We start from the raw sequence: 63,190 nt of genomic DNA, 5'->3' as shown, positions 1-63,190 counted from the left end.
TCACCAAAAAAATAAATAGAAGGGATATAATTGGTCTAGTTAGAAGCACAGTTCTTGTCTCTTCCTTTCTTCCCTTTTTGATTTTCTCCAAATATAATAACAATAGTGAATGAGGCCCTAGGATAGAGAGAAATTGAGAGCTTGTACTCCTTTTATTCTATCTATAAGGTAAAAGTGGAAGAAATTTTTTGGTCTTGTTTACAAGATAGGAAGAAAATTTTTTCATATGAATGGACGATTCTACCTTTCATTTAATATTGTGTTGGTTTTATTCTTATGATATATAATTATTAAATAAGAATAAAGTTGAAAAATTATTAAATCTTAAATAAAAATTAATGAAATTTAAAGTATGTATTGATTTATATGAAACATGTTAAAATTGATTTATAAATAGAACCAAAAAAGTATTTTACATAAGTATGATTCACTCACCCTATTTATATTTATAAGACTTTATTTGTAAACTATAAATGGAGTCTTAATAATTAAGACAGGAAGTAATATAATTTAATGTTTTCTGAATGGGATCAATGATCGTCCCTATGAAACTTGTGCTTAAAATATTTATAAACTTTTTGTGATTGAATTGAATATGCTTAAATTATGTGTGGAGGCGACCCTCCTAATCTTGGGAAGTATCGGTCCATCCATGTATGCGCCTCCCCTGTAAATACGCTCATTCACAAAGCTCCTTTTGTTATGACTTATGATACGGATTTAAACTCGAAATTCCATGTTTATCATTTAAGCAAATAAGCAGATCAACACCTGTCGGTAAAATCGAAAGCTTTTTTTATAATGATGATTAAATAAATATTCACGTGTCTTATTACATAGAGTAAGAAGCATCGTGAAGTTAAAATTACAAGAGACTAAACAACATAATTAATATAACAATAAAATGAGCGATGTTGCACATATTTGTGACCTTTTCAAGTACGGAACATTTCATGACCGAAAATGAACTCCGATAAGAGTGGTTCATAAAAACCGAACTAAAACACACAATGAGAACTAACCAAAAAATACGATATATCCTGATGGCTAAATTAACTCCTCCAAAAGCGGATCCAGAGACGACTTACTGTGAGGTTGGAACTTTAAAAAATTGAAAGAAACAAGGGGGAGCTAAAATTTATTTTATTTTTCTATAGAGGAAATTCATCAACTCTTCATGACCAACTCAAGACAAGTTTACGGATACGTGTACAAGTGCTTCAGAATCTGATTTCGGATGCTACCTTTAAAATTCTACATGGCGAAATAAAGACGGCATGGTTCATGCTTCACTCAGACAGATTTATAATAACTTTGAAACTATGAAGGTATAATACAACCACATAAGCTTAAATCTCGCTCTGATTACCAATATCAACAAACCTGAACCAGCACAATCACGCTATCCTGAAAATTACAAAAATATAACTACCCAGTAAAGAGACAATAAGAGGCGGGGGAATCCACCTATACAATCACACAACCACTCTCCAATTAATGCGGTTAGCCCGAGTTAATTTGTCTTCCTGCCTTTGTAGCCGATCTCTCTCTAACAAGAGGATACAACAGTTTTGTCAGAAGCATACCGATTCCTCCTTGGATTTCCTTCGTGCTCCCCAAATTCATGGTCAATATCAGTAACAATGGTCTCGGCATGCCAGTTACAAACTTATAAGCAATGGAACCAAGAGACAGCATAAAAACCAAAACAGAGAAAGGACAGATGAATGCCTATGAAAGTCTAGTCCCCAGGGACACTTCCATAGAAGACCATATGTCATTGCGTGCTGCGCGTTAATCCTCCTCTTGTTGCAGCTCTGGACACATAAACTCCCCATCAGTATCACAATAATTTAACATGCTTCACGCTTCGCTATCTTGTCTTAAAATATATACCCAGTAACGATTCGACTTTGTCAAGCAAGCATAATTAATCTAGCAGCAAAAAACGTACTTAGGTTTAAAGACAATTATTATGTTCAACTATGATTATTAATTATTCGTTCCTGATAACTCATGACTAACTATTATGCAATACACAAATAATTGCCAATGCATTAGGGAATATAGATTGGACCGTACTGATGAATGCCATCGCATGTATTTTACAGTAACAAGAGATAGTCTACATACTTGACTTCTGAGGACTCAGAGCATTGCAATTTGCAGTAATCAGATTCCATGAGTGATATTTGCTAATAATAAGTACTATGATTTTTAGAATATCAGGCTCTCAAAATGAAATTGGTGATGATATTATCAGGAGAAGGAAAGAATGCGGCAGACAAGGAGTACAAGTCCAAAAAAAGGGACAGTTGAAATACATATCAACTAAGATTCAACCATGCGGGCAACAAACAGGGCTCCAGGGAAGCCAGCAAAGAACAAGAGGCAGCATGAGTTTATTAGAGTGGATAGCCAGAAGACCTGAATCAAAATCATGACAGGTGCAGTGCAGGATAGTCCATGTAACTATTAATATACAATAGAATGGCTATATCGAAGTCTGAAGTGCTTAATCAAAATACAGGAAATGTTCGGATGAGCTTTTAGAAGTGATTTTATGATATACGAGGTAAGCATGTGAGAGGAATTTTGTCTCGACTTGATGAAGCATTTTTTTTTTTAAATTGATTTTCAGGGGCATCTAAACTCCCCCAGATGAGGACCATTTATTACTATTTCTGTTCTCTTTACTGTCTCATGTGCGTTTTAGTCAAAAAGTATGCCAAATGTACAAGTGTAATGCATAACAGCTGAAGCCATAAGACACCTAGAATGAAGAATAAGCAAATATCATAGGAAGACCCAGACTTGAGCAGTTATACATGGAATTTCTATTGTGTGCACAGAAAAGACTCTGCCGATTAGTTGTTGAGGCCTTTTCTTTTGCAATCTAGATATGCGCATACAATATGTTAAAGGTTGAGGCCCTTTAGCAGTTTAGATTTCACTATCAAAACAAGAGGCCTGGGTCAAAAACCAAATCTAAAAAGTCTATGTTAGATAGTAATCTATGAGAGGCATTCAACACAGAAAAATCAGAAATACTACTACTTCGTATCCTGGACCAAAGAGCCTAACAAAATATTCCTAGAAGGAAATGCGAAATCAGGAATAGAACAAATTCATAAGATCGAAAAAGCTCCTGGCCAACCAATAACCAACAAAAAATCAAGACATCAAATTCTGTTGAATAAAATGAGCGATGACTGAAACTTCACGCAAGAAAATGTTTCAAATAAGTACCTTCCAGAAATCAACTGCTGCTGAGCACTATTTACAGGGCCCTTTGCATTACCAAACCTCTTTGCTCTGTTCTCTTGTTCTTTTTCCACACGCATAGCTGCTACCTCCTTCTCCATGACTGCTACTCTCTTCTCTTCTCATCTTTTTGGCCTCAACTTCCATGGCTTTGGTTAATGTATCTACCTTCTTTGCTAACATCTGAAAGACAATGACAATTGGCAACAATTGGCTAAGACTATGGATTGAAAATTAAGAGAATTAAAGAAGTCAACGATGGTTAAACAAAACAAAAAGTAAAGAAACTATTGACCTCAATGGCATCATCTTTATCTTTAAGGTTTTGATCTTTCTCGAGACCAGCTTTCCTCAAGGCTAAGACCTCTTTCTGCAGCAGGTCGTACAAAACACCAGGAACGCTATCCTCTGTCTCTACTGTGGGGAACTCGCTAGGCTTATCATCTGAATTCCCTTTCCAGTTGTTGTTTTCCTTAACGTCTTTGGTTCCTTCACAAGACTGATTGAATGGATAACTAGGAGGAGTCCCATTTAGCAAAAGCTTGCCCCTTTCCAGTGACCTTGTGCCACCATCAAAAGATTTAGATGTGCCTTTAGCATGCTTTAGCACTGAGCTAGAGCTAGAAGATCTCATTTGAAAGGATGGCGATCTCTGGATAAAAACCCATTAGATGTTAGTTTAGACATGTTATCAGCTCCACCGAGGGATTGACGTCGAGAAGGTCCATTGCTAGCACTTCTTCCCTCTGAGGTACCGCGATTACTACTGTTAGAAGTTCCTCTCAAAGTCTCCTCCACACCACTTTAAGCCGTAAATGATACTTATCCTGAAAATTACAAAACGTTTACCTTTGAATACTGGCAGAATTAATCTACTAGGCAAATACAATGGCTGAAGGACCAGATAATTACTTTCAACTGTGCTTCAGACCTGGCAGCACGCTCAGCTATAGCAAGCTTCTCACGAAGTTGCTGCATCTCTCCCTATTGTAAATGGAGTCCAGCAATTAGTGATGTTATTTAAATGAAGTTAAACGCAGAAGAAACTTTGTACCAAAAAATAAGGAAGTCTAAGCTCAAAAATCTCCAAAACTAGGTAGAACAGCAAAGCAAAACAAAATTCACCTGCAAGAATCTTCTCTCTTCAAGCCACTGTTTGACAGGCATCACTTTGTCATTGGAATCTTTCCATTCATTTGCTACAACCACAGCAACTCTGTTTGCTGTTACCTTGGCACGGGCCAACTCCCGATCAAGAGTTTTCCTTTCCTCCTGAAGAATGTCAAGCAATCCGAGCAACAGTTAATATGCTCTTAGCAAGACAATATGAAAATTAAAGCAAAGAGTAATGTCACTGGAGATTCCGGCCGGTTACATTCATTTCTTGAAATTTCCGTTGATAGTCCCTCACAGCATTAGCAGCTGCACCACCTGCAAGGACAGCCTCTTCAAGCTCCCTAACAGTTTGAGTAAGCTTTTCAACCTCTGCCACCTTCTGTCTATGCATTTTGTCCAGAATTTTATTTTCTTCCTGAGATAGGTGACAACAAAACCAAGCATAATAAGTTGAGTATTTACGATCTGATGTAGTAGGGGGCGACAACATCAAACGATATGGAAAAGTACCTGGCAAATCTCAATTTGTTTAACAAGTTCTTGATTTTTATTTTGAAGGTCATCCACCATAGAGGCCTTAGCCAAGGCAACCTGAACAGTCCTCTCTGCTTCAAGTAGTGCAGCTTCTTTAGATTTTGTAAGACGATCTAAAGCCTTGTTATCTTCTTGAAGTTTAGCAATCTACAAGGAATAAATAGAGGGAATTGACAAATAGCCTATAATAAAATGCCCCCTCCAACAGAGTTCACCAAAAGCTATTATTACAAAATTCACATGAACAAGTTATTACCTCCTGCCGAGCAAGCTTAAGTTCAGCCTCCAGAGGTGCAAGAATGGCTTCTATTGGAGGCATATCATCATCCTTCTGAGCAGCATGGACCCTCCTAAGAGTTGCTTCAGCTGCGAACTGAGCTGCCATTGATGCTTTTTTCTCATCATTGATTTTCTTTATTTCTAGATTCTGTAACACATGTTCAATTTAGTAAACATATCATAGAGAACTAAGGCAAGAAACTCATCACTAAAATTAAAAAAGTCTGAAATGATACTTTGCTTTCCAGTAGAGATTCTGTTAATTTCAGCTTCTCCTCAACCCTTGACAGCTCTTCAGTAAGCTACAGTATAAACCAGGAAAATAGAAACATAAAGTCACATTTAAAGCGATACTGGTGCATATACATGACAATGCAAAGCCATAAGCACAAGACAATTCAACATTTGTAGAGGAATAACTTCTAACTTGCTCAAATACCTAGATGAAAACAATGCAAAGTATGATTGAGCCAAAAATGAAATCCTTCTAACTTGCTCAAATAACTAGATGGAAACAATGCAAAGTATGATTGAGCCAAAAATGAAATCCTTTCAACTTTCACCTAGAAGGTTTAAATAACAAGCACTCGGAAATCCCCATCTCCATCCTAACTACAATCACTAGATAAACATAAGGCAAAAGGGCAAGTTCCATATCTCTACGTACGATCACATCAAACGAATACAATAACCTTTTTACACTTCCAAAAAAGGCATTGCCACCTAGTATTGATATATGAAAGACACAGAAAAGAACATTAACAGAAACACAAGACCAACAGTATCAAACATGTCCCTGTGATTAAGAGTGCGTATACAGAATCTCATGAAAGAAAAAATGTTCTTCATAAGTAATGAAATAAATTAGGAGCATATTTGGTCACTTTATCCGACTGAAAAGTAGAATAAGAATTCTCAGACAATTAATACGTTAATGCAAGGCTTGAGAGCAGCAACCATTTCATTAGCAAACATTGGATAACTCACAAAATAGCTTCTTTGGCATGCTCATTACTGACTAATGGCTTTTCTACATGGTCAAGGCAACACAGCCTACTTAAGCTTAACAGGACGAATTGACTTCAGACTACTATCAAACCAAAATGTTCTTGCCCGCCTTAAGCCAGCTAGAGGCTTTACTGCTGACACTAGATGGGAAGAATTCGTGGCAGTCTTCCACAAAAACAGTAATTCGCGGACAATTTTAACTTACGGAGTAGCTAAAAGTTTACTTCACATCGAAAGCTACAAAATGAAAGAAAAGGCAAAAAGATGAGCATACTACATGGTGCAATCCACGTCACTCGAACAAAAATAAGAGCTTCTATTAAACTGAGAATTCATGGAAATCATTATATGAACAGCAGCAGGTTAAAATAAATTTTGTGAAAAATAGAGGTGACCTCTTCAACGGCCTTTTCTCTTTGCCGTTCAGAGAGCTTCAAGGCTTTGATCTCTGCCTGTGCTTCTGATAATTCCCTATCCTTATCTGCACAGATACACACACAGACACCCCCAATCAACACGGCAAAACACGAAGCAAAATCAGCTCAAAACCCATTGGATCGAATAGCATTTTCGCACCTCTGACTTCATTCTCCAGCCGATTGAGCTCCACTTTCACCGGATCCGACCCGTGCAACAGGTTCAGGAACTCGTCCGCATCCAAGCTCGGCCTCACCGATGCCCGCCTCCGTGACGAACCCTTCCCTTCCTTGAACGATCCCGACACGTCACTGCCGACGGCTGAGAAGGTGTCGGTGTCGCAACCACAGCATCCGCCCTCACCTCATCCGGCGCCACCCCTCCCCCGTCGCCGGAAATATCCGCCATGGCCGATCTAACCGATACCGTTACTACTCTCACTCTCGCATCCAAATGCTCCTACTTCCAAGGATCCCAACGCCAGATCTCAACTCCACAACGTATAGATATACAAATATATATAGCTAGAGACAGAGTAAGACAGCTAGAGAGAGAGAGAGAGAATGCGAGCTTGAAAATGGCGGTTTAAGAAAGAGAAAGTATGAGGGAAATGCCTTTCGTTACGGTTGTTTATCTTTCTAGGATTAAAGCTATAAGAAGAGAGAGAATGAGAGATTATATAAAAATCTCAGTACAGAGTGAAGTTAGTAGAGAGACGCTTTGCTGTCAAGCAGGACAATACGGGGGTGAGACTTGAGAGAGAGAGACAGTGACTTCACAGTAATCTTAGCTGAAAAGACCGTGAAAAGTATAGGATCAACGGGAAGCGTAATGCGCACACCAAGCAACTGACTGCGCATTGCTTGCAACAGTGACTCCCATGGTGTGCGATGAGCACGTTCCGCGCACGCTAGCAAAATGGGATCCTATTACAGCGCAGGACAAACTAAAATGGTCACTGGCTGACTGCAATAACTCCTTAGGGGGGAAAAAAAAAAAGACGCGTAGCCGCGTATGTATTTCCTACCCGTTTTTCCTTTTGGCCGGAATTCCTATCCGGTTTCTTTTAGTAAAAAGCAGGTTAATATTTTTCCTATTAGGTAATACGTCCATGAGTAATTAAAATTAAGCATTTAAGTGATATTACTAACAAACATATAAAAGTCAAATGGTGCTTGGGACACACTTAAAACTCATCTCAGAAGAACATAATAAGCACAGGCATTTCCTATTTAGTTCATTTTAGCATAGAAACTAAAAGCAATTTTTTTATGTGGAGGAACTATATAATTAAATCTTTCGATAAATTTCGTCCATAATTATCAAGAAGTTACTCCCTCATTTCCTAATATGTGATCTTTTTAATTGAACCACGTAAATTATAAAATGAAAAAAAGATAAAAGTCGTTAGCAATCTTAATTTTAATCTCTCTGAAAGAAATGGGAACATATTTTTAAAACTATCATTCTTTAAAGAATTTTCTTTAATTTCTAAAAGAAATTTTGAATCATTTAAATAGATGAGTTTGTTTTGTGACGATGTATCGTATAAATGTTAGTACATTGAAAACCAAAAACGAACTAGCGTCATTTAAAGCACATGAGAGAGTAATTAATGATCATATAAAAGTCAACTACTTGGGTTCATTGACTCGAATTCGATGAGGGATCTGAGAAGTGAGAACAGTAGAAAGAGACATGAAAAGGAAAGTATGAAAAATAAGAAACGATCGAGCAGGGGAAAAGATCCTTGACTTGACAGAGCGAAGTCGTGCTCAACTGAACAGGGATCATGACTTCACGGGATAGTTTTTTTTTTTTTTTTTGGGTGGGTCAGATTGTTCCATGATTAATTAACTTTAACATCGTACATTGACAACACTTACGGATCTAGATACGAGTCAGGCATTGATTATCGATTCATCATTATTTCAATGTTTCAAGGAAAAGATATGATTTAAACCTGGGATCATTGCCAAATCAAAACTTTGTATTCTTATTTTCAGTTAAAAAAAATAGAAATTAATAATGGCTTCAGTAACAGAATTTGCTTGTGTTGAACAGGATGATTCGTGTGTTGGATCATCATAAACATATATTTGCGAGATTATGGATGAGTCAGAAATTTGAATGAACCCATGAATGGTGCGGATGAAGCAGTGAGCAGAAGAACACGGAAGGGGAGAGTGAGGAAGAAAATGAGGTAGCTGACAGTAGAATAATTGCTCCTTCATCTTGCACGGATCAGTGAATAAATGCACGGCCAGTGAACGCAAAACCGGGGAGGAGGAAAGCTGAAGAAGACAGAGTAATTATCAGTGCGTCTAGGGAAATGAGAGACTCTGGCCTTATCAATAAAAGCGGAGCAAGAAGAAAAATGCAGATTTTGACTCTTTTTCTTTTGGACTGAGATTTTGGCTCTGATTAAGAGGAAATCACTCGGGCCGATAAAATGCATGCCCAATCAACGTAAAGTAGTAGACGAAATAGACTGGGCAAATTGATCACATCAGAGCATTTCTCGGTAAGAGGTCTAGGGTTCCTCTCCATCTAATACAAATTACGGTTCCGGTTGTTCCTCATCACTCGCCTTCCGTCAAGTTTTCTCTTCTTACTCTTCTCGCAGGCCATTACTTCAGCTGCTTCTGGTAATCCTGCGGTTTTATTTTACAGCCGTACAACAAAGATGGATCACGAATTTCGAGGAGCGCGGTCGGGATTGATAAAACTTTGATTCAATCTCGGAATGAAGATCATACGAGCAATTCAGTTTGAAATACGACCCTTGTGCTGCTGAGGCAATGAAATTGTTTGTACCTACCTGATACGGTTCTGCATGGGCTAGTCGAATAATGGGCTAGAACTTACTGTTCACTGAATATACATATAGAAGCCATTGAAGCATATGGAAGACCAAAGTTGCCTGAACCTTCTGATGCGGTTTGGAATCAAACCAAGCAGGATGTTCACAGTCAATTTGGAAGATTCCCAAAAGTGAGATCGATGTCATACAAGAATCTCGAGTCCGTTAAATGGATCAAATCTTCTTCTGCTGGAGATGGATACGCAGGTCTCAAAGGCGATGCTGAAAATTACGACATCGCTAAACGTACAGCATTGACGATAGCGGAGAAACTTGATGGCGATCGCAATTACGGACCAGAAGCTATCAAGCATTCAACACCAGACGTTGCACTTACCAGAACGCAATTGTCACAGATGAAGGCGATGACCAAACCGAGAGACGTTTGGGAAGAATCATATTTCATTACGTGCTTCTGGAAGGCTTGTTTGCTGATCCATTATAATGGCTGTGTTTAAACAGGTTGAAAGCTTCTATCGTATAGGAAACATCCCTCTGTTATCTATCGCTTCCTGGTCTAATCGGCCAAAATCTGGCGGAGATAGCCCAAGTCTGCATGCTCGAACGGTCCGACTTCGATGCGTCAGCGCAGTAATGGGAGATCCGTTTTGCTTTTCAGTGTCTGGAATCGATCCTAGCATTTCCGTCCAAGGCATATGATCTGGTCGTTGTTTTGCCAACATTAATTACTGGCAGCATCACGAATTATGTTCGTACGTAGTATACCTTTAAGTGTTTGACAAATTGTTTCGCAGAGGTTTATACGAACGGAGACGACACGTTGGCTGCTGTTGATTCAGTTGAATCCCTCTCTATGAGTAGATTTACTGAAGTTTGCGAACCATTTTTATGGAGTATCAATACATCGAAGTCTTGGATATATCCTACTACCTCATGGAAGATAACAGGTCTTTCCTGACAAATATGATCCAGTTTGATTCTCTGAAAAGGATTGTCCGTGAGAAGCAGAAAACACGCTACGAACTAACTGGTTTGAGGATGATGTTGTATCCTGAGGACGACGTGCTCTCGAGCGATATTCTTCATGCGCTGAGGGTGACGTTAGATTTCCCAGTCTCAGAGAATGTGTACAAAACATATCAACGTATTTGGACGTGAAATACAATTAGCACATTCCTTTTTCCTTTTTTTTTTCCTTTTATTTATTTATTTTTGTGCTTAAGAAGACGCAATGCGATGTTAAATCAAAGTTTTTTTTTTTTTTGCCAACATGAAATCGATTAATTACTAATTTCCGTTTGCCATTTTCTTATTTCTTGTTGATAAACTACTTTAATTTTTAGCACATTGTAGTTAAAATTAACATTTTTTAGTTTAAAAGAAAGTGTTTGGATTTCTGCAAAAGTGCCTTTAAAAGTATTTTTTTACAAATCGAGATAAACTTATCTGCATATTTATTTTATATGTCATAAAATCACTTCTAAAACTATAGTTTGGTTTCTATCCAAACACCCCATAAATATATTATTGTCCTTGGTTGTGCTTTAATTTAATTTAAAAGGCTAAACCGCTAAACTAGTAGAAAATTTATCATGATTGAGGCAAATCTTTTTTAAAAAAAAATATAAGTACTCAAAAATTTCAAAATAAATGTGTAGCATGTAGTAATAAATTTCGATGCAAAACATAATAACAAGTCAATTCTACTCGTGAAATTTAAAATTTTGCAGTAATTTTGTTATTCATAAAGATTTTTTCAGTTCCCTCTTCCTATGACGACTCCGATTAAAACAAGAGGAAAAAAGCCGGATGTTACTTGTAATTCGGACCAAGTTATGCACGATGTTAACAGTAAGAAAAGGATCAGACCGTCATCTCAAATCATCATTGTATTATATTGCAAGTATTTTGAGCAAAAAAAAAGGAAGTGTCGTATCATAAAGGGAGAATTACAATCAAGTCTTATAAAAGAAAAATAATTACCAAAAAGTTCCAATAACAATCTCAACAGCCTATAATAATAAGTCCTATAGTGAGAATGATAATTTTTTAAACTTGTTTTTCAATTGTTTTTCTTGTTTAGGACCTCATTGTAATTCTTTCTTATATAAATCTTGTTCAAAGATTAAATTGAAACAAATGTTCCTTATTTATTTATTTACAATTTGATTCTAATGCTAAGAACCATCGGCTCCCTATTTTTGCTTTCTTAACTAGATCTTTTTCCATTCTTCAGATCTGCGTAGAATTACACGAACGCACATGCGCAATCTCCACCGGAGAAAGAGATTGCTGTGACGGCAACGGAGCACATGCCCGGGCTTGGCTAATTGCAACGCGGGCATGTGCTGATGTGCAAGCGGAACAATAATGGTTTCGTTTTGCCCCCCTGATGGTGGATCCTCCCGTCGCGAAACTGCACCGTGCCGGTAATTGGTTTGGTCCCAAGTGAACTCAAATAAGCACTCGAATAAGGCGATTTCAACTTCTCAGCTGCCCAGAAAATTATTTCAATTAAAAATTTCACTCTAACTTCTAAAACAGTAAAAATAAAAATAAAAATTCATCCGAATGTTTGATACCCATGAAAAAAATTGCCCCTGCCCACAGTAAGATGTATCTGAAGCTGGTTAGGATAATGTTATAGAATAACAAGCTTATGGTGGCTATATATTTTCATAGTGCTTTGGTACTTATTTATTTGAAATATCATACTATCTCTAGGTCTATTTACGAAAAAATAAGTTAAAAAATAATTTATAATTAAAATTTAACTATAAATGATTTTTTTATAAATAAGTTGAAGGTAGTATTACATTATTTTTTAGCAAATAGAAACCTCGACTGACAACAGCTTGAAGCTAAAGCTGTGTGTTTACTACTGTTTAGTACATCGATAGCAAGGAGACTACCTTTCCAAGAGGCAAGAGCTTCCAATATCTATGTATGAGAGAGAGCTTTCTCATCTCTATTCCTTTTTCTGTTACCATTTTACGACAAACGAGCCCAAAATGCAAATCATCCATCAATCATCAGTGAACAAGGAGGAATGGGATAGAAACCATGATAACGCTGTCAGAACGAATGTCAAGCAAGCATCTACGGCAAAATTATAAAAGAAATCCATGAGATCCACCATTCGAAAACTGGAAACTTGGACTAACTTCTTTTTCCCCTGTATGAAGAACTATTCAAGGCAAGCAAAAACAATAAACCTAAAAAATGACTAACAAAAAACAAAGTGAGGTACAATGGACAGAAGTCTCTCGCTTATTCACCAATAAATTCTCCAAGAACCTCTTCTCCTCTTCTCTATCTCCTCCATGGAAGCAGACAATGGCAGCAAAGTCCAGGAATTAAAGAGAACGTCACCTGTTCCTTGACTAGGCAATTATATCTACATATAGACAACAGCAATTGGAAAACCTGCTTGTTCTTTGTAAGCTTTTGTTCACACCTGGTCATTTCCCTTAAGAATATTGTACTTGCAGAGAGGACAAGTTGCATTCATTTTCAACCATTTCACAATGCATGTGGAATGGAAATGATGGTTGCAGGGTAGAGCGTTGAGTTCTACTCCATCCTCGTATGAAGTGAGACATATACAGCATTCCTAACAAGGGAAATCGCAAAACCAAAAATAAACCATTATGGAAACAAAAGCCTAGCAGTGTCTGTGCGTTTTTGTTAGAAGAAAGAGATATTCTTTTACATAAAAGGAACAAATACAAACAGAACATGTAGAGGAGAGATTGGATCTCTACCCTCAACAATGTTTCTTGCATGCGGGGCTTCCATAAAATAAGGCGGAAGGCATAACAACAAGCTCAAGTAGAAATAAACAAGACTACATATTACATTTTGAATTGATGTTAAATGAGTCTAGTGGATTTTTTTTTTTTTTTTTGGGCCAAAGTCTAGTGGGATGTTTAATCGACCATACTTCCAAAAGAAGCTGATATTTTGCTCTCATAGACACTTTATAGACTTTATACATCGAAGATCATGATAAGGTAGTGTTCTATTTTTTTTCTATAAATGAAAAGTTTTTCGCACTCATGTAGCATTTAAAGGTTGCATATTGCACCCTCCAGGCAAGATAATATATAATACTCATTAAAGAAGAAAACAGCAAAAGAAGGAAGCCTTTAACCCACTTGTTAAAATTTTCGGATGATAATACCTCTTATACTTTCCTAATTTACATTCAAGTTAACGGCTTCCATTTTTGGAAAGCATCAAACGACAATGCCTATTATATTAGGAGTGCCAACTAGCCAATACTCTAATCTACTAGACATTCTACACTATGAAGCATGTACAGAGCTTCTGGTTAAAAAAAAAGAAAAAAAGCTTGTACAGAGCTACTGCATTTTTAATGTGCATTGACAAATAAATGCATGATTAGGAATAATCCTTTTCATTTAAGTATAAATGGTGAGTTTCACAAGTAAGAGAGTGAAAGAATCCAATTATTATAAATCAGGACAAGCATACCGCATCTTCAGGTAGAAGTACTCTTTCATTTGCCAGGTACCCACTAGTCGTTTCTAAAGGAACCATTGATCCTGCTCCACCAGTAGGCTTTTCCTCATTGTTTAACATGCGAAACCTATATTTCGGGAGTAAGCTAAGATCTGCTTCTGATGCACCTTCCTATGTTCTCGCAGGAGGAAACAAAGATGACAATTAAAGGCCCACAACCATATGAAAATATGTCAGTTTAAAATGTAAATGATTGTATGTTGTACCTGTCCAGCAACTGCATAGAGAATAGCAATGATGCATGGCAAACAACAACAGAGGGCGATGCCAATCAAGCAGGCCAAAACAACACAAAAGATGGCAAAAAAGACATCAAATGCCAGAAAAACAACAGCCAACCTGTACAAATTCAAAACAGAGATCTCTTCAGTCGTTACCTAAAATTCAAAATTCATCATACAATAAACCAGTGACAGGAATTTGTGAAAAAACTTCCTCCGAGGTTCTTTCTAAGGGAACATATAGTTTCAAGAAAGATGATTTACAGATGCAAAGGTCATCCGTTTGCCTCTAACCAATAGCTTAAATTTTGGGGCATATTTTGACTAGAGTAAACCAAAAGAAAAGGGATACGCAACTGCTTCCTCGTATACTCGGATAGGTCATGCCAATTAAATAGGAAACAAAAAGACCAGCTGCTCATTCTCAGTAATCTAAATTTTCAAAGATGATATCCTGAGAACTAGCAGTTATAATATGCATAGAAAAGAGTGAATCATTATTGAAAAACTTGAAAGGAACATTATAAAAAGGGAAGATTAAATAGAAAAGGAGACAGGGAGGCCGTAATTTAATTTGTATTGTGACAATATGCACTAATTCATCATATAACGGGAATCATAAACTTTGGTGGAATTTCCGAGCGTGTGCCCACTAGAAAGAATGATCTTGACAAGTTTTATGCATATGAATTCTCCATACACACAATAATCATCAAACTTTGGGTGGTTAGTATGCATTTGTGCTTTATGAGACTATCTCGCATACAAAAGTTACTTGCAAGAGTTAATTGAAGAAGGCCATACCAATACAAACGTGGAGCATGTTGCAGAAGAGTCTCGCCACCTGAGATTACCCAATAAAAGCCAACTATCCACCAAAGGAATGAAACCATGGTATTCACTGATTCACATCGTTTCACGAACCTGACTTATAAATAATTGAATCAGTATATGCACGTAGCACAACTCAGTAAGAACACAATGATAAGACAGATTATATATTACCCTATAAAACAACGATAGATTAACATGTTTTTGGTAGACAAGAAACTTCAAACAACAACAGACGTTATATTTCACCTCCCAATATATTGAAATATCCACAAGTCTAGTCTTCAGATGACAGAGTAATTACAACATAAGGTCACTCGTACTCACTTTTTCTTTGCCAAAAATATGAAGGGAAATAATGAATTCGCTGAAACCTATGTAAAAATTAGTGGCAGTCTTAGATAATTTAAATTTTATATCAGAAATTGAGGATATATTTTGACAGTCTATTGTTTAGATTGTCCAGAATAATAAAGCAGACAAGAAGAACATGTCGTGATGAGAAAAAGCATACGAGAAGGAAGCTCATGAAGTTGAGTAGAATTGATGAGTTGCTGCATTGAAATAGGAGGGTCAAAAAGACAAGCGTCCAAAAAGCAGACGGGAAGCAGAGAGAATTCTTATTAACATTGGCTTGGGGCATTTTCTGATCTTCTCTACACTTTCACTCTCTTTTTTTTATTCACATCCATCTCATGTTCTCAACCTCCAACATCAGATTCCCAACTAAACTCATTTGCATGTCCTAAACAGCGACTTAAAAGAATGACATTTTCCAATTGCAACCAATAGCCTTTACAAGGTATCTACCTGGTTTTAGCCTGAGAATACATAACAAGGAGTTAAAAATACCAACACGGAACCATACCTTCTAGCTGAGCTGGAAGAGAAATCACATATTGCAGTTTGACATTTTTCAATATTCAGATTACAGTTGTTCCAAAGATGATCCAAATATAGCATGCCTTAACTTCTCATGGATCCTAGTAGCGTGATAAAGAAACTCCAAAACACTGTCCTCATGTTTATCCAGCAGTAAATTCTTTTCATGATTTCTCATTCCCACTTCCCTTCCAATTACTTTCTTTAAGTCCCAAAGTCTCAATGCAATCACATGAAAGTCCCTACCAAGCGAAACCCATTCTACATTCACATACAGGTGTTTGTGCCTTTCTGGTCAAGGACATTAGGTAAATTTATCTTTAAGGCTATATAATAAAGCTACAAAATGGAAAACCGTGTGTGAAAAGAAAGCATGGTGAACTTACTTGAAAATCTCAGCTCCAGGAGGAACATAATTGAAACTCTAAAAATCAACAAAAAGAACTGTAAAAACGAAACTAATAACACAACCCACCCAGCGCGAGACGAATTCAATGAACTCCCATCTCCAGTTTCATCGTCCTCGCTGTCGTTAATATCGTCGGTATTACGAGCTTCAATATCCCCTTCCTGAGCCCTCCGCAACCGCGAAATCCTCGCAGTCCTCCTCCTATACTCGAGCCACACAAGCACCACATGAACTAGGCACTGCGCGGCGTACCCACAGATCCAGAGCCGGATCGGCGTGTTAGGCTTCTCGTTGGTCGTCAAAAGAAGCATCACAACCGACACCACAACAAAGGCCATATTCCACGTGATGTCGAGAACCACAACAGGCCTGGAGTAGCCCCAATCAGCCCTCCGCTCCTCCAGTTCGCGAGCCGCAGTCTCCCGCACCAGCATGGAGGGTCCCCGACGGCCGACGGCGCGGCCGAGAAGGAGCGCGAGGGTAGGAGTCCTGGGGGCATCAGAGGAACCCTGGCGGGAACGAAGGAGAGGCGCGTGGGGCTCAGCCGCCGACGTGGGAGAACTTTCCGACGACATGGCTAGAGGGAGAAGGAATTGTGCATAATTGAAATGGAAATTGGAATTGAAAAAATTGAATTAGTGACAGTAGTAGTAGTGGCAGCAACAGGGAGTGACCCAAGAAATGGGGATTGGAGGCGTGGAAGCTTACGAGGTAAAGTTGTATAAAAAAGAGGGAAAAGAAAATGAAGGAAAAGAGCGGTTTCGGAGGAGGGATAGGGTCATAGGGATACGTTGACAGGTAGATAGAGGGAAATGGTCGTTGAAACTCCGGTTGGCCAAAACGAGCGTGTCTAGGGTTAATTAACCATATTCACCACTCGAACAAAACAATACTACTGATTACTGATTACTGACTACTCGTAGCAGAAGTCTACGCCCTTCTTGAACTCTTGAGGAGGGAGGGTGAGCATTTTTCGCAGGGAAATATCGTTTTTAAGGCAATCAGGGGAACAGGCCATAGCTTACAAATTACTCTTTCGATCCTGAATATAATATTTTTTTTATAATATAAATTATACTATAAAAAGGGTTTTATATTTAGGATTAGAGAAATATTAATTTATTTTAGTTTTGATGGTCTATGAAATAAATAATTCTTGAGCAATTATATGATTATGACAAATTATATACATACTATCATATTACAAATTATGACAAATTATTTTTCAGTTTCTTTATGATCTAAATGTTTTTTTAACAAATTTGTTGGTGTTTAAAGTTAAATTAGAGTCCAACTCATCCTAATTCAAACTGAATCAAGTTCCAAACAAGATGTAACCTTATCCATTGATTTTTTGTACTTGTAAACTCGAATCGGAAACTCTGAACTTGAGCCACTAATAATCTTTCTTTTAAACTTGTATCAAGTGAATTGGTAAACAACATCAAGTCATAGCCATGATCATTGCCGGGCCATTAAGGCCATGGCCTTTGGCCTCACGTAAAGCTTGCTCTTATCCCACATATTCCTTTATTGGGATATCTTCCATCAAGAAATTTTTTAGTAAGGCAGTGAGTCTTGATCATTTAGCAATTCTTATGAATAAAATCTCTGTGATTCTGTTCTTAAAATAGCTTTATATTTATTTTCTTTTTTTTTTAACTTTAATTATTGAATATATGTTTGCCAACCGCTAATGAGTGTACTCGTGATACAAAGACATGTTACGTGTCTAATTCTCTTTTGGGTATAATTCCCAGCTAGCTTCCTCCAACGAAATTAATGCTTTTGGACGACGTATGGATAAACAAAGACATGTCCATATCGATTTTTGCAGCTCAGCCCAACAAGTCAACATCCAGCGTCTTTGTCTGCATCTTTACTGAAATTCTTGAACTTATGCTTTTCACATTTCAAGGATGACATGCATTTCTTTTAGTCAATGAAATCTTTGCTGATTTAATTTATGAGTAATTAATCATTATGTCTTATTACTGGCGGTTGAAGAACTCTGTCTCTGTCACAGTGGTTGAGCAATATCAGAACTATCTTGTTCTGCGTCCCAAGGAAGATGACGACCTGCGTTTTGTACCCAGTTTTGGGGCTTGCCTATTATATTGCAAAGATTTACTCTAGCAGTTTATCCATGGCAACAGAATAAATAATCGCTTAGTAGGTAATCTTGTTCAGGTTTCACTGCACGGGTTAGAATCTACGATTCGCCTTTAGAATATCAAAGCTCTAATATCTCTTGCTTATTGAGAAGTTCATAAAATATGAGTTGCCAGGAAAGTTAGCGCCCCCATTTCCCACAAACTTGTCTTTTTGAGATTTAATGGATAAAAGATGAGTTTTGGGCAGACTTGAACCCCAAAATGTTCAAAACCAAAATACTCAAAAGAGATGGTTTGAAGTGTTGGCGGGAAAGCTTCTCTGAAGAGTACAAGAAGAAGAGATAAAGAAAAAAGTGGTGCACGATGTCTTCAAGACGTTAGCAGCACTTTCCTTTAAACTTAATTCGCCCCCACCTATTCCTATCTCATATGGTGCAAATTGGGATGCCTAGCGAATTTCCTTCAAGATACAATGAAAACCCTTGAATATGGATTGCACTTCCAAATTCAAGCAAAGACAACAATAGCTTTCACAAAGTGATGATTTGACTCTATCTCTGCGTGCACTCAAAGACAAAAACAATGAGTTTGATCTTAGTGTTTGTGTTGTATTCAAATGAAGTGATAGTGAAGGGTTTATATAGACTATGGAATGATGCCTTAAAGAGATACCTTTTAGAATAAAAACTTATTAAATAAAAAGTCACAACCATATGTTAGTTCATGAACCAACATAATTTAAATAAATACAATGAATTTAGTATGTAGGTTCATTTAATATTTTAACTTCCTACATAACCCTTTATATAAATATATTAATTTATATGAAGACACAACCCTTCAAATAAATTTATTAATTTATATGAAGACATAACTCCTCGTATAAATTTATTAATCTAATAAATTTATATAAGGATATGACTTTTCAAAAAACACATTTCTTCATTTTAAAAATATTCTAACATGAAGTGTCGTGGGCAAGAAGAGATAAGTGAACTGCAGAGGGAAATAGGAGACGAGACATGCAGCCATTTGCGTGAAAATGACGTGGATTTAGTTTGTGATGCCACGAAGAGGAAGCATCCAGAGAACCAAGAAACGAACCTGGGCTTAAATAAAAAAATGCCAAACTTCAGTGTGATGATCCAATCACTACTTCAACAATTACTCTAGGTTCAGCTAAATTTTCTGATATTGCCAGTCCAATCAAATCCCATATGTTTTACTGCAAAGACAACCAAGAAAGGAATGGCATTCTGATTGCAGTCATCAAATGACCCCAATCCCCGTCACGAGGTGGCTAATCAAATTAGGTACGCCAGTTTCAAATGACATAGCCAAATGGTCAAATGCGTGTTTGCACGTGCCTCACTTAAACGGCGAATTGCAAATACCAAACGAATCTTTTAATTAGGATAATAAATTAGACATGAGCAGGTATCTTCCCAGTCTCTCAGTCTTCTTGTCTCTCTGACATAATTGACAATAAACTCAAGATTCATTTAACAAAGACTCCATGAAGAAGCTTATATGTTGCAGCTCCAATGTTGCGGAGTTGGATGGTATTCAGAAGTTTCTAGTCATGCCGGAATTTTTTTTTTTTGGGTGGGGGGGGGGGAGGCTTTATAATGTTTCGGTTGTTGTAGTGACTTGCTGAGACAATATGCTTAGTGACAATGTGGGAGGGTTGCCTGCTGAAAGTATGAGCTTGTTTCGCTCCAAGGCTCAAAACCTTCCTTCTCAAGCAAAAGTTTTAGTTAATACTACCTTTGGTTCTAATTATAAGATATTATTTATAGACTAAAAACGAGATTTTATAATAAGGATTGGAGAAAATACTAACCCCGGTCCTTAAGTTGAGACTTAATTAACTAATTTAAGTAGATTAATGATGCTAATTAAATTAATTAATATGATTTTTTTTCCTAAAGTACCTTGATCATTTTCTTTTATTCCTTCCTTTTTTTCTCATTTAATTATTGTTGAGAAAATATAAATAAGATTAATTTTAAAAAAAATTAATAAATATGTGAAATATGTTTTACATGTAGGATCAACAACAACTCTTACATTAAGACTAGAGGAGTAGTTTTTTTAAAATGTTTGGAGTAGTTTTTGGGAGAAATGACTTATGACTAAGAATTGGCTTTAAAGGAGAAGCAATTTTTTAAAAAAGAAATTAGCTTTTCTTCATATTTAAATATTGTGAAACTGATTTTTCAACATATCATTTAAATAAGAAGCATGCTCAAACATAACTTATATCACACTAATTAACTGTTTTTATAAGCATATGTATCATGTTATTGGAGATCGAGTCACCGTTGAGCATTAAATATGAATATCTTATGCTACTTTTCGTTTGTAAAAATTAATGGAAACTTTTTCTAACGTTAATCCAAACAAGCCAATCAAGTTCGGACACTATGAGCTGGAACATCAAGTACGAGCACACTCACAATCTGCCAATAAAATTCGCTTGCAAAAATAAATGAAACATCCTTACATGGTAAAAAGGGTGATTGAATTAAGCCCTGTGTTTAATTGCGATTGAGTTATTTTAAATGTGATGGACATATGGAGTTGTTAGTTCATTCTGGTTTTTTAGTCTCCTATTAAATTATGTTTTCATTTTCGACTAAACATTCAATAGACAAGCACTTTAATTCATCTATATACTATTAGTATCAGTGATAACTCCTATAAACTGGAAAACATTGAGTCCTCATTGATCTTGTTTAATTGCTTTAATTTCAATTCTCAACTTCGTCTACAACAGAGAACCGGACACATGTTTATATTTATATCATGGAGATAATAATTTTAAAAGTACTTTTATAAAAAAATATTTATTTATTTTTTAAACATCTTAATATTTGAAAAATTACAAAAAAAAGGCCATGGAAACTGTAAAATCCTAAGTCAAGAATTTTTATAAAAATTTGTTACCATCTGTAAATTATTTTTTGTCAAAATCGGTTGAAGTGTTGTCATGATTCTCGATATAAGATTTTATAATTTTTACGGTTTTTATTCTTAATCTCATCAAAATATATGTAAATTGTGAAAGCATAAAAAATTATATGAATTTCAAGTCTAAAAAGGAACCATGGTTAACAGAAGGGAAGTTATAAAAAACCTTCCATTGAAATATTTATTACTTAATGGTATATAAAATTTGTTTAAAGATTCAGTTTCTTGAGCTAATGTAACTTTTTTTTAACTGTGTGAAATTCATCATTAAATACGTGTAATAGTTTTTGTACAGGTCCTATTTTAGAGGCAAAATAATAATAAAATATTTGTACAAAATTAAAAATATATTGCAGGTATTTGAAGAAGAATTGTGCCTACTTAAAGACCAGAGTTTTTTTGATAACTAAAGACCAAAGTTTTTATTTCAAGTATCTTTGAGTCATAAATATTTCAATTCGAATTTTCAACAATTTTTTCTTAAAAAAACATATGAAGTGATGAGATACCAAAACTTTGATAAATTGTACTCACCATGTTAAGTCTTAGAATTGAATAATTAATTTTTTTAAAAAAATTAGATTTATTCCTAGAAATTAAAAAAAATTAAATAGATGAAAACAATTTTGAATTGAAAGACATCCGTTAAGGGTTTAGATTTTTAAAAACAAAGCAAACTACAATGGAGAGACAAAGTTGCAACTTGGATGTTTTAGTTAGCGAAAAAGGGAGGATCGTATTCCAGTCCCAAATAATCAAAATAGTTTCGCTTCCCCGCCACGGTCAGTAATTAAAACCTTCACAAAACCCTACTTTGTTTTTCATTCGTCCCTCTTGGACCACTACTTTCTTCTCTTCCCTGTAATTTGAAGTAGTGGCTCGATTTCTGTTTATCGGGGAACCAAAAGCAATTTCAGATAAGAGAGTTGGACTTCAAGTTCTTCGGCTGCTGCTCTCCTTAGTGCTGTGTGGATTTCATCGGGATGTCTTGGGAGGATGAGATTGTGATGCGTGATGTTACAAATGCGGGCCTTGTTGTGAGTGATCGCATTGGGCGAGAAGTTGCGTCGCAACTCGACCTCGAAGAATCGCTAGAAGCATCCAGATATGCCAGTCATCCATATTCAGCTCACCCGAAAGAGGTAACTTCTGCATTCCCGTCCGATACTAGAGAGACTCAAGTTTTAAATGTCAGCATTGAACTTTATACTCTGTTTATATCGATAACAAAGGACGGTTTATTGTATGCTATAAATTTCCCAGCAGCGGGACAAGCTTGAATCTTTTATTTTCTTATAAGAAGTAAGATTCCTTTGAAAAATTTTGAGTTATCACTACTGCGTTAAGCAAGAATATGCTTGCATGATCCGAACATTTACATGAATTATTGTTATTTTGTTAACTGTCGTACTGCTAGGTGAATATCAAAGTGATTTCATTTTTTTTTAAACAATTGAATGCCGAAAAGGAAAACAGAAACATGTATTAGATCATTGACAAGTTTCTTGATGCAAATGCATTGATTTAATTGTCTGCCATATTCATATAAATAACAAAAATGCATTAAGAATACCAATTTATAGAAGTAGATGACAATGCAACGCCTTTGTAGAAACATATGGGAAGGAAGAGTTCGATAGGTTTGTTTCAAATATGATTGAGAAGAGAAAGGTGAAAGGGAATGGAACAGAGAGGCAGTTGGAGATGTTCACAGGTTTGGATGACTATGAAACGGTGGAGAAAAATTAGAGTGGTGACTTGTGACACAATCATGAACTTGATGGCTTCCTATTACCCATTGAACGGTGTTGTGTATGGTTCTCACAGCCAGTCTATGGAATTTATTTTTAGTAACTCAGAATGTTTGCAATCTTAAGGTAATTCTTAACATGTTTCATCAATGATCAAAATTCTTAGCATGCTGCTCACTCAATAATCTTTATGTCAAGTGTTCTTTTCTGGAAAGACTTGAGGGAAAACTAGAACTTGTGTGACAATCTAGGTTCTGCAATGCTTCTCATGATTGATGAGTTATCCCTTTTCCTGGAGATAATATTATGTATATTTCTTGATGAAGGAATATGTTTAAGTTCATTATTCAAGTTCTGCCTATTCTATATGTTCTTAATTATGCGTTTCATAAAGCTTTGGATGCTCACTTATATACTTTTACTCTACCACTCTGTAAGTAATATGATGTTGCTGTTATTTAGATAATTGCATAACTTATTCTGTGTGAGTATCATACCTACTATATGATTACTGATGTGTTATTTGATTCTATTTCAGTGGCCCTCTTTAGTTGAGGTAGTGGATACTTGGGAGTTGCCTCCTGTGCTCATTGAGAGATACAATGCAGCTGGTGGGGAAGGAACTGCTTTATGTGGAATATTTCCTGAAATTCGTCGGGCATGGGCATCCGTGGACAATTCCTTGTTTCTTTGGCGTTTTGATAAGTGGTGAGGACCTCAATGATGGGTTGGCATTTCACTATACAAATTAATTTTAGTCTAAGATTACATAGATAAACCAATGCTGTCATACTTTTTATCTTTTAAGTGCTAAGTATAACAAGGGATCAGCAAACGAATATGCAATTGCTGTATTAGGAGAAGGTTTGCCACCAGTGCATTCTTCACTACACTTTATGGTATTCTACTTAACTGTTTGTTGAGACTCATAATATGGATAAATTGTTCACCCAGAAGTCTATTCTGAGGAAGAATATGTGTTGCTTTGTTGGCTTTATATATCCAAGTATGTAATATATAATTACTCATCCTTCATGTCCCGTGTTGTTATTTCAAGATGTTTGCTATTGTGATATTATTGTATCTTTAGCTTTTATTGAGGTTTTGGACTTAACGGATGGAAATCTCTGTCTGTTTATTTTGACACTCCCAGCATTTTTTATATTTGGAATGGGCTTTTTGGTGTGTTTGATGATCTGAGGCATGTCCGCATGTCCTTAAAGTTTGATGCGTTTTCTATTCTTAGTTTCTGGGCTTTGCTTAGAGTATTGACAAAGCCACATTTTTTAAAGGGATAATGACATTTGGGTCCCTTTTAAGATAATTATTGACACTTTGATATCTTGGAACACATGATCCTTTGGAGATTGGCAACTATGATATGCCATATTAACAACCTTTTTTTGTTTTTTTTTGGAAATTGGGGGCCAAGGTTTTAAGAGTTCCTTTATAAGGGATCAAAATACCGTTCTCCCTTTTTAAAATATAAGTTATTATGTTGTTCTGGTGAGGGAAATTTAGTTTCTGGCCCCTCTCCTATTGGTGCAAAGAATGTCACCTTGACCAATGGGATTTCGGTCTTGGCTGAAGTGAAGTGAGTGAAAGTGGCCAAAGGCTTGTCAGATTGTTTGCTATGTCTGCACTCAATAAGAAATTTCAGCTATTACATGTCGTTGTGGCGAACCTATTGACAGTTGTTCAAGTCCAACAACTGTGAAGGACAAATTATATGTTCATAAAGTGACCAAGAGATGTGAAATTATCCATGTTTTGTTTTTTATAGTCTTCTAAAATAAAATATTTTGAAGTTTTCCAACCAGTTTCATCTTTGTATGTGCTTTATTTCTTATAATCTAATACTTCTCCTTCCTTAGGGATGGCCAATGTCCTGAATATGGTGGGGAGGAACAAGCTATTTGTGCTGTTGGTCTTGCAAAATCAAAGCCAGGCGTCTTTGTTGAAGCTATCCAATATCTTTTAATTTTAGCAACACCTGTGGAGGTATTGATTGCTTTTAACCTTAGTTCTCATGCAATGACTTTCTATGTGCTAAACAATGAGGCTTCTGGATCTGTCATTTTGTCAATTCTTAATTGCTTATCTAGTACCTGAGCAGCATCTTATCTATGTGTGTTTTGTTCAGACAATCATACTAACAACTTGAAGACTATGTTTCTTCATTGATTTAAAAATTTGCTGGATTCTTTGTAAGAGAAAGGGTGGTGAACTTTTTGCGCTTTTTGGTTTTGTTGTTTACTGTTTTCATTTTCGTTGAAAACATGGTTTAAAATGCAATTGGTTGAGTTTAGAATTAATTATTCTGGAAAACAATTTCTAAAATTTTTTTATAAAAGAAAGCAGAACTAGAGTAATAACCTAGTGGTAACAGGGTCCTTGGATTCCATTCTACATCAATGAGAGAAATCCGTTGAAGGAAATCCTAAAAAAAGAATAACTTCTGCGATTCTGCCTTTGTAGATGGTAAATGGAAATATATTTCTTAGAAGCCTTTGCAGCTATTGTGGTCATTCTGCCTGCTTTTTATTTGAATAGTAGAATATGCTCTTTCCATTATTAGTGTTGATCTATGCTTTCATAACATAATTACTTTTTACAAAATATATTTTAAATATGATGGTTGTTTTTGGGTCCTATGAATCATGTTCTTCCCAGACCTCATTTGGATGGCATCCTAGTTTCCTACTTGATTTTTTTTTTTTTGGTCAGTTGATTTTAGTAGGAGTTTGCTGCTCTGGAGGAACTGATGGTTCAGATCCATTTTCTGAAGTTTCATTACAGTCTTTGCCTGATTATACAGTACCATCTGATGGTGTCACAATGACTTGCGTGGCATGTACTGATAAGGGTCGAATTTTCCTTGCTGGTCGTGATGGCCATATATATGAGCTCCTTTATTCCACTGGGTCAGGCTGGCAAAAACGTTGTAGAAAAGTCTGCCTCACTGCTGGTTTGGGAAGCGTCATTTCAAGGTTCTTTGTGCTTTGTAATATTTTATTATGTCACTAACTTTTGCACTTGGTTGCGATCTAAAGCTTCTTTAGTTTTGAAACCATATGGTAGGGTATGAAACATGCAAAGTGGACCTTTATTTAGGAACAGCCTATTAGAATGGAAAAAGCAAGGATCTCACTTTTCTGCTCTAATAGTCGAGGAGTATCTTCAAAATGCTAATAATAACTACCAACCCATAGCCTTGAAAAGAAATTAGAATGGCTAATTGTAAGACTAGGAAAATAAAATAACAGGAATAAAATAGAGCACGAGCGACGAGACATCCTAAAATCCTGCTAAGTCGTTAAATAGAGTAGTTTGTGGCTTAGCCCCATGCATCCTCCTCTTTTCCATGATCTCCACTTATTTTGCTACCCTCTTCCCCCGTTTCTGAAATCTGTTCAGTATCATGACTCGCCTCATGAGTTCCTCCTTCCTGTCTACGGTGTGCCCTAAACCTAGGGTAGGTAAGTAGTGGCCTCTTATAACCATATATAGTTTGTAATGAAATACATTTTTGCAACTTCAAGTTTGTTTGCACAATTCCTCAGTAAGTCAGTCTTATCTGTTGTTTCCAGATGGGTTATACCAAATGTATTTAATTTTGGAGCTGTTGACCCCATTATTGAAATGGTTTTTGATAATGAGAGGCAAATATTGTATGCACGAACTGAAGAAATGAAGCTTCAGGTTTATGTCCTTGGACCTAATGGTGATGGTTCACTAAAGAAAGTGGCTGAAGAAAGGAATCTTGTCAGCCAGAGGGATGCACATTATGGAGGGAGACAATCAACAGGACCAAGAAGCTCAAGTCGATCACCGAAGCCATCTATTGTTTGCATCTCACCTTTGTCCACACTTGAATCAAAGTGGCTACATCTTCTTGTTGTTCTATCAGATGGTAGGAGGATGTACCTATCTACTTCTCCTTCTAGTGGAAGCTTGAGTGGGTTCAACACTAACCATCATAGGCCAAGCTGTTTAAAGGTTGTCACAACAAGGCCTGCTCCTCCTTGGGGTGTTAGTGGCCTCACCTTTGGAGCCACATCTCTTGCAAGTAGACCTCAGAATGAGGATCTCTCCCTGAAAGTTGAGTCAGCCTATTATTCTGCTGGGACTCTTGTCCTTTCTGATGCATCACCTCCGAGCATGTCTTCGCTCCTTGTTTTGAACAGAGATTCAAGCACACAATCATCTATGTCAGGAAATTTAGGGACAAGTACAAGGAGTTCTCGTGCGTTGCGGGAATATGTATCTTCTTTACCAGTTGAGGGTCGAATGCTTTTTGTGGCAGATGTCTTACCCTTGCCAGAAACTGCGTCTGCAGTTCAGTCCCTATATTCAGAAGTAGAGTTTGGTGGATATGAGAACTCAGTTGAATTATGTGAAAGGGCTTCTGGCAAACTCTGGGCAAGGGGTGACCTCTCAACCCAGCATATATTGCCAAGGAGGAGAATTGTCATCTTTAGCACTGTGGGCATGATGGAAATAGTTTTTAATAGGCCAGTGGACATTCTAAGATTGTTGTTTGAGTCCAACTCTCCAAGATCAATTTTAGAAGACTTCTTTAATCGTTTTGGTGCTGGCGAGGCAGCTGCTATGTGTCTAATGCTAGCTGCAAGAATAGTACCTTCAGAAAATCTTATTAACAATGCTGTTGCTGAAAAGGCAGCTGATGCTTTTGAGGACCCAAGACTTGTTGGAATGCCGCAACTTGAAGGTAGCAGTGGATTGTCAAACACAAGAACTGCAGCTGGTGGATTCAGCATGGGGCAGGTTGTACATGAGGCTGAGCCAGTGTTTTCAGGCGCACATGAAGGGCTCTGCTTGTGTTCAACTAGATTACTTTTTCCTGTATGGGAACTTCCTGTATTGGTTGTAAAGGGCACCTTAGGTCCTTCAGGAACTTTGGCAGAAAATGGGGTGGTTGTTTGCAGACTCTCTGTTGGGGCTATGCAAGCCCTTGAGCTCAGAATCCGATCTTTAGAGAAATTCTTGCGATCTAGAAGGAACCAGAGGAGGGGACTTTATGGTTGCGTTGCAGGACTAGGAGATCTAAGTGGTTCCATTCTATATGGTAATGGTTCTGCATTAGGTGCTGATGATCGGAATATGGTAAGAAACTTATTTGGCGCGTATTCAAGAAATATGGAATCTAGTGGGGCTGGAACATCCAATAAAAGGCTAAGATTGCCATATAGTCCTGCAGAATTGGCTGCCATGGAGGTAAACTGATGCCTAACGGCTTTTCCCTTTGTTTGATATGTTGAATAATTTATTTTAGTCTCTCACTTTTGTTTGGTGTGTTACAGGTGAGGGCAATGGAATGCATTAGGCAGTTACTTCTTAGATCTGGTGAAGCACTGTTTTTGCTCCAACTTCTTTCTCAGCATCATGTAACCCGGTTGGTTCAGGGATTTGATAGCAACCTACAACAGGCACTAGTTCAATTAACATTTCATCAACTTGTTTGTTCTGAAGATGGTGATCGACTTGCTACGAGACTTATATCTGCTCTAATGGAGGTAAAGCCAGTTTAGGGAAGCCCTTGAGGAAATTTTGTGCACAGAACTTTTAAGTTTAAACGTCCACTAAGGTTCTCTATTATAAAATTTTGTGTCATCAGTAATTCTGATTTTAATCTGACATCATGCATTGCTCCAGTATTATACTGGGCCTGATGGCAGGGGAACCGTAGATGACATTAGTGGGAGATTAAGAGAGGGTTGTCCAAGCTATTATAAGGAGTCTGATTACAGCTTCTTTTTAGCTGTGGAAGCTTTGGAGAGAGCTGCTGTGACTATAGATGTTGGAGAAAAGGAGAATCTAGCAAGGGAAGCATTCAATCTCTTAAGTAAAGTTCCAGAGTCTGCTGACTTACGGACTGTTTCCAAACGATTTGAGGATTTGAGGTGTTTTTTCTTTCCTGTTCATCCCACCCTCTCTGTTTACAGAAAATATCATTAAATATCATTCCCTCTGATTTGAGAGCCTTCTGAGTCAAATTTACCTGGCGATTGCAGGTTTTATGAAGCTGTGGTGCGCTTGCCTCTTCAAAAGGCACAGGCTCTGGACCCCGCAGGTGATGCTTATAATGATGAAATTGATGCAACTGTCAGAGAACAAGCACTTGCAAAGCGCGAACAGTGTTATGAAATAATTATAAATGCTTTGCGGTCTCTAAAGGGTGGTGTGCCGCAGAAGGAATTTGGTTCCCCCATCAGATCTGCTGCTTCACAATTCACTCTTGATCCAGCCTCTCGGAAAAAATATATATGCCAGATAGTTCAACTTGGTGTCCAGTCACCTGATCGAATTTTCCATGAATATTTATACCGAGCTATGATTGATTTGGGTCTTGAGAATGAGTTGTTAGAGTATGGAGGTCCTGATTTGCTGCCTTTTCTGCAAAGTTCTGGTCGTGAAGCTGCACAAGAGGTTGCATACTCTTTCAATTTATTCTTGATTTGCTTTCTCCTAACTTAGTTAAGGTCATTGAAGGGTGCATATATGGGGCAATAAAATCTTTGTTGTCTATTTTGTTGCATGCAGGAGCTAGGGAGTGTTCTCATAAGTTGAATTTCTTTAAATATTTCTTGAAAGTTTTTGTTATTCTATTAATCTTCATGGTCTTTTCTTTTTTCTTTTTAATTTTTGGGTTTGATAGGTTCGTGCTGTGTCCACCACAACTTCTCCCCTGAGGCAATCAGGAGCACCTATGTCATCTAATCAAATCAAGTACTATGAATTGTTGGCACGATATTATGTCTTGAAGCGGCAGCATATACTGGCAGCTCATGCATTGCTAAGACTAGCTGAGAGACGTTTTGCTGATGGTGTTCCTTCTTTGGAACAGAGGTTAATCGGCTTTCTAGTTTAAATGCCCTTGTTGTTTTTACATTTCCTAGATTTCCCAGAGTTCCTAGAATCATGGCTACTCAGATATCAAAATGGTAGAACCCTTGAGATTGATAATACTACTACAAAGGAAATGATGATTTAAGACAAACCCATATCTATCGGGAAGGCAAAAATTACAAACACAAACAGTATCACTAACAGGATGACAAGGAACAAAAGATACCAAGCACACACCAGTTACCACTCACTCGACAGAAAATACAGAATAAAAAAAACACACGCACATGCAGATTTGCCGGACATTGGAGAGGTTGGCACTCTTCACCCGAAGGCCAAAGTCACACTTCAAGATACTCCCGTCTCGTTCTTGCCAACTCTCTTTTTATACATCCATTCCCAATTTTCTGACAACTTGCCTAACTTCTTCCCCCCATCATGACTACCTAGTTTGACTCTCTCTCTCTCTCTCTTTTTTGTGTTTGTCTCATCTGGTCCTATTTTCTTCTAGACCAGTAGTTCCCCCTTTTTAACACTCTTTTATGTCTTCTTCTGTGTGTTTTGATGGCAAAAGGTGATGCGATCTTATCATCTACGCACTGGAGCTACTAAAATTCAAGGTTATGAAGGATTATACATGAAAGATCCTTTTTTTGGCTCTATCTTTAGCCCGCTGTCTCTTGGTTTCTGACTCCTCGCTCACTAAGTTCATAATATTACATATTTTAGATGATATACTCGGTGTACCCATTCTTTTTGCATAATATTATCTCCTAAAATTGTCATAATAATTGTGGAAACTTCGGTAATGTTATAGTTGTTTGGATCCTTTTTTTTTTTTTGTAAAAAAAAAAAACCAAAATAGTTGTTTTGATCTGATTGCTTGGTTATCATTTGATATATTTTTCTTTTCCGGGGTCAAAATCAGGTGCCAATACCTGAGTAATGCAGTTTTACAGGCAAAGAGTGCTAGTAATAGCGATGGTTTGATTAGCTCTGCACGGGGTTCCATTGACAGTGGATTCCTAGATTTGCTTGAGGGGAAGCTTGCTGTTCTTCGGTTTCAAATAAAAATCAAAGAGGAATTGGAGGCTGTTGCATCCAGATCAGAGGTTATACCTGCGATGTCTGATTCTGTCCCAAATGGTTTAGTTCCTGAAACGGGTAACACTGCTGATGCTAATATTGCAAATGCGGCACGAGAAAAAGCCAAAGAGCTATCATCGGATGTAAAGAGTATTACACAATTATATAATGAATATGCTGTTCCTTTTGAGCTCTGGGAGGTAATTTATATTCTCTTCTTGGCTATAAGGTCTATGTTGTCAGTTTCATTGTTTATATTAGTCCAGAATTTTATTCTTTTATTGGTCATTTTTACTTTTCTTATTAGATATGCCTGGAGATGCTGTATTTTGCCAATTACTCTAGCGATGCTGACAGCAACATTTTAAGAGAAACTTGGGCTAGGCTTATTGATCAAGCTCTTTCAAGAGGTGGCATTGCTGAAGCTTGCTCTGCACTCAAAAGGGTTGGTCCACGCATTTATCCAGGTGATGGAGCTGTTATACCACTCGAGACGATCTGTCTTCACCTAGAGAAAGCAGCACTGGTATATCTTTTTCAAGCGTTTTAACAACTTCAATAATTGTTACCGTAAATCTAATTCTGCAATTATTATTTTTCCTTCTGTTTTCTGCCGGCCGCATTTCATATCTGAGAATTCTCTGATTCTGATTTAATAAATAAATGTTTTTCTGTAGGAGAGGTGGAGTTCAGGTGCTGAATCTGTGGGAGATGAAGATGTTGCAAGAGCCCTTCTTTCTGCTTGTAAAGGTGCTCCTGAACCAGTTTTAAACACATATGATCAATTGTTATCGAATGGGGCTATATTGCCTTCACCAAACCTAAGACTAAGGATGCTGAGATCAATACTAGTGGTACTTCGTGAGTGGGCAATGTCTGTAGTTGCACAGAGGATTGGTACCAGTACCACTGGGGCATCCTTAATACTAAGTGGAGGGTTCTCATTGGAGAGAACTGTTGTTAACCAAGGAGTTCGGGATAAGATTGCTAGCGCGGCAAACAGGTTGAGTTTTTACATCCATCTGTTTCTCTTAATTGTCCATACTTGGAGTATTTTCTTCTGGATATAATTTTCATTCTAGCAACCTCTTATCGGCTTGTCATTGGCTATCCCGTGGTTCCAATACATATGCAATAATATATTCGAACTAACGATCCAATACAATAATATATTGGAACTACCGATTTTTCAAACCTTCCGTTTCATATTTATTTGCCCAATTTTGACGTTTGATTTAATTCAATTCTTGATGTTGATTTTCCCTGATGATTGGTTCAAAACACCTCTTCCCGTGTCACCATTCTTTCACAAGTATATCGGTAAATTTCATAGTATATGCCTGAAGAACTCTACACAAGTATCTTCCTATCTCACATGCTTGTTGGCTCCTCCAATCTCAAGATGATAGTTACTTAAAATTTTGGTATAGCCGATGCAGCCCTGAATTGATTGATTTGGTGTACACGCGCAGGTATATGACTGAAGTGCGAAGATTGGCCCTTCCACAGAGTCAGACGGAAGCTGTTTACAGAGGCTTTAAAGAACTTGAAGAATCACTCATTAGTCCTTATTCTTTTGATCGCTTTTGATCTCTGTTCCTTATCAATCAAGTCCTGATGTTGTATCAATTGCTTTTGTCAAATAATAGATTTCTTATTTTTCATATTAGGTGTAGTCACGTGATCTTCAAGTTATAAGAGAAAAAGTAACATGTTGGAGGCTTTCAGAATAGAAATTCTAAAGTGCCTGCTCTGTATTCGATCCATTTTTGTAGGCTGTTCAGCAAAGCTTATTTGAATGTATAATCCTTAACATTACGGAAATTGTTGATACATGTATGTGTTGCTTATGACCTCCAATCTGTGTTTTTTCTTTTCTTTTGTTTTTTTTTGCCCCCGGCCCTTTCAGTAATCAACAACATGTTTTAGATTCAACGTTCAAAAATATTTCTTGGCACTGAGGACGTTTAAAAATTAATCCGAACGAATTTTAAGAATCGAGCTCATTATTTCACTGGTTAGGACTTTTTCTTGGGCCTGTTCATTGCTCAATAACTCGCCAAGCAAGGCAAGATTGTGAAACTAATAACGGGAAATTGCAGTAGCAGCCTCCCTCTTTTCCAGATCTGGAACATGCTTAATTATACATGGGATGTGCAGGTGACTCATGTTTTCAGGGAACAAAATCAGTTGGCTGATGCACTAGCTAAGCAAGGGCTTTCTTCTAATTCAGTTTTAGATTCTTGTCCTCTTCATTTAGGAGCTATCCGATGATTGTATGGGACTTCATCCCCCCTAAGTATTTTAATTTAATCTCGGGCTCAGCCCTCGTTTCTACCCAAAAAATAATAATAATAACGGGAAATTGCATTTAGTGGGTTGATAAGTTCTGGGATATTATCTCTGGCAATAAAAAGGATATTATCAATCAAGGAGTAAATGGAAAAAATGATTTTATAAATACGAATACCATATTATTATATTTAGAAATAACTAATACTACTGTTGACAAGAAAGTCGCACATTTTTAATTACTGCTCCGATCTTAAATATAAGATTCACTTTATAGTGTAAATTAGAACCAGGGAGAGTATTTATCATATTACAAAATGGTTTTATATTTAGGACGGGGGAGTATTTATTTTCCAGATTTTATGATACACGATAAACTTGTTTTATTAAATTCCAAAAGTGTAACAATACTAATGTAAGTCAATAATGTCACAAAAAAAACGTAAATAAATAAATAAATAAATAAATAATCTATGAAATCTATGAAATACTACCTCCGGTCCTAATTATAAGATCCAGTTGACTAATTTGAGAGATTAAAGAAAAAAGTTAAGTTGGTTATTTGTAATAAATAGGTGTTGTTTTTTCTAAAATATCCTTACTAATCAACTACTCCTCCGGTCCTAATTATAAGACCCAATTGACTTATTTGAGGAGATTAAGGAAGTAAGTTAAGTTGGTTATTTATAATAAATAAGTGTTGTTATTCCTATAATATCCTTGCTAATTAAGTATATTGGCTAAAACTATCATTATTAGAAGGATTATTTTGGAAAAAAATGCATAAATATAAGAGAGAAAATGGATTGGGTCTTATAATTAGGACCAAATAAAAAGTCAAATTGGGTCTTATAATAAGGATCGGAGGAGTATATTGGCTAGAACTACAATTATTAGAAGGACTACTTTGAAAAAAAATATATATAAATGAGAGATAAAATAGATTAAAACCTTATATTTAAAATCAAAATAAAAATCAAGCAGAACTTTATATTAAGTAGCGAAGTAGGATTGAAATGTCAGAAAGTCAGGGCAACTGCGTAATCTCGTGGGCAGTTTTTCAACCACCGCCTTCGAGCAAATGAAAGAGCAGTCACTGATTAAAAACTGATCACTCTTTAATGCTCCCTGCAAAAAACAAATTGCAGCACAATACAGATAACACACTGGACAAGCAAAGTGTCCTCAGAAACTAGGTTTCAATTTCAATAATTTGTCATCCCAAATTTTGGATTTTGGCAGATCCGAGATTCGGTTATCTATTATCAATTATCCTATCTAATTCCCATTCTACGTCAATCAAAATCTCCGAAGTTGAAAATTTTAATTTTATTTTGATCCCTCAGTAGGAGAAAAACCCTATGAAATGTTTCGTCTGGAGCAGGAAAAGACCCGAAAACGAACTTGATTTTTTCGTCTTCTGTTTTCTCAATCGAGGAGTTTCTATCCGGAGGCCGTTGACATGGCCGATGCTCTCTTGGTAATTCCTGCTGCTGTGCTCCGCAATCTTGCTGACAAGCTCTATGAGAAGCGCAAGAATGCTGCTCTTGAGGTTCCACTCAATCCTGGCACATCTCGAGTTTTTTTTTCCTTTTACATGTTGGTGAATTTTGGAGTTCAGGTTTATGGGTTGGCTCTAGATTAATATATAGGTTTATATTGTTTTTTGGACAGGTTGAGGGGGTTGTGAAGCAGCTCGCTGTTGCTGGGGATCATGATAAAATCACGGCAGTAATCAATTTGTTGGTTACGGATTATACTTTCTCGCCACAAGCAAATCAACGAAAGGTTGGGAAAATTACTTCTTTTTTGGCTTTTCCAAGTGACATGATTGATTTCGTCGTTGATTTTTAGTTTGCCTTAGTATTTATTTTGATTTAATTTCTTATTGTAGGGAGGATTGATAGGACTAGCTGCCGCGACAGTTGGGTTGACTAATGAAGCCCCTCAACATCTTGAGGTGAGGGGTTGTTCAAAAGTTTTTGTGTACCGTTTTGGATTTATATCCAAGGTTGCTTATCGGGGCTTAGGCCTTGCGGTGAATTTATCTCGTTTGTGCACCAACAGAGAGAAGGGTTTTTTCTGTTTTTTTTTTTTTTTTCTTTTTGGGGGGGGGGGGATGTGAAACTGTTAAGATTCCTGTGACATTGTATGGTTTAGCGTAAATGTATATCAAATTTCTGCAGTACAAGAATTGGGTAATAGATTTTTCAAAAAACATCCCACCTTCGTTTTTTATTCTCTCCACTAGTAGGAGTAATCTAATTTAGTGTGGTGATGGTTAGGCGTTGAAGGGTTTGAATTATTTTTAGATGTTCATGACAAATCTATATATGATGTTTCTTTGTTCATATATTGACCCCCCGTTACTGTCAAATGTCATTGGTTTCTCAAAATATCTCATGCTGCTCTTAAATTTTTGTATCTCACAAGGGGGTGATTGGAAATCTTACTTCTGCAAATGGCGAATTTGAGTCACTCTTATTCAGTTAATGGCGCGTTCTCCTTCCCACTATATTCTACATGAAGCATGCATGAATATTATTATTTACTGCTGCATATCTAGGTTTGACATGCTTTAGTATATAAATTCTTTTTATTCTATCCTTATCTACATATAATTCTTTCACTCTGGCAGCAAATTGTGCCTCCTGTGTTAAAGTCCTTCTGTGATCAAGATAGCAGAGTTCGTTATTATGCTTGTGAAGCACTGTACAACATTGCTAAGGTTAGGATTTGATTATGGTGACCCACGTATTGCAGTTTTGTTCTGGTCATCTGCTAGATCTAATGCTTGTCTTTTCCTGATTTCAGGTTGTGAGAGGGGAGTTTATTGTATTCTTTAACCAGATCTTTGATGCCCTATGCAAGCTTTCTGCAGACTCAGATGCCAATGTACAAAGTGCTGCTCATCTTCTGGATCGGCTTGTTAAAGTTTGTATTCTGAACTCCAACACATGTTTGATGATTTCACATATGGGTACATGGCATGCATTTTCTGAACATTAAACTTTCCTATGTTGAAACAGGATATTGTGACTGAAAGCGATCAGTTTAGGTGACTGTACTCCCACTTCTGACTGTACTCCCACTTCTATATTATATGTTGTATCTAGCAATCTACGTTTGGCAAAAAAATTTCAGATACATAGGTTCTGGTGCAAATTGCGCTGCTTCACACCCCTCCTTTTCTCTTTCCTTATCTTCAGTATTGAAGAATTCATACCATTGTTGAGGGAGCGCATGAATGTCCTGAATCCATATGTTCGTCAGTTTTTGGTTGGATGGATTACTGTGTTGGACAGTGTCCCCGATATTGATATGCTGGGCTTTCTTCCTGATTTTCTTGATGGTAGACTCTTTATCATTTGAAGGTTGAGAATTTTATAATTTCCTGAAATTTTATTCTACTCTTCTAAGCCTATATAAACTTGTCAGGTTTGTTTAATATGTTGAGTGATTCTAGTCATGAAATTCGTCAGCAAGCTGATTCAGCTCTATCTGAATTTCTTCAAGAGATTAAGAACTCCCCAGTAAGCATCAGCTAATGTAATTTTTTTTCCTTTATGTTTGAGTAGTAGGGATTCTGCCAGTATTCAGAATCAATTATGCTTTTATGTTTGTCATTGGTTTTCCTTGATACTTGTTTGAGGAAGATGTATTGCAGCCATTATTAGGTTTACTGTGCTTCTAAGTCCTCTCCTCCTTCGATATTGACACTTGTGAAATATTTTGTTCATTTGCCATTTTCTGACTCGAGCAGTGCTACTCTTGAAGTCTGTAGATTATGGTCGCATGGCTGAAATACTGGTTCAGAGGGCAGGATCTCCAGATGAATTTACTAGACTAACAGCTATCACATGGGTAAGTGGTATTACGAGTATACAACTCTTTAGACTTGTCTTTACTGTTTTCTTGATAGTTGTTGCTGGTAGTCCTGTCAGAATGTGTCCTGTGTCAGTGTTATTCATCGTTATTTTATTTCAACCCCATATGTGCTTTCTTATTGCAACAGATAAATGAGTTTGTCAAACTTGGTGGAGATCAGCTTGTTCCGTATTATGCGGACATTCTTGGAGCCATTTTGCCTTGCATATCTGATAAAGAAGAGAAAATTCGAGTGGTAGCTTTACTATACCCTGTTGTTGCCCTGGGTTTCTTTCCTTTTTATTCTTGTTATTTTCCCTTGGGTTAACCAACTAACCAGCTATAGAAAATGGCAAACTTGAAATAACATCTTGCTATGTATTAGGTTGCTCGTGAAACCAATGAAGAACTACGGGCAATCAGGGCTGATCCATCAGAAGCATTTGACGTAGGAGCAATCCTGTCTGTTGCTAGGAGGTGTAGTTTTTCTAACCTGGGAAAGGGCTAGGTTTGAATTTGAAATACTTGCTAATGTAAAATTATGAATTTCAATCTTGCCCTGAGCACATAAGAAGCTGCTGGAAAGTGTTAGCTAGGGTCCTTTGTGTTTGAGTAAAAACAAGTTGCACTGAGTTTTGTGATGGTTTGACTGAACAGACAACTGTCAAGTGATTATGAAGCTACTCGAATTGAAGCTCTGCACTGGATATCAACTCTTTTAAGCAGATATCGTGCTGAGGTGACTGGATTATTGGAGTTCATCTTTCATTTTCACACATTAAGAAGCACTATAAATATGTAGACATGACGTACTGTTGATATGCCCCTTTGGAGTTTCAAGTTATAAAGCTCATTTACATGCCTACTAATTGTTTGTATGGACTTCGGAGGCAATCTGCTGCCTGTGGCCTAATGGGTTCTTGATTAGGTTGAGAGGCTTTGTGTTTTTGATAGCCGCAGGTTGGCTGTAAACAGTGGACTATGTGATTCAGTTGCTTTTATACTTAATTTTTCCAAGAATAAATAACGGGAGGCTATGTGATTTCCTTTCATTTATACTTGCAATTAAGGATCTAGAATGATTATTATTTATCCTGTTTAAAGTGATAATGATGCTACCTGTTTTTAATTTCTGGTCCAATTAAGAAAATATGAGGTTACCTTGTCATTCCTTTGTAAATTATGTTGAGGGACATACTGATGGAGGTAAAAGGATTTTATGATGACATGGCTGTCAGAATGGATACAAGTTTTCTCTAACTGTCAATTTATTGGATATCGCTTTTTTTCTTTCTCCTCTAAACTTTGTGCAAAATTAATTTCATTGATCTCAACCTCTCCTCTAGGTATTGATACGAATCACTCTACAAATGTTTGTGCAAAATTAATTTCATTGATCTAAACTTGTTGACTTTTAATGTCCAAACAACAGGTTTTGACATTTCTGGATGACATATTTTATACCTTGCTGCAAGCACTTTCGGATCAATCCAATGAGGTAGTTTCATTATCATGATAGCTTGCTCTCCCTCCCTGTTTTTGGGGGGGGGGGGGAGGATAGACAGCATTGTTTTCTGTGTTTCATGAAATTATATATTCCTAAGATCTCTGAGCTTATAATGCTGGTGAAATTGTGTTTTTTACTATATATCTATTTCAAAGATAATTTACTGGTTATATAATTTCAACTTAACGCATTCAAGTTATATATATATATATAAGAATATTTAGCTGAAAATGCGTTTGAAAATGTATTTCTTATTGTCCAAATTATCATCACCAGCCTTGGATGCTTGTGCAAGAATGTGAAGTGGCCTAGCAATTCTACAGCATGATATAGATGTGCCTTCTTGGCCTTAGTCGGCTTAACCATAATTTGTTTTGAATTCCCGTTATTCTTGTATGCTGTGATGTTAACCTATGGAGACTTCAGTAATAGTTTTTATTTGTTGTTTATTTATAACAGTTTTGTTTATGAATAGGTTGTGCTTCTGGTTCTTGATGTTCATGCATGCATTGCAGAGGATCCTCAGCACTTTCGAAAGCTTGTTGTTTTCCTAGTGGACAGTTTCCGGGAAAATAATTCTCTTTTGGAAAGGTATTTTTCCTTTTTTCTTTATTTCATGTATTCACGTGGTTATATAATATTGCTGAAATATTTTATTTTGAATATCTATTATTTTTTAAATTTTGAAAAATTGTATATCTTAGGCGTGGTGCTTTGATAATCCGTCGGCTTTGTGTGCTTTTGAATGCTGAAAGAGTGTACCGTGAATTATCCATAATACTAGAGGGGGAATCTGATTTGGATTTTGCATCAATTATGGTTCAGGTTAGTATTAACTTGTCTGAGAGCTTAATTAAATTTATAGCATTTGTGATAAACTCTAGTAATCTTTTTTCAAGGTTTTATTTCCCTCTTCGTTTGTCCCCCATGATTTTTCAGGCTTTAAATTTGATCTTACTCACTTCATTGGAGTTATCTGAGCTTCGAGATCTTTTAAAGCAATCTCTAATAAATCCTGCTGGGAAGGATCTATATGTTTCTTTGTACGCCTCATGGTGCCATTCTCCAATGGCAATTATTAGTCTCTGTTTATTAGCTCAGGTTGGCATCTACAACTCGGTTATGATCAAAAGTTTCCACTTCAACGCTCTCTATTGCACGTTTACACAAATATACTGTGCATACTATTTGGATATATGATTGTTTGCCTATGGCTTATGTGTATTGTAATACAATTCTGTATCTTCTGAACAGACATATCAACATGCGACTGCTGTGATTCAATCTCTTGTAGAGGAGGACATTAATGTTAAATTTTTGGTTCAGCTGGATAAGTTGATTCGCTTGCTGGAAACTCCAATCTTTGCGTATCTTAGATTGCAGGTGCTAGATCAAACCATGTTTCATCTTAACTTGTCTTAGGTCCTATGTCTGGTAGGATATGATTAAAATGGAGGTGCTTGTTTGTTTCTGTATGATTTTGATGCCAAGCCTAAGAAATAGTAATTTCCCACTATTTTCTGCCCCCTCTATATAAACTACTTTTGGCCCCCTGTAATTTATTCCATCTATTAGTGATCTTTCCATATGGTAACTTTATTTGCCCTTGTTCTTTTTCAATATGGCGATTGGAATATGTTGGCCAGTTTCAGGCGAACACACTCCTGTATCATTACTTGTTTTTAATTGCTGTATTCTTTTTACTTTTTGAAATAAAAAATGGATATTTGACCTCATTAGTAGGATGATTGGTTGCCACTTCATGCAGTCTAATTACGGCATTCTTATTTGGGTTTTTTCTTTGTTCCTCTTGTTGATGAGATGAAAAATTAACTCATTTTTTCTTTCTAATGAAGCCATTCCTGCCGCATCTTTGGCTGGATTTTTTCTTATTCCTGTTTGAAAAGATAAGAAATTCAGAACAATGTGGCAAATTGTATTTTAGAATATTTATAGTCACTCTCAGTTAGTTCATCTTTTATATTTGTTGCTCCTTCCTTTGTCAAGTATACCTCTTGATCCTCATATTAGGCATACTTCTATAATTGACTATAGTTTGAATAACTTACAGTTGTACTGAGATTAATCAGGTAATTATCAGTGGCAACAAAAAAAAAAAGGTAATCATTAATCCTCGTTTTTCAATTTTGCAGCTTCTTGAACCTGGAAAACATGTATGGTTATTTAAATCATTGTACGGTCTTCTGATGTTGCTTCCTCAGGTGTGTTCAAGTAACTTCAACCATTTCTTTCTTTCTTTCTTTGTTTTATTTTGTGGGGTATTAACTTTAACCATTTCTTTTGAACACTCAACTTTTAGGGGCATTAACTAACTTGTAAGGCTGCATCCGTATTCCCTCCTTACTAGGAGGGGATTTCTTAGACTTCTGACGTTGCTCAAATTTGTTTTCATGCTTGGTTTTGGGAACATTTATCAATGAGGCATAATATGCCTTGTCCATTCGGGAATATATTCTGATAAACCATTCAATCCGGTTGTTTCACTGACATGCCTGCCCTTACTACATTTTGGTGAAAATGTTTGCTATCTTGCTGCCAAAAAATAGATATTTAAGTTGTCCATCAGAATTTGACCTTTGTGTTGCTGAACATCGTGGGTAGGTTATTATCTACAATTGTTTTGAATGTTGATACTTGAATCTACTTTGTATTTGTACTGTCATGTCTCTGTTAAATTTTGCATGTCATTCACATTTTTGGGCTGGGCTGTTTACTTTTAGCCATTCAGAAGTCTACGATGCTGATGACATTAACGTGGTTGTTGAACGTTTAATCTTTTAATATATCGGTTTGCTTTCTTATGCAATACTTTTTGTGAGTGCATGCATATTAATTTACCGTGAAGAAGTGTTTTATGTATAAATTAATGTTAGCCTTGTACTGTTTGCTTTTATGTTATTGAGGTTTTTACTATACGTTTAACACCATATTGCAGCAAAGTGCCGCCTTCAAGATACTGAAAACTCGTTTAAAAGCCGTGCCCTCGTATTCTTTTAATGGTGAACAATTTGAAAAAACATCATCCGGGAATCCTTTCCAAATTCTTCATCAACTGTCTGGATCTCAATCTATTGAGGATGGTGATATGACCATCGATGGTGGGCAGTCACATAACGGAATCAATTTTGCCGCAAGGCTTCAACAATTTAAGAAAATGCAGTACCAGCATCGCATACATGCTAGAGCACAAGCCCAGTTGCGCAATAATTCCACATCATTGCCAAAGGAGGTTGTCCTCTTCACTCTCTCTTCCACTGTTTTCTCTACATTTCTATTAAATTTTTGGGGGTGAGAATATGAACACGTTGAAGATTTGGGGTGAAGTGAACCTGGAACACTACTGGTGTTGAACTTGTTTCCGTATATTCATATGCTTCAACGCACAAGTGTGTGTGTGTCTACGGACACACGTATAAGGATTTCCTGTCTCCATGTATTATCTTACCCTTCCTTTTCGGTTCTTGTCTGTTCCCTGATCCCCGTTACTGGTGGTTAATGCAGGGTTCCCAATCACAAAGACAGGAAGAGGAACCGAGGCGATCTCAATCACCTGACCTTAATCTCCTCATTTAAGATCATCAAAGAAAGGCTCCGGGCAGCAGCAACTATAATACTATTTAATTAATTAATGTTGTTTCTGCCCACTTAGAGTCTTACCGTGCACTGATCCCACAGGGTATGTGAACTTTGAGTGGGATTGGGTGTAAGTTTAACATGTAAAATTGTAAATTCATAGAAGTTGGCTCTTTCTGCCAATAGAGGTTGAGATGGTGGTGAAATTGGAAGCTTGGGCTGTACCGGGGATATTCTTTTGAAACGAGAGATTCCCACGTGGTTGTGTTGTTTTTTATGTAAACCATGTGGGCTAGTGGCAATGGTTCTTATTTCCAAAAGTTGCATTTTGTTTACATGTTCACTGTCTACCACCATCTTATTATATACTAAAAATAATTGGCACTGCGATTAGAAAACAAAGGCCAAATTAGTATCTTGGTATCTTACTTGTACGTTTGCCGTTGTTTCTCTCAGGAAAAAAGGGGGGGGGGGGTGTGTGGAATTCCTTTTGTTATACATTTTACCCCTGCCAACTAACGCAGCATGTGAGTCTCAACTGGAACTGTCACCTTCCAGTCGCCTTTTCTGTCTCACATTTTCTATCACTTGGTCTTAAAATTTTTTTGGAGCATGAGATCCAAAGTTTGTGGATGGAAAAGGCGTGCTTGAGATTTGTTTCATTTGGACCATACAATTATTGGATTTAACCTGGTAGTTTTGTGTCTGTATATATTTAGTCATTTAATTTTATGTAAATTTTTAATTTCATCTTTTAACTTTAAAAAATATATTTTAGTCCTTTAATCTTAAAACTAATAATAAACATTCTTAAATATTAATATGTTAAGTTTATTTTTTTAAAAGGATTATGATTGTTATAAAAAATTATTCTTTAAATCTAACGATTTTAAGAGTAAAAAGCTAAAAATATACTACCTCAAGTCTTAATTATTAGAATTAATTGACTAATTTGATGAGATTAAAAAAGTAAGTTAAATTAGTTATTTATAATAAATGTGTTGTTTTTCTAAAATATCTTTACTAATCAAGTTTATTGGTTAGAACTAACATTATTAAAAGGACTACTTTAGAAAAAAAATGCATAAATATGAAAGATAAAGTGAATCGGAGTCTTATAATTAGGATCAAAATAAAAATCAAACAAGGTATTATATTAAGAACCGGAGGTAGTATTTTTTAAAATTAAAAAATCATATTAAAATTTTATATAAAGTTAAAACGATTATAAATATATATATTAAAGAAAAACAGTCCCTCTAAGTTTCTGTTTTCATTAATTTGCTTTTGCCGTTGCAGCCGCAGGAAAAATCACCATCGCTTCTGATGGCTTGCTAATCTATATGTTCCGTTCCATTAATTGAAAATTTTGGGGGAAAAAACAACTAAGAAGGGAATAGAAGCCAAGTTGCATATTGCCATCATGTCGGAGTCAGCAGAAAATTCCTTCCGATGTTTCAGTTTGATAAATTTACTCCTAAATCGTTGTCACCAACAGCCGCCCATGAGATGTAGAGGTGCGACTAAACATTTTTTATTCTGTGTTGGGGCTCATCCCATGATTTATCATCATTAATCAATCGTAAGAAAAATGACGACGCTAACTTGGCGCCCCTTGGGTGCTTCTCTATGGTTGGTTACTTAAAATGTGAGAAGCATAATTATCCTACGGTGAACTTTCTTATAGTTTTAGACATAGAATTGCGTGTTGTTGTTGCATTATGAGATGAAAAGCACTCAGTATTTTGGCCTTCTCAGACGACTAGGAAGACACCAAAAGACGATATGCATAACAGCTCATTATCACCACCAAAGGAAGAATATACCTTTTCCCTTATCCAACTCTTTACTCTTAGAAAAGGGTAAATGAACTCATTTGTTAACATAATCTTACCAATTTTTTATTCAGTCAATTGTCTGTTAATATTTTAAGAAGAAACGATCTTATCTAAAGATAAATGAAAAAGAAATAAAGAAGAGACAAGAGAGTTTATATGCATCTTTTTGTCATTTGCACATTTGTAAGTACTTTTTGAATTTTATCGCAGGTTCCTAGAATTTAATTATCTAAACCTTTTCTTCATATTCCCCTCCCAAAAAAAATTAAATTCATTAAAAAAATTTTAACAATCTTCACTATTATTTCCGGTCCTTAATATAAAACCTCGTTTGACTTTTATTTTGGTCTTAATTATAAAACCCAATCCACTTTGTCTCTCATATTTGTTCATTTTTTCCTAAGGTAATCCCTCTAATAATGGTAGTTCTAGCCAATAAACTTGATTAGTAAGAATATTTTAGGAAAGACAACACCTACTTATGACAAATAACTAACTTAACTTATTTTCTTAATCTCCTCAAATTAATCAATCAGCTCTTATAATTAGGACCGGAGGTAGTATTTCTTAAAATTTAATAACTTTCCAACTTTACTCCTATTTAATGTATATTCTATACTTAGCTTGTTCCCATGAATAATAAATAAAGAGTTTAATTGTATATTTATATGTTTAAATTAATAATGTGATTTATAAATAGGACATAAAACACTCTTAGGATTAGAGTGATGCATGTTAAAGTTTTGTTTAAAATGACACTGATTATGTTAAGCTCTGAGAACTTTTTCTTTCACATGAGATCATATCTACCAACAGCATACGCATCGGACAACCTTTTCATTCTTTCATATACAGAAACCTAAATTCAAGTCCTGATCTTCAACACTGATGATGAATAAAACACACCGAACTTCCTACTAAATAACAAAGGGAAATTAAATATGGACAGACACGTAAAACTGCTCAACATAGATCCTCCAAAAAGTGCATGCTTTCATGTTCTATACCTAGGGATCTCTCGTGACTAATTTCACATGAAAAAATTCGAAGCGGCAAGATGAGTTCCAGTTCTAAGGCAGAAACAGGGCTGTTCTGTGATGAACCATTTGGTCTAAAGAGCACAGATCTTCTCCATGTCAGAATCATATCGCTCCAAATCAGATATCTTTGCAGAGTAAGACCATGATAAAGACTTGCTTCCACTTGCTCTCTTGATGCGTCTACGTGAACCGCTGCAGAAATTAATTCCAAAATGTTGTCTAAACACAAAGTAACACAAGCTTGCTAGGGTCCCAACTAGAACTGGTGCACCAAAAATAGTTATGGTAATAGCCATCCATGTTTGATCTCCAACAACAACAAAAGTTATTGCAAGAAAAGCCCCACAAGTACACGTACATGCAGCCCACATCATCTTGTTCACCACTGAAACGACCTGCTTTTGAGCCCCAGTGTCCCATGCTACCAAAGTGATCTGAACTACAACAACAGCTAGAGAAATGAAGAGAGATGTAGCGTTTAGAAGAAAAAAAGATCTGAAAGCAACCTTATCAGCTATGTGAGCCTTCCCTGACTCGGCTCCATCCTTTATATATTGGCCAGGAAGATTGAAGATAGCCAAGAATCCTATTGAGGCAAAAAGAACAGCAACAACTGTGACAGAATTTATGGTGTTTTGAACTGCTTCTCTATGAAGTTTTTTCAGTTCCTTAGCAATACCAGACACTCTTCTGCGAGTTTTTTCATTTTGTATGAGTTGTGACTGCACTTCATGCTTTATATCACTCACAGTTCTTTTGAGTTCCATAGCTTCATCCACTTTCCCAACATGCCTGGCATACCTGGCACCACAGTCTTCAAGGGCCTCCGTGATTTCCAAAGCTGTAGCTCCATACTGCAGTTTATCTGCCAAATCCAATGCTGTTTCTTGCTGATTATTGATGGCGTTCACATCCATAGCTTTGTAGATGAGCAAAAGGCTTACTATCTGACATACAGAGAACCTTGCGTGAATTGAGGCACACATAAAGAGCAGGAGCAAAACATCATTGCAAGGAAAAATAGTACAGCTCAAGAACAGTTTGGTGATTAATAAATGCATGCAGAGTTTGTTCAAAAACCCACATGTTAAATCTACGTAACCCCTTCCCTATCAGCCAAGACATAAAATATAATCTGAAATCAAAAAAGGGAAAACACAGTAGCATGAAGTAAAGAAGCTACAGCAGGATAATGTAGAGGAGATAGCCCGTCACAGACAATCAATACAACCCTTGGAAAGATTGGACTCATTAATAGAAAAAAGCAAAAATGGTAACAAGCGTGCAACTCAGATTCAATGGAATGTGAAATTGACCTGTGAACGGCCTTTGCGTGTAGCTATGTGTAGAGCTGTATTACCCTTCTTATCACGTTCATTCAGAATAGTGGCATCAGCTTGCAATATCTCCTCCACCATTAAAGGACTCTGTCCTTTTACAGCCATATGCAGGGCAGTTTGACCTTTCTTATCTTTGATGCAGACAATTGTTGGATCTCGTTCAATAAGTTCTTTCACAATCCGAAGGAGGCCGTACCTAGCAGCGTTGTGCAGAGCAGTTTTTCCATTTTTCCTAACAATCATCATTGAACTGACATCAACATCCAAGATAGCATTCACCACGTCTAAATGGTCTTGAACAGCAGCTGAATACAAGGGGCTAGTGTTTGAGGAGTCACATAACTCACAAACTTCAGGCCAAGTACGCAAAAACTCCCTCACAATACCTGGAAAAAGATTGACAACTTTTGTGTATCATAATCGAAATCCTCGATTATCACCAACATTGCAGTAACAATTATCAAATCTGTTTTATGTATTCTTATAAAATTTGGCGTACAAACTGCAACTAACCTAGTATTATAATAACTTATATATGAGAGTCATTTTGTAAGTAATGTTAACTTAAGATCATCAAATGCATGGCATTCATCACTGTCACTTGAGCATTTCGGGAAGAAAATTATGAAAGAGAAGAAATAACATCAAAGAAGACACATCCTTGATTATTCAAGACTCAAGTAGACAAATTGCATGGTTAACCTTAAATGTCAAACGAATTAACCAACATTAAGAAACATTAAATATTGAATTATGAAAGTTAAGTCAATGCCCTCGGCAAGCCGTCTAATCCATTAATATTTTCATGTTGCCATTTAATATAGCTCAATAAGCCATCACAAAGGATTTGACACTTATGAGAACCAAAAGGACACAAACAACACACACACGCAAAAGAGGAATACCCAGATGGCCACGTTTTGCTGCTACGTGAAACGCGTTCATATCAGACTTGGACCTCATCTTCACCACTTCCAAGTCACAAAGCTTGAGTAAGTAGCTGAACACCTCGCAGAGATTATGCTCTGCAGCGATGTACAAAGGCGTCTCACCAGCATCGTTCTGTAGGCACATGAGATCAGACACCGAGAACCCATCTAAAGATTCTTCCTTTTTCAGCTGGTCAAGGATATGCGTGAGCCCATCAAGGTCCCCCGATCGAACAATAGAGAAAACAGATTGGTCTGTTATGAAGCGCAGATCCTTGGAGTCCATGAAGCAAATTTAAGTGGTCTCCTTCTAATAAAACGGCAAAAAGGGAGATGGGATTTGTAACTTATGCATAGGGTTACTTGCAGATGAAGTCTCGCTTAACTTCTTTCATTCTGTGAAACGTTGTTCTTTGGTCCAGCCCAGAAGGGAAGCAACTGCGCGTGGAAAGAAATTTAACTGTTGTTTAATTTAACGAGAGGAGAGTCGAGCACCGAATCGTGCTCTTCCAATTTGTACTATTTTCTTCGGTGGGGTCTGCTCGCAAAGAAAGTCGTGTTGTTCAAGATATTGACTTGTAGAAAGGATTGTTTCTTGTAGCAAATATCATATATTTACATTATTGTGAATTTTATTGTTAATATATCAACATATACTTATAGTTGATAGTTGTTATTCCCCATAAGTCCCAAATAATTTATCAAATATAAAATAAAAGAATTTTTTTGGGGCAAAATATAAACTTCTAGTTAAATTCAAATTTGGTACTACCTCCGGTTATAATTATAAAAACCAATTGATTAATTTGAAGAGATTAAAGAAGTAAGTTGAGTTAGTTATTTGTCTTAAATAGGTGTTGTCTTTCTTAAAATATCCTTGTTAATCAAGTGTATTGACTAAAATTATCATTATTAGAAGGGCTACTTTAAAAAAAATATATAAATATGAGAGACAAAGTGAATTAGGGTTTTATATTTAGGATCAAAATAAAATCAAATAAAGTTTTATATTAAAAACCTGAGGTGAGGTAGTACTTTTTTAATTTGTATAGCAAAAATGACCCAAAAAAATCACTGAAATAGTAAAATTGCAAATGAAGACCCATAACAATATTCGTACGAGTTTTAACAACAATATTTACAAATCGATCCCTCCCTGTGTGTAATTTTTTTATTTTCATGGTCTTTTTTTGCCATTTTCTCATTTGTATGCATATCTTTGTGAGGAAAAAAAATTTCAACCTCAGCTTCCTTTCATAATCCACATTTTTGAACACGTGACTTCTAATTCAAAATGGTTACAAAATGAATGTAGCATCTGGAAATTTTTTATTGGCTTATTAGTCATTTTTTATTGTAAAATACCTTTAAAAAGTTTTATGGGATCGTATTTCAAAATTGACGGATCGACCTGTAGAAAATGAATCAATGCGAACTCTATCGTGAGTATTGAATAATAATCAATATAAATAATCCATCATAAAAAGAAAAAGAGTTTGCCTTTTAAAGCATTTGAGTTAGCTAACCATTTTGTCACTTCATAATAGTACGCAGTTACCACAATAAATCAAAAATTGTTATCATATAAACTAAACACATTTTTTGGACCCCAAAAAAAAAAACTAAACACATTTTCCCAAATATTACGCTAAGCATAAGAAATAAAACTTATTATTTATAACATCTAAATAATATATTTTATAATTTTTATTAGTGTTCGTGTGGTGTGTCAATATTTATAGTAATTTATACCAATATACAGTATGAAACAAATTAAATAGCTCACAAATAATTGATAGACTAAAGTATAAATTTAGTCTTTTAACTTTACAAGTCTTTTAACTTTAAAAAATATTTATTTGATTGTTTAACCTTAAAATCATTAAGATTCAATATATTTTTTGTAACAATTATGAATGTTTTAAAAATTAAACTTGATATGTTAGTTTTTGAAAATATCTTATTAACATTTAAGATCTTAATATCATTATTTTTAAAAAAAAATTTAAAGTTAAAAGACAAAAAAGATACTTTTAAAATCAGGAAACTAAATTAAAACCTTATACAAAGTTAAAAGATGAAAAATACACTTTAACCTAATTAATAAAATGGAACTCATTATTAACAAGTCAAAACCCATTTCCCCAGCCACATACAAGACCCTCCCAACTCACGTAATTTGACACATAAATATATCTATTATTAATCAAACCATATCACCAATATCTGCAGAAAGTTTATTTCTGTATCGCTTTTTTGGGATATCACATTAAGAGAATGTTTGAATGAACTTTTTAAAGATAATTTTATAATATACGAGATAAATCTGTTAGAATTGTAGGGAGTTGCCAAAGTTCCCAGTCTTCACGACATTTGAGAGCGGAAACGCAATCTTCACCTCTCACCAATCAATGTGAGAAAAGCAGCAGTGGGCAGCTTAGTGCGACCCAACACAACATGAACCATTCTTTAAAGCTTAGCTTAAAGACTCGTCAAGCGTTTCACAAGCAGGCCAGCTTCTAAGTCTCTTGTGGCATCCTAAGGTCCTATCCTTTAATTAATTACACAAGAAACAATAAATAGTTCTGCTATATCCTTTGCTCCCCACAGCATCCAATGAAATAAATGACTGTAAAATGTTAAATTCATATCATATATATTCATCAGCCTCGGAGGGAATACTTTTTCCCCGTAAAAGGCTGAAATTTTGGTTCTTCTTTCTGTTGAGATGGCTCCTGTTTCGCCTCTTTTTCCTGCTTAGTACAGAAGATGAAGAATTTAGCAGTCTGTTGATCCAGAGAAACTTGGGTGTAACTGAATTACGAAACCAAGCCAAATTATTAAGGGAGCTAAGTGAGGCCCTATTGAGATATGCCTGACATACTAACATGTCTCTTCATGATTGTTTAGAATCGTTTATAAGACAGGGTCTATATAACAATTTTTCTGGTTGATTACCAAAACGTAACTACCATCAGCAAATGATTTGCACTAATGCGAAGAACCTAAGTTACCTTTCCAGTGTCTTTAGATCGGTTGGCATTTGACCCAAACACAAGCTTCTTCTGAGATTGACCAGCATTGCTCTGGGAACTAGACGCTGCAGAAGCCAGTGGACTTCCAGTTCGAACCTCAGGTCTCCCATCCTTAGAACCCGAAGAAGAGTCTGAAGAAAGTGGATTCTTTGAGGGTTTTCCATCCAAGCGTCTCCCAGTTCCAGTAAATGGGTTGAATTTAGGCTCGGTTTCAGCCGGGGCATCCTCAACTATAAGGAGAAATAAATGGTTCTCAAATCTTCAACAAGATAGCAAATATTGCATGGCCTCATGGGGTATTACTACACATAGGTGATTCAATAGATGATTCAATTCGTCTCAGGCTAAAAAAGGAAAAATCAATTTTCACTTCAGCAATAGAATTAACAACTTGCAAACAGATGGTCAGCGGTCCCATGCATAAAAAATGAATAATTTCTCTATGCCCTTCTCCCAATACAACTCAAGCCTACAGCACTTGAGTAACGGACAGATAGATATATCAACCCTAATATACCATATAAAAGATATTCCTTATTTTAAAACGTGTAAATTATTTGCAATTTACAGAATCATTCATTTTACAAGCTTCTAAACTTGTTTAAGAGAAAATAACAGTTCCAAAATGAGACAGCCAAAAGAAAACAAATACAAATACTGAGGAGGAATCCATCCCATGAGAAACGGGGGTGATTAAGGTAGAAACAAACATTAAACAGAACAATATGGTACCTTTGTCTGATGCCTTGCTTGCAGAACGTGGTGCAGTGGGCTTCTCAGGTTCCTTGTAATCCAAGGGAGGAGCAAAGTCAACCTCACAGTCTGTCTCAATGATGCTTATTGCATCGGCAGGCTTGGTTTCTATAATATCTATGTAATATTTTTTGTTGTTGTATGCCACCATGATGCTATCTCCAGCAGTCAAGCAGGAAAAATTTCTCAAAGTTGTCTCCAGGCTGCATGGCAAAATACAGTCAAATAAAAAACAAAGTGTAAAAAAAAAAAAATAAAATAAAAAGGATAACGGCGTACCAAATAATATTACAAACTCCAGTCCGTTTCAATTTTAAAAGAACAGTTAATACTAAGAAACAGAATAGCATCATTAACGTCTAAGAGGACAATACAAAAGGACAATGCCTGAACTGAAAGCTTCAAAGCCCATTTTTATTTCATACAAAAAACAACAAAAAAAAGGACGGTAGAAGCCAACAACAGGAAGAAGCAAGATAATGAGGTAATTAGTATGAAGTAAAGATGTTGCAAGGAAGGAAACGGCTGCCTGGTAAGCTTTCTTAGAGATGTGGGAAAGACGAGGTAGCAACATAGTAGGTGAGAGTGTCGGGCTGTATGTATTGTCAAATAAAAGCTACTTCATCTCTCAGTAAACTATCATCAAACTATTGGTATACCAAGTTTTGGTTAGTTTCAGATGCGGTTTTCAAATTTTAAAATCCACCAACTAGTGCAAATTAAATTAAATGAAAAACCAAAGGTGTATGATGGATGGCGACTTGAAAAGTGAACCAAGGCACGAAAAGCATGTGTTGCACTTACTTCAAACAGCGTGGATATGTCTTTCAAAGATAATATGAATGGACACATATGACTAATCTCATAACCGCATATATAGCAACTCACATAGCTTTCGGATTGGAAATATCCAAGAAATCCTTCGTGTGGGGTTGTAACTTAACATATGTACCCTTTGGAAGTGTCACATTCTTCACTCTAACAATGTCTCCCTCTTGTAAAAGCATGTTCTCCATCATCTGCATCAAAAAAATCAAGGAGTAGTGCACAACAAAATAGAACCTCAGAGAACCATACTAGCTATAACAAGCATATCCTCAAACAATTACTTTTAAAAGCCTACCCAGTATGGCATATAAATCATGCCTTCCTCTGCAATGAATTCCAAAACCCCACAATGAGAAACTCGCTCAGCAGCATCATTCCGAAGTTCAAACAACATTGGATAATCAATATGCAAAGATGCTGCAAGATAAATTCAACATTAGCCCCCTTTCCACATCAAGTAGATGCCCCAAAAAGAAAAAGAACAGGATGAGCAGACAACATATGACAAAATTGAAGAAGATCAAATTGAAACAACAAACCTAGACGGTCAAGGGCTGAAGGAGGCATTATAACTGAAGTACAAAAAGAAATAAATTGACTTTAGCAGGAAGAAAACAATGAGATAATCCAAAAACTAGAAATTCCATGAACATAGAAACTTACTTTTGTCACCACTCTCAATTTGGGGCTGCAAGATTAATGAAGACAGAATGAAAGTAATTAGCCTCTACTTTATTCAAGTAGCACTAGGTTTTAAGAAAACTGCGACTTTTTCATATTAGCTATTATAGATTAATAATGACATTACAAGCTAATATCATCAGGCTTTTCTTTGTTCAAATTTGGTCTATTGTTTTTCAACCTTCCACTTTACCAATGCCCCTCCAAGTCTTTACTTCCAACCATGATGTTCGGCATAAGCATGCATGAATGAGAGGGAATGGTTGGGTTTTATATCAAGATGTCTTAGGGCTTGCTTGATGACTGCGCCTACCACTTCATTTCACCATATTAAATCTAAAATTATGTTCCCAATAACGCCAAACCTTTGACATCCACCCAAACCTTTGACATCTACCCAAAAGGTAAATGCTTCATTTTTGAACTTTTTATTTATGCCCACCAGAGTTCAAAGTGAATTTTGATTTAAGCTCATCAGAAGCAATATATTCAACACATTTGACACTGCCAAAATTGGAGCCGGAACTCAAGATTATCAACTGATTAAATACAAAGATTGCACATGGAACTCGAGAATATCAACTGATTAAATACCAAGATTACAAATAACGCTGACCTTTTCGATGAAAGATGCAGGGTAACATCGATATGTCTGCTCAAACGATGTCCCATGATAACCATATCCCTCAAAAAACTGCAAAGTTTACAAGTAATGAATAAGACTGAATGGATATGTTAACACAGATAATAGCACTTGTCAAGAGAGATTTTGCAAGGAAATGATGCCTAATCAGTAATATTGAAGTAATTGATATTAAGAAGTTGCGGAATAAAATGGCCCAAGACATGCGATGAGAAAAATGACTTTTCTGTTACTGATCCATCTGTCTGTTTTGATGGGGAAACCAATATTGAAGTAAGTACGCTGGTGTCCCCTGACTTTTGACTTATCTCAAGCTTTGCTTGCCCTTTCACCCCCAAAAAATAATAAGAGTAATAAATGACTTCTCTGAAACGAATATCAACCACTATACCATCTTTAATTATATAGAGATACTTTCACAGCAGTTGATCAAGCGTCCAAGCACCCTGAAAGAGGAAATAACAACGTGGCTCAAGTACCAAGGATAGCTCACAAAAATTGACAAGCCAGTTGTATGAATGTGACTGAGCAGAAGGCAAGTTAACTGACAAACAGTACCGAAGGGCAACAAAAAGTTCTTCAACTTATACAGAGAGGAAAATAGTTAACATGAATTTATTTATACTTAAAAAGTAATCTTCACTGAATTTCTAAATCCGAACCAACGAAATCAAAACTGAAAGACGAAACCTAATGCCAATTATTACTACAAGAACACGACAAAGACTGAAAGACGAAACCTAATGCCAATTATTACTACAAGAACACGACAAAGATTATAATAAATCTTGTGATACTAACACTAATCATGCTCTTATTTAGAAGGAAGAGACAGGAATCAAGTAAACCCACTTTGACAGTCCACCAAAGCGTCATTTCCGCTGCCAAAATCAAGGAGAGGCAATAGCCACAAAAGAACTGACCAGACATTAAAAAAAAATTGAACTTTGAAATTATATTGGGGGTCCTCTGCTCTCCAGACAACAAAACCAGTGACAAAATGGCGCACAAACTACGAAACTATAGGGAACTAACACGATCAAAAATCAGATATGAAACAGAATAGCGGGAACCGTAACATTACCCCAAATTTGGAATTTGGAGGGGGAAGTTGTGATGTTTGATCTGGGAAGGGACAGAATTGGATTGCGTCTGTATTTGTTGCCCCGTAGCAGTCTGCAACGAAGAGGTCGATAGCTGAAACAGCAAGAAAACCAGATGCTCTCGTTACCCGCCACGTATACCAGATGTTTGGGCTTCTCATTGAATCGGGCCAATGATTTGGGCCTCTTCATATAAATTTTTTTGGGCCCATGGCCTCTTCATTTATATAATGCACACAACCAGTTCCATCAGACTTGTTACCAAAAAATTGTACCAAAAAAAAGAATTGTTACCAAAAAACCAATGGGGGTTGGTCCAAGTAGTAAGCAGCTTGATATCGCTTAAGCGAGGTCTCAAATTCGAGCCTCAGCATATGCAGAAATCCCTATTAGGAGACTCACCCATCATAGTCAGGTGCGCGACGCGGGTTGAATCCAAATGTAGTCGGACCAAAGCTCCGGTGGACTAGATGGGCAACCAAAAAAAAAAAAAGAATTGTTACCAAAAAAAAAGGTTCCATCAGAATTAGGCAAAAATTGTCACCTCATGGATGCTGACAAGGATAATGATTATCACGGTAACTGGTAAGGCTAGAAAGGAAGACGACATGGTTGTGAAGACGACATGGCCAGTGAATTGAATAATGACTAGGACATCAATGCTAGGATACGCAACATGGCTAATGACGTGGATTATGACTAGGCCAAAAATGATGACCTGTTTGTTGATTGGGATGAATACCCGAATACTTACTATGACATGGTCACTGAGTTGGGTGATGACTAGGACACATGATGATGTGCTCCATGACCCTGTGCTATGTGCCTGTTAACAAAGACATGATTGATGATCTAATCAATGACATGGTTGCTAAAATAGACGATGATGCAACGTCGGTGAAGAAAGCAAGAGTTTGATTCTATGTTAAACCATACGGTCATTTCAAGGGGTTTATTTCTCAGTTTCTTTAACAGGTCTTAAAGATGAGACTTACCATTACGAAATTCACTAATTAAAATTTAGTAATTACTTTTGATCCGTGTACTGTACCCATTCCTCTTAAATTTGTCTCAATTATTGATTCAATCTCTAAAATTTAGTTTTTATCAAAATTTCTAAAGTCATAATCATCATATCTTAGGGTTTGAAGACATAATTTTAAATATGTGGTGAAACTACGAACTCAAGGATAACAACCTCTTCATGAATAGCCACAAAAAAAAAAAATTGCTCGCATGATAGGGGCAAATGAACATATGAAATTTTGCACGAAACCTTCAAAATTTGATTGATAAAAATTACATTTCAATGACTAAACTGATTATGGAAACAAAATGGAGGAATCAAAAGTTTAATTATCCCATTTGTTAAAATCAGCAGAATTTGCAATTTTCAAAAAATAGACGCATCCCAGCAATGGAGCCTGACTTTCTTGCAGCAAGGTTTTATTGCCACAAAAAAACCAAGAACTCTGATCATAATGCCAAATTCACAGCTGTTTGTGATTACTTGATTTTACAAAGGACATTATGAAGAAGAAAAAATCGACCCATTCGCTGGTTTTCCTTCAGAAAGAAATTGACCATCTCTAAACTTACTCATCTTAACTCAATGCCTTGTCCTTCTCTATGAGACTATAACTTACCATGCATATCGAGCAGCACAATGGTCGGCATACAACGGCAATAACAAAGCAAATGGCTAGTAATAGTAAGTGCTCTTACACATCCTGAGTGGTAGTGCTTGCAGGGATCAATGAAACTTGAGCAATCAGTGGCTACATCGGTTTATTAGATTTCTTAATTCCCAACTGCATAAGGGAAATCTTATCGCCTGTTCAAAATTTCATAGAGGTCCGTCTCGGAACAATTGTACATAAACTAGCAACGGAACGGCAGATCTAATTCAATAACAAGCTACTGCAGCAACACAGAATACATGTAAGTTTTCCAGACCATCCCCAGATCCTTTATTTCTCAATACTTTTTAGTTAATATGGAACGATCATTAAAGGAACAACACAACAGAGCAATCAGCGATACAGGCTTTCAGATCTCAGGTTCTCTGCAATCTCAGTTTCCCATCGGTCCCCGTTCTCAAGTAGCTTCTCTTTGTCATATAGAAGTTCCTATAAATAGTTAAACATGAAAAAATAATGAATGAGGGAAGAAAGAAAAATAATCCCATGCAGTATGCTATCAGACAGCAGTTAGAAAAATCAGAATGAAAGGGGTGAAGAAACCTCGTGAGTTTCCGTAGCAAATTCAAAGTTTGGCCCTTCAACAATGGCATCAACGGGGCATGCCTCTTGACAAAATCCGCAGTAGATGCACTTCGTCATGTCAATATCATACCTGAAAAACTTGACAATTCAGAGAGGGCAGAAAAAGGGCTAGAGGGAGAGGAGGGGTGGTTTCTTTCTTTCTGTTTTTCCCCTGGTGGTGTGTGTGTGTGTGTGCGTGTGTTTGGGAGGGGTGGGGGAGGCAGGGAAGGTCTTTCACCTTGTTGTCCTACGGCTGCCATCTTCTCTCTCCTCAGCTTCAATTGTGATTGCTTGTGCCGGACATATCTGATAAAATTACATTCTGTAAGTTATACAAAGATTTTACAGCAGCCAAGCCAGTATAAAGGAGTAAGGATACAATAGTACCATATACTATTAAAGACAGACTTGAAGGAAAGACACATTAAATTAAAGTTAATATCATGTTATAGAAGAATATACATATTCGATAAAATAAGCACTTAAACTTTTTGACAAAATGTACAGACTTGTCGTCAATATATAACAAACAGCAAAGATTTCCAGAGACACCATGTGAGACCTAGTGACTTATTCTTTTGGATAGTACAGACCTCAGGTCTTGTTTGATCAAGACCCTTGTTGACCAGACTTTCCTTTACAAGCCTTTATCTCTTTTTAACAGCATCAACAAAATAACCATGCACTACATAGCAATCATATCCGTGTGGTCCAGTTTTAAAGAAAAAGCAGGGAAGAAAACAGTCATACAATATATGCTATTTTGCTGATATGCACTTCAAAGGACCATTGTCAAACTCAAAATTATTGCTCTAAATTTTCAAAAGCTTACAGCTTCACAGAGCTTGCAAGCAATGCATCGTTCCTCTCCAGAAGGATATCGTCGGAGTGCATGTTCACCACGGAAACGAGGGCTCAATGGGCCCTTCTCGAATGGATAATTTATCTGCATTATGAAATTATGATTGTAATTACATCCCACACAACATCTTTGACAGAGAATGACTTTAGAAGACACTTACAGTAACTTTTTTCTCAAAGAAGTATTTCAGTGTCAGACTTAAACCTCGAACCATTTCAGTGAGAAATAGTGTGTTGATGCTGCGTTCAAAGACTGCCATTGACGTCAACAATCATTCACTTATGTGACAGTAAAAAAAAGAAAACTAAAACTGAGAACACAGGGCTTTCAAATAATTACTAGAACTCCAATCCTTGGATATTTCCTTCGCAAGTTGCTCTCTTTCTTCATCATCTGCAATTTTTGCACCAGAAGGTTAAGTTTATGGATCACGCAGTGTTTGCAAATTTACACAAGAGTAGCAGATGTAAACTGACAATCACAATGAAAAACTGTTTCTATGAGAATGCATAAATCATTTGCACATGCATGAATAGGATAATGACAAACCTTTTTTGGTAGAGTATGAATGAGCACTTAATTGCAAGCCATAATTTTGGGGACCTTGCAACCCTTGACCTGCCACAGCCTAAACATGAAGAATAAAAATGATGAATGCATGTTAAATATTAGTAGCCTACAAGAACAACAATTCATATATTTAGAAGCATCAACCATAACAATGATTCATTAAGTCAGAATGGCCATATAAAGGGATTAGAACCCAAAAGAAGAAGCAAGAAATTTGCCCATACTTTGGGCTCAATGAAAGTAAAGAAGCAAATGATTTTTGCCATCACAAACGTTCCTTCCATGTGAGTGTAAGTGCACTTGCAGTTTTTTTTTTTTGGAGAGGGGGGTGAGTGATTTGGAAATAAAAAATTTTCTAACAACCACAAAATGTGTAAAATATTATAGTTTTAATTTTAGAAATAATAATAAGCTGATTTTCAGCTAGGTTATAAAGAAGATGAGTGCACGATGACAGGCAATTCTTCTTGAATTAGGACACAATTATTTATCTCACCAATTGTCGAGAGCGAAGAGCAAGAAGTGATTTCCGAGCTAACATTGCAGCCATTATGGCAAGGCTGTTGACCGAATTTCTGTGAAATGAAAATGTTCAAGAGTTAAGGATGGCATCAAAGCTCAAGTATAGAGATGCAATTTTTGATATTAACCACAGCAAAAGAAATAAAGGATACAAAATTTCATTTTGGTTTAATTACTCTTAGTCATCATAGTTTTACACCAATTCTACATTAGCAAAAGTATAAGGACTCCTTCCAAATTGTCATGAATTTCCAAAACCCTGATCAACCAAATCGTAATAGTGTGAATCTGCTTGTGTAATTCATAAAACAGCAAATGGATATTCTTAATGCTTCCAACAATTAAGCTAAGCAATAGAAAGCCTCGTTGACTGAATCAATTACAGTAGCCTACACATCCAGAAACCTAATTGAAACCATTTGAACTCATTCACCATACAACAAAGGAGTATATCAATCAGATTCATGCTTTGCAATATGCCTGCCTTGAGAAACTTCATATAAAAGAAAAAAATTAACAATCAACAAATATGACTATAAAACTCCATTACACAAGCTATTCCTCCCTTTCAAACCACATTTCCATTAATAGTTTTTTAAGACAAATAGAAAATGTTCTAAATACATTAGTATATATAGAGAGAGCATAAAAACTGGATGACAGACAGCAATATCTTAAAACATACGATTAAATCCCTGCTGCTATTATAGAAAAAATCAATCATCAATAAACCATTCTTCTCCATTTATGTTGTTCACAGTCCCTAATTACAAAAACCTAACAAACCTAACACATAACATCTACGAACCACAGTCCCGATTCATTGGTCCCCATTAATACTTCGAAACCTAATTCCCCATCGCATGATTCTATCTCCCACTCAGCTTCCTTTTACAATGATTTACATCCCCTGTATCTCCCCTATTTGCATCCTTCTTCGACGGCCTCAGTTTCGCTACCCCTTTGTTCAAACCTCGACTACGAATGAGAAAAAACACAAATTAACACAAAAAGGAAGAGGGGGGGGAGTGTTACCCGCAGCAAAAGCACGGCCAAAACACGGGACGGTGCCCACCGGCGGCGAACGGAGTCCTTGAGTGCGGATCGAGTGCTTGCAAGGACAGACGCTTCCTGTTTGGATCCTAGGAACTGGGAATATTGGAGATTTCAAGCAAAAAAATAAAAGTAGAATAAATCTAATGATTTAGATATTTATATTTATATTACTTTAACTTCACTCATGAAAATTAATTTTCATACGTTAAAGTATGCTTTTAATCTTTTAATTTTATACAAAATTTTATTTTAATTTTTTAATTTTAAAAACTATACTTTTAGTTCTTTAACTCTAAAATTATTAGTCTTAAATAATAATTTTTTATAACAATCATAGTTGTTTTGAATATTAAACCTAATATGTCAACACTTAGTAATATTTTATCAACATTTAGGAGTTCAATATTATCATTTTTTGTTAACAGTTTTAGGGTTGGATGATTAAAAATTTACTTTTTAAAGTTAAAGGATCAAAATAAAACCTTATATAAAATTAAAAGACTAAGAGTATACTTTAGCCATTTTCATATTATTGGATTCCAACTTTAACGGTGTTTCACGTTAATAAAACATAAATTTATATTTAAAAAAATAATGTAAAATTAATATTTTTGCCAAAAACTAAATAATAAACAATATAAAAATAAAAAATATCAAATATTAAATGGCTATAATAGCCTCAGGTCTTCAATATGTTTAAATAAAATAATAAAATACTCAATTTTGTTATTTATAAAATCAACATATAATTTTTTATAGTATGATTCTTTCAAAAAATTACTATGAACACTTCCAACTTTCTAAACGGATCGAGAATTTGCGAAAAAAATCTTAGATTCTCACCGACTCAACTCGATCATTTTTCATAAATATATATATATATATATACACTCTTCCGATTCTTAATATAAGACCTAATTGTTAAGTTAGTTTTGATCCTAAATATAAGACCCATTTATCATATTTAACATTTTTTTTTAAATTATCACAATGAATACTCCCTCAACCATAATCAAATAGAAAAGGGAGAAGAAGGGGTATTAAGAAAGATAATTATGGTGTTTTAGAAAAAACGTGTCACCTTTTTTATAATTAATTAGCTTACCTAACTTCTTTAATCTAATCAAATTAGTTAAACGAACGCAGTATATATTATACAATTGTCCATAACGAACGGATGTTTATTGTATTTGAACTGTGGATGTTGGACTATGGCTAACAAATCCTCGTTCGCGAATCCTGGAGGCGTATTTCCTGCCTCCCATAATTTCCAACGAAACAAAGTACCCCAACTTTGGCTTCTATGATGTCCATAAAGATTAGCTATCATTCATCGTTTATAAGGCAGGTTAAAGAAGTCAGGACAAAAGGCATTAGGGAGAATAAGCTGCTAAATGGATTGAGCTAGTGAACATTTTCTAAAACATGATCCAGGTCCTCAGTTTCACAATCATCATCAACAAAAGTTTACTTGCACAGAACTCGCCATGAAATAACCTATACAAACAAAAAGCAAGTTCATTGTCTTTACTTGCAGAGAACTTGCCATGTAAATTGTTCACATAAAGCTGACAAATGAAACTTCACAGGCCATAGTCTTGTCCTTCCCCAGTTGTATCGTCAGACCAGAATCTCCCTCCTCCTCAGTATGTAGCTTGAGGAAGTAACATGTTACAATCTGCATGACGTTACATGTGTACTAGCCAGAATCATTAGAACAGAATCTCATAGGGGAAGAACGTTGTCATACCTTGGTATTTTCAGTCATATGGATTCCCAGAATTTCCAAAAACATGAACTAGGAAGGAGATGTTAATGGTGTTCGTGAGTTCAAAAACACACACATCACCCACTTCTAAGTTATTGTCTTTTGCAAAACAGGGCCACCCTCTATTGAGGCGGAACTTGTACTGCTTTCCTTCTTCCCTATTGCACTTCACACGCCAAGTTCTACCATCTGAAACCCGCAGAAGAACTGCTCCTTCTTTCTTCTGCTTCAAATACTGATTCACAAAATTTGCCGGTACATTCTGCAATTTTTTTAATTAGGTTAGCAACTAACAACTCAACTTTTCCTTCTTTCTTTTAGCAGAAAATTGTGGGAAAGCTAGATTCAATGCATTTCATTTGCATTTCTCTAGAAACTTACCAAAGAGCTCTTGACATATGCTGGTTGCATGACAATTTTGAAATAGGGATTTTTGGCGGTGAAAGTGTTGACTCTCTGTAAAGCTCTGTCCTTCTCATCCCAAGTCAGTGGTTTCTCCTTTTGTTTTTTAATAGCCAAGGATTTTGGACTTTTTTTAGTGGAAAAATTGCTCCTACCCGCGGTTTCTGCAGAAACGTAAGCATGAGTCTAAGGACAAGACTAACGACAAAACTCACAGACAATTTTTCATGTTTGCTATAAAGAGAGAACACGTTATAGCTCCTTCAAGTGTTGTCCCTGATAGATCATAGTAAATATGACATCATAATGATAGACGACAAGAATAAAACAGGAGCTACCTTCTGATTCAAGCTTGATAAGATTCGGTTCTGCTTTCATGGACAATAGCTTATTCCCATCTGAGTGCATTTTTTTCTGATTAGACGTCCTTTCAGCTTCTTCAGCTCTAATTTTCTTGCAAGGGCGAATAGAAGATGATAATGGCGGTTTTCGGCTCATTACTTTAGGCAGAGGAGGCTTCTCATGCAAGATTTCAACTGAATCAGAATCATCATTAATTTTGTTGGATGTTTCTACGAAGAGGGTAGTCTATTCTAATGCACTCTTGTCAAAAATGTTCACATTAAAGTAACAAGTTCCAGTTCCCTCATATTTGAACACCACCAAATGGCCGTGATCTAAAGAGTAGTATCTGACAACTTCATGCCAACCCTTCTCAAACCAAACCTCACCATTTTCATATTTTGCCCAATGTATTTCCCATTGAGTCCCATCTGGAGGCCTCAGACAAACGGGATTTTTCATGCCACCTCCATATTTTTGTATAAAATTGTCTGGCACTTTCTGAAAAGAATCTGTTGTTAGTATTACAGTATACATATATACACACACCATGAAGCTCAACAACCAGTCAAATGGTTTTATACAGTATTCCCAGCAAGAAGACTGAAATTGTTAGTTATTACTTCCATCAGAGATCGAAATAAGTTGGTGTTCTGTTACCCGAAACAAGGGTCCGAAGCACAAACCTGGAAGAACAATATAGGGATAGATTAAGAAAAATGCTTACAAGCTTTCCTTCTTGAAGAGAATATTCGAGAATGATCTTGAAGAAATGGATAGCCTTGCATGGGTGACATTGAGAAGCCATGGACGATATTGAAGCCGGGAAG

General features: G+C 36.2%; 8 protein-coding genes across 8 annotated transcripts; 2 read left to right on the top strand and 6 right to left on the bottom strand.

Annotated features, from left to right (window-relative positions):
* Positions 1–1,655: 1,655 nt before the first annotated feature.
* LOC114741210 (microtubule-associated protein 70-2-like) lies at positions 1,656–6,919 on the bottom strand. The gene is given in 14 exon segments (XM_028929463.1): positions 1,656–1,817; positions 3,250–3,377; positions 3,379–3,447; positions 3,560–3,918; positions 3,921–4,062; positions 4,065–4,091; positions 4,177–4,248; positions 4,390–4,536; positions 4,640–4,795; positions 4,891–5,061; positions 5,171–5,341; positions 5,430–5,495; positions 6,597–6,682; positions 6,778–6,919. Coding segments are annotated over 11 exon segments (1,440 nt in total). The 5' UTR covers positions 5,300–5,341; positions 5,430–5,495; positions 6,597–6,682; positions 6,778–6,919; the 3' UTR covers positions 1,656–1,777.
* Positions 6,920–12,471: 5,552 nt separating this feature from the next.
* Positions 12,472–17,130, bottom strand: LOC114741209 (E3 ubiquitin protein ligase RIE1). Its single transcript, XM_028929461.1, has 5 exons — positions 16,397–17,130; positions 15,013–15,132; positions 14,194–14,326; positions 13,940–14,098; positions 12,472–13,055 (listed from the first exon to the last, which is right to left on the bottom strand). Exons 1-5 carry the CDS (start codon positions 16,903–16,905, stop codon positions 12,894–12,896), a joined length of 1,083 nt encoding a protein of 360 aa, XP_028785294.1. The 5' UTR covers positions 16,906–17,130; the 3' UTR covers positions 12,472–12,893.
* A 5,042-nt stretch (positions 17,131–22,172) lies between these two features.
* LOC114741207 (nuclear pore complex protein NUP155) lies at positions 22,173–32,984 on the top strand. Its single transcript, XM_028929459.1, has 13 exons — positions 22,173–22,559; positions 23,707–23,876; positions 25,043–25,169; positions 25,896–26,158; positions 26,759–28,406; positions 28,493–28,705; positions 28,845–29,092; positions 29,204–29,618; positions 29,848–30,038; positions 30,967–31,324; positions 31,432–31,650; positions 31,802–32,127; positions 32,597–32,984. The coding sequence occupies exons 1-13, from the start codon at positions 22,401–22,403 to the stop codon at positions 32,712–32,714; spliced, it is 4,455 nt and encodes a 1,484-aa protein (XP_028785292.1). The 5' UTR covers positions 22,173–22,400; the 3' UTR covers positions 32,715–32,984.
* A 1,573-nt stretch (positions 32,985–34,557) lies between these two features.
* Positions 34,558–42,818, top strand: LOC114741208 (protein VAC14 homolog). Its single transcript, XM_028929460.1, has 20 exons — positions 34,558–34,968; positions 35,091–35,204; positions 35,311–35,376; positions 36,055–36,144; positions 36,231–36,350; positions 36,446–36,474; positions 36,626–36,768; positions 36,855–36,949; positions 37,194–37,280; positions 37,432–37,539; positions 37,669–37,760; positions 37,941–38,022; positions 38,716–38,781; positions 39,266–39,381; positions 39,495–39,615; positions 39,730–39,891; positions 40,045–40,173; positions 40,944–41,012; positions 41,747–42,040; positions 42,313–42,818. Exons 1-20 carry the CDS (start codon positions 34,879–34,881, stop codon positions 42,382–42,384), a joined length of 2,145 nt encoding a protein of 714 aa, XP_028785293.1. The 5' UTR covers positions 34,558–34,878; the 3' UTR covers positions 42,385–42,818.
* Positions 42,819–44,989: 2,171 nt separating this feature from the next.
* Positions 44,990–47,965, bottom strand: LOC114741204 (ankyrin repeat-containing protein At2g01680-like). Its single transcript, XM_028929457.1, has 3 exons — positions 47,508–47,965; positions 46,579–46,988; positions 44,990–46,209 (listed from the first exon to the last, which is right to left on the bottom strand). The coding sequence occupies exons 1-3, from the start codon at positions 47,815–47,817 to the stop codon at positions 45,334–45,336; spliced, it is 1,596 nt and encodes a 531-aa protein (XP_028785290.1). The 5' UTR covers positions 47,818–47,965; the 3' UTR covers positions 44,990–45,333.
* A 1,901-nt stretch (positions 47,966–49,866) lies between these two features.
* On the bottom strand, positions 49,867–54,647 carry LOC114741205 (ubiquitin fusion degradation protein 1 homolog). The gene is made up of 10 exons (XM_028929458.1): positions 54,556–54,647; positions 53,863–53,917; positions 53,445–53,522; positions 52,811–52,835; positions 52,687–52,719; positions 52,443–52,564; positions 52,208–52,338; positions 51,299–51,522; positions 50,546–50,796; positions 49,867–50,284 (listed from the first exon to the last, which is right to left on the bottom strand). Exons 2-10 carry the CDS (start codon positions 53,863–53,865, stop codon positions 50,195–50,197), a joined length of 957 nt encoding a protein of 318 aa, XP_028785291.1. The 5' UTR covers positions 53,866–53,917; positions 54,556–54,647; the 3' UTR covers positions 49,867–50,194.
* Positions 54,648–56,318: 1,671 nt separating this feature from the next.
* LOC114741203 (NADH dehydrogenase [ubiquinone] iron-sulfur protein 8-B, mitochondrial) lies at positions 56,319–59,905 on the bottom strand. The gene is made up of 9 exons (XM_028929456.1): positions 59,828–59,905; positions 58,767–58,845; positions 58,250–58,328; positions 58,040–58,093; positions 57,861–57,952; positions 57,671–57,784; positions 57,077–57,144; positions 56,818–56,929; positions 56,319–56,703 (listed from the first exon to the last, which is right to left on the bottom strand). The coding sequence occupies exons 2-9, from the start codon at positions 58,818–58,820 to the stop codon at positions 56,608–56,610; spliced, it is 669 nt and encodes a 222-aa protein (XP_028785289.1). The 5' UTR covers positions 58,821–58,845; positions 59,828–59,905; the 3' UTR covers positions 56,319–56,607.
* Positions 59,906–61,155: 1,250 nt separating this feature from the next.
* LOC114741211 (B3 domain-containing protein REM19-like) lies at positions 61,156–62,572 on the bottom strand. The gene is made up of 3 exons (XM_028929464.1): positions 62,357–62,572; positions 61,998–62,182; positions 61,156–61,878 (listed from the first exon to the last, which is right to left on the bottom strand). Exons 1-3 carry the CDS (start codon positions 62,514–62,516, stop codon positions 61,609–61,611), a joined length of 615 nt encoding a protein of 204 aa, XP_028785297.1. The 5' UTR covers positions 62,517–62,572; the 3' UTR covers positions 61,156–61,608.
* Between the last annotated feature and the right edge of the window lie 618 nt (positions 62,573–63,190).

Source organism: Neltuma alba, unplaced genomic scaffold (genome assembly GCF_004799145.2).
Source record: "Neltuma alba isolate B1F8T4 unplaced genomic scaffold, ASM479914v2 tig00003318_pilon, whole genome shotgun sequence".
NCBI classification, from domain to species: Eukaryota; Viridiplantae; Streptophyta; class Magnoliopsida; order Fabales; family Fabaceae; genus Neltuma; species Neltuma alba.
Note: the sequence above shows the minus strand (reverse complement) of the source record. Positions and strands in the feature narration are given on the sequence as shown.

What these genes read in the sequence shown, in the direction of transcription:
- LOC114741209 (XM_028929461.1), bottom strand. Translation starts at nt 16,905, where the DNA reads ATGTCGTCGGAAAGTTCTCCCACGTCGGCGGCTGAGCCCCACGCGCCT. An exon ending in CATGCTCCACGTTTGTATTG is followed by an intron (nt 14,327 to 15,012) that starts GTATGGCCTTCT and finishes GAATTTGTACAG; the next exon opens with GTTGGCTGTTGTTTTTCTGG. An exon ending in TCTATGCAGTTGCTGGACAG is followed by an intron (nt 14,099 to 14,193) that starts GTACAACATACA and finishes GCGAGAACATAG; the next exon opens with GAAGGTGCATCAGAAGCAGA.
- LOC114741207 (XM_028929459.1), top strand. Translation starts at nt 22,401, where the DNA reads ATGTCTTGGGAGGATGAGATTGTGATGCGTGATGTTACAAATGCGGGC. An exon ending in AAACGATTTGAGGATTTGAG is followed by an intron (nt 29,093 to 29,203) that starts GTGTTTTTTCTT and finishes TGGCGATTGCAG; the next exon opens with GTTTTATGAAGCTGTGGTGC. An exon ending in GTTCCTTCTTTGGAACAGAG is followed by an intron (nt 30,039 to 30,966) that starts GTTAATCGGCTT and finishes GGTCAAAATCAG; the next exon opens with GTGCCAATACCTGAGTAATG.
- LOC114741208 (XM_028929460.1), top strand. Translation starts at nt 34,879, where the DNA reads ATGGCCGATGCTCTCTTGGTAATTCCTGCTGCTGTGCTCCGCAATCTT. An exon ending in CACAAGCAAATCAACGAAAG is followed by an intron (nt 35,205 to 35,310) that starts GTTGGGAAAATT and finishes TTCTTATTGTAG; the next exon opens with GGAGGATTGATAGGACTAGC. An exon ending in CCACATCATTGCCAAAGGAG is followed by an intron (nt 42,041 to 42,312) that starts GTTGTCCTCTTC and finishes TGGTTAATGCAG; the next exon opens with GGTTCCCAATCACAAAGACA.
- LOC114741204 (XM_028929457.1), bottom strand. Translation starts at nt 47,817, where the DNA reads ATGGACTCCAAGGATCTGCGCTTCATAACAGACCAATCTGTTTTCTCT. An exon ending in AGCAAAACGTGGCCATCTGG is followed by an intron (nt 46,989 to 47,507) that starts GTATTCCTCTTT and finishes ATCTTTTTCCAG; the next exon opens with GTATTGTGAGGGAGTTTTTG. An exon ending in CACGCAAAGGCCGTTCACAG is followed by an intron (nt 46,210 to 46,578) that starts GTCAATTTCACA and finishes TCTGTATGTCAG; the next exon opens with ATAGTAAGCCTTTTGCTCAT.
- LOC114741205 (XM_028929458.1), bottom strand. An exon ending in AATTGAGAGTGGTGACAAAA is followed by an intron (nt 52,720 to 52,810) that starts GTAAGTTTCTAT and finishes TTTGTACTTCAG; the next exon opens with TTATAATGCCTCCTTCAGCC. An exon ending in GATCTAAAGACACTGGAAAG is followed by an intron (nt 50,285 to 50,545) that starts GTAACTTAGGTT and finishes TGTACTAAGCAG; the next exon opens with GAAAAAGAGGCGAAACAGGA.
- LOC114741203 (XM_028929456.1), bottom strand. Translation starts at nt 58,820, where the DNA reads ATGGCTGCAATGTTAGCTCGGAAATCACTTCTTGCTCTTCGCTCTCGA. An exon ending in CTCTTCGCTCTCGACAATTG is followed by an intron (nt 58,329 to 58,766) that starts GTGAGATAAATA and finishes CTTCATGTTTAG; the next exon opens with GCTGTGGCAGGTCAAGGGTT. An exon ending in TTCATACTCTACCAAAAAAG is followed by an intron (nt 58,094 to 58,249) that starts GTTTGTCATTAT and finishes CAAAAATTGCAG; the next exon opens with ATGATGAAGAAAGAGAGCAA.
- LOC114741211 (XM_028929464.1), bottom strand. Translation starts at nt 62,516, where the DNA reads ATGAGCCGAAAACCGCCATTATCATCTTCTATTCGCCCTTGCAAGAAA. An exon ending in TATCAAGCTTGAATCAGAAG is followed by an intron (nt 62,183 to 62,356) that starts GTAGCTCCTGTT and finishes ACGTTTCTGCAG; the next exon opens with AAACCGCGGGTAGGAGCAAT. An exon ending in CATATGTCAAGAGCTCTTTG is followed by an intron (nt 61,879 to 61,997) that starts GTAAGTTTCTAG and finishes AAAAAATTGCAG; the next exon opens with AATGTACCGGCAAATTTTGT.